At 36.1% G+C, this 72,089-nt stretch overlaps 4 protein-coding genes and 1 long non-coding RNA gene across 6 annotated transcripts; 2 read left to right on the forward strand and 3 right to left on the reverse strand.

The window, feature by feature from the left end:
* Positions 1-3,678: 3,678 nt before the first annotated feature.
* On the reverse strand, positions 3,679-24,860 carry LOC132707427 (N-acetylneuraminate lyase-like). Of its 2 annotated transcripts, none has more exons than XM_060679283.1 (7): positions 24,722-24,860; positions 20,153-20,211; positions 20,022-20,092; positions 17,939-18,253; positions 15,594-15,739; positions 4,982-5,153; positions 3,679-4,923 (listed from the first exon to the last, which is right to left on the reverse strand). In XM_060679283.1, exons 1-7 carry the CDS (start codon positions 24,761-24,763, stop codon positions 4,787-4,789), a joined length of 942 nt encoding a protein of 313 aa, XP_060535266.1. In that variant the 5' UTR covers positions 24,764-24,860; the 3' UTR covers positions 3,679-4,786. The 2 variants fall into 2 exon arrangements, with proteins under 2 accessions (XP_060535266.1, XP_060535265.1); XM_060679282.1 differs by having other exon boundaries at positions 20,022-20,098.
* A 1,432-nt stretch (positions 24,861-26,292) lies between these two features.
* LOC132707225 (coilin-like) lies at positions 26,293-36,113 on the reverse strand. The gene is made up of 5 exons (XM_060678985.1): positions 35,794-36,113; positions 35,544-35,736; positions 31,753-32,853; positions 28,677-28,776; positions 26,293-26,613 (listed from the first exon to the last, which is right to left on the reverse strand). The coding sequence occupies exons 1-5, from the start codon at positions 36,024-36,026 to the stop codon at positions 26,480-26,482; spliced, it is 1,761 nt and encodes a 586-aa protein (XP_060534968.1). The 5' UTR covers positions 36,027-36,113; the 3' UTR covers positions 26,293-26,479.
* A 587-nt stretch (positions 36,114-36,700) lies between these two features.
* Positions 36,701-52,013, forward strand: LOC132707076 (uncharacterized). Its single transcript, XM_060678742.1, has 3 exons — positions 36,701-37,026; positions 41,386-45,409; positions 46,804-52,013. The coding sequence occupies exons 2-3, from the start codon at positions 41,468-41,470 to the stop codon at positions 47,833-47,835; spliced, it is 4,974 nt and encodes a 1,657-aa protein (XP_060534725.1). The 5' UTR covers positions 36,701-37,026; positions 41,386-41,467; the 3' UTR covers positions 47,836-52,013.
* Positions 52,014-52,117: 104 nt separating this feature from the next.
* On the reverse strand, positions 52,118-54,588 carry LOC132707078 (uncharacterized). Its single transcript, XR_009619718.1, has 3 exons — positions 53,819-54,588; positions 53,659-53,728; positions 52,118-52,427 (listed from the first exon to the last, which is right to left on the reverse strand). It is a non-coding gene; the product is annotated as an uncharacterized LOC132707078 (long non-coding RNA).
* On the forward strand, positions 54,222-57,884 carry LOC132707077 (PHD finger protein 10-like). Its single transcript, XM_060678743.1, has 2 exons — positions 54,222-54,362; positions 57,387-57,884. The coding sequence occupies exon 2, from the start codon at positions 57,401-57,403 to the stop codon at positions 57,809-57,811; it is 411 nt and encodes a 136-aa protein (XP_060534726.1). The 5' UTR covers positions 54,222-54,362; positions 57,387-57,400; the 3' UTR covers positions 57,812-57,884.
* Positions 57,885-72,089: the final 14,205 nt, after the last annotated feature.

Genomic DNA, 72,089 nt, shown 5'->3' on the forward strand with positions numbered 1-72,089 from the left:
ATAATAGCATTTTTTTTCATATTTTTCAATAGAACAAATGATATTTAAATGATGGCTACATACATTTTGGCAGGTAAAACAATTGAATAACATCTCCGGTTTTACTGGAACTACTCTATGTTTTTCTGTTTTTGTATTCTACCGGGAGTAACATCAAATTTCTTGCTTTCAATTTTTATATATATTTTTCCATTTTTGTATTCTACGGAAAAAATCAATTAGCACATGTTTATCTTTTTTCGATAGCTCTAATCTACATAACAAGAAATATATTTTACCCAAAAAATTGACACACTACTTTTTATACAAAACCATGTGGTAAATGTAAAAAAACCTGCGCTTTTACCGTAAGTACACGTTGAACTTCGTAAAGCCCCGGTCGTCCGAAAAGAAGAATTGAACTTTTGAAAATAGGAATGATGGCCTGTTTCACAAATTAAAAAATATTTACAACATTTATTTATCCACAGAATAAAAAATAGGACATACAGAATAATTCCATTAACACCGGAAATGCTATTCAATTGATTTATATGTCCAAATTTAGCCATCCCTTATCATAAATGTATTCATTTTTTTACATTTACTTGGCCAGTAATTTCATTCACACATTATATTATTGTAATTTGACAGATATATTATTGAAACATGATTTTTTTGTTACTTCAAATTAAAATGCATTGAAAAATTTGAAAAAAAAGAATTTGCTATAATTTAAAAATTATTTTTACTATTTTCAAGATGAAAAGTTACAAACACGTGGTCTAAAATTTTATTTTTGGTTGTTCTGCATAATTTATTAAATAATGCCCATTTCTTAATGAAATTTGGTACTTACGGTTGTTTTTAAATTTGTCTTTTTCTCAATTTCAACTTTGAATACGTCAGTGTATTATGTTCTTATTAAAAAGTAATTCCTTATTCATGTTTACTTGGAAAATGTCTTATTTTTTCCGTATTCGAAATATTTTGGTTTGAACTAGGTTTTTAAAAAAAGTGAAAATGGAGTTATCGTTTGATTAGTAATTTCATAGACACCAGGAATAATATACCGGGTGATGAATTGCCGAACGGAATATAGGAAATCTCATGTACATTTTTATTTAGGTGCCCAAATATTGGCTCCCCTGTATATTTTATAGCAAAGGCCGGTTTGATTAACTCATGTGTCGAGTTTGAAGAAATGTTAATAAGTCAATCTTCAGTTATTGAATTAAATATAACCAGCAAGAAATTAATTTTATTTAAAGGATTGTTTAAGCAAAAAGAAATCTTCAAAAAACGAGTATAAATTTGACCATCAAGTTTTTATTAAAAGTGATAATAAAAAAAACGTTACTAAAAAGAAAGATTGCAGTTGTTTATTGCTGTGCCTTTTCACTCGAATTGGGTAATAATACGTTCAATTGTTAAAATCGAAGATATAGTTATAGCAGGAAAATAAATTGAAAACATTTCAGAACATGCTCTAATACTGTTTCATGCATAATCCCACTTAAATATGGTTACTTCTTCTTCAATTGAATAATGCGTGTTAGCTTTAATTAAATCACATTTAATAAAGTACAATAATGGCAAATATAAATATTGTTACTGTCATGAATTTTCCTGCTGTCATTGCCAAAATTTGTTTTACTGGTGATTTATTACCTAAACTATAAAAATTGTCTAATTTTGCGATCATATTGAATTCAATAACTGAAGATTGGCTTATAAACATTTCTTCAAACTCGACTTGAAATAGCTATATTACAACTTTACTATATATTTGGCCATCCGATGTAGTAATTCTTAGGATCTATACCTGTTTGATTCTCGAAAATTCGGTATTAAAACTTATAAATAATTATTAAAATTTATAAATTAACTGTCTTCAGTTTGTTGTTCTCAAAAAGTTCTATATAAAAAAAATAATAAAAAATAATTGAATAATTAATTAATAAGTAATCTCCACAGCTTCCTATGGATAAAAATGCACGAAAAAAATTATTAAATCGATTTGGTAGAGCCAAAAACTATTTCAGACACAAATTCAAAAAATGTGTGAAGTATTTTATGCAACGAGTGCGATAAAAGGCATTTTAGTCACGAATTTATCTGTCACGAGCGGAGCGAACGCTTAATAATTAAATAATAAACAAATAAAAGTTTTTCACTTGTATTGCATACTATACTTTTGCTACGGCCGTTAGATTTTGGGTACATTTTTGCAAAATAACACGAATACATTCACTCTCATGACCCTCATAATTGATAAACATCAAAATTCAATCCGTTCGGTAAAATCTCCGACAACATTCGATTGCTCCCAAACCCGCGTAAGATAACACTTTCCGCAAGCTAGATCTCCATATATAAAGGGTGTTTTTTTTTCGATGTATAGAACTTTAAGTTGCAATGAAACAACGATGGATTATTCGATTGACATGAATTTTATTTATCCGAAAGATAATCTTGTAGCATTACATCTTAAATATGATTTCTGGCATATGACCGCCACGGCTGGCGCGGATGTAGTCCAATCGGGACGTCCAATTTTCGATTACTTTTTACAACATTTGTGGCCGTATATCGGCAATAACACGGCGAAGGTTGTTTTCCAAATGGTCAAGCGTTTGTGGCTTATCCGCATAGACCAATGACTTTACATAGCTCCACAAAAAGTAGTCTAGCGGTGTTAAATCACAAGATCTTGGAAGCCAATTAACAGGTCCAAAACGTGAAATTAGGCGGTCACCAAACGTGTCTTTCAATAAATCGATTGTGGGACGAGCTGTGTGACATGTTGCGCCGTCTTGTTGAAACCACATCTCCTGGACATCATGGTTATTCAATTCAGGAATGAAAGAGTTAGTAATCATAGCTCTATACCGATCACCATTGACTGTAACGTTCTGGCCATCATTGTTATTGAAGAAGTACGGGCCAACGATTCCACCAGCCCATAAAGCGTACCAAACAGTCAGTTTTTCTAGATGTAATGGTGTTTCGACATACACTTGAGGATTAGCTTCGCTCCAAATGAGACAGTTTTGTTTGTTGACGTAGCCATTCAACCAGAAGTGCTCTTCATCGCTAAACAAAATTCGCTTATGAAAATCGGGAACAACGGCAATCTCGTTTTGGGCCCATTCGACGAATCTACGCCTTATTTGATGATCGTTTGGCTTCAATTCTTTCACGAGTTGGATTTTTTAAGCACGTAAACCAAGATCCTTCCGCAAAATCTTCCATAAAGTGGATGGACACAGATTCAATTCCTGTGCTCGATGGCGGATGGACTCATTCGGGTCTTCCTCAATGCTACGCTCTACAGCAGCAATAGCTTCTTCTGTACGCACCGTACGGCGTCTCTGGGGATGCGAGTTATCAATAAGAGTAAACGTGGTGCGAAAACGTTCCATGGTTAGTCGAATTAACTGCTCTGATGGACGATTTTGTCGACGATAAAATGGACGTAGTGCGCGATACGTATTCCGCACCGAACCATTATTTTCGAAATAAAATTGCAGTATTTGCAAGCGTTGTTCAGGCGTGAGTCTATTCATGATGAATTGCCAAACCAAACTGAGAATAAGTCACTTGACAGCTGTTAAATCGGTCGCCATCTTGAACAGTAAGTAAGTAATACTTAAAGAAAATCAATTTTATTAAGATGTCATTAATATGTATGTTATTTTCAACATAAACCCTAACAACTGATGACATAATAAGATGTATGTAATACCATTTGTTTTAAATATAAACCCTAACAACTATTGACATAATACAACAGAGGGTGTGTGCGAAAAAATTGGTGGTCATTCCTTGCCTAAAATAAAGGGCAGTATGCTAAATAAACGTTGGGTCAAGAAACAGCTATTAAGGATGTATCGCGCTATAAATATGACGGAAAAAGAAATAGCTAGAACAATAAAATATTACGAAAGCATAACCATTATAAAGTCGCACTTTTGAGACAGATTGAATTACAGTACCCCTAGCAGTCTTCATAACTAAATATAAAGAAAAAAATAAGCAATCACACAAAAAAATATATATTTTTAATATGTTATTTAGAATCTATTCTCTCCGAAAATTTTAAGAGAAGTGTAATTGGTATAATTTTGGATTTCGTTTCAAATGCAATACGCATTTTTAAATATAGGCCCTTCATTTGGTCTTTTCGCGCCAAATTTTAACAAAATGGTTTGGTAACGCCTATGAAATATGTGAATTTGGCCTGAAAAAGGAGTTCAACTGTTTGGTTGTATAACGTTTACCAAATATGTACGCTAGAACTTAGTTTTTTAGTTTTATTTTCCCCTCTTGGGTTGCTCAAGAAGTTATAGTCATACTGATTCGGGTACAATATTAAAAATTACAAGAGCATTATAAGAAAATGATCTGCGGAACGAAGATAAAACGATATCATGGCAGTGAGAGTCTGTGTGCTAATCATTTGGATAACCGTAGATGCCAAAAAGTACTTCAAAGTACTGTCAATTTTTAGCCAGTTAAGTTCGTGGATTTTGCAACAGCTGTTTTGAATTTTTTGCAATCCATAACTTATCCCTCCGCAGTGAACACTCAAGAGAAATAAGTACCCTAAAAAATCGTATAATCGTGGCAATAACAAATACATAAAATTCATAATCAACACTTCATTATAACTTGTTCCACACTTGACAATGTTTCTGCCGTTTTAATCGTATTTAACGCGTACTTTAAATTCACAACCTTTATTTCTCTTATTATCTCAATTTGTAAAAACTCCTACACCTTCATTGTTGAGTTATTGCGTATTTTACATATAAGGTTTTAGGGCGGATTCCAATTCTGCGAGCTGATTGTCACTTAAATTTTGTAAGGGGAGTCGCACAGGGCCTACTTTGATCGGGGAAAACGCGTTCATGACTGCTTTTATGCCCGGGATCAGGGATCCTAAAAAACCGAATAAAATTCAATCTCCGTATGGTCTTCCGTATTGGCAAATACTCACCAGTGGCGCCGACAATTTTAGTTACTCTGGTAACAGTATTCTGCAGTTGTTTCGCTTTCTCCAAGTCGCAGCTGTTCGCAGCTTCAAGCAACTGGTGGCCTAATTCCGGCACCAAATTCAAGGTTGCGGGAATAAAGGAGTTGAAGCCGAGCATAGTCGCCGCTGATATTAACTGAAATAATTACAAGGGAACGATGACGCTTGGATACACTATCCTCAGAAAATATAATTGGCAATATTATTAATTATAATGAACTTTCGTGAATGTATCTATGTTCCCCGTTAAACTCGAGATCTCGGGAACGGTAGGGTAGAAAAAGAAACCCTTTCTTTTTTGTCTGTTCTCTGATGCCCAGTATTTGAAGCCGGATGACATTCGAACTGTTGGAACTACGTGCTTCAAATTTTTTCCGTACTAATACTGGGCGATGTGCAGCGGCCCATAAAATATTGAAGCGATCAGATATCAGCGGCCATTTTGTCGGCTATTTGTGGTATTTTACTCGAAAAGTTTCATTATAACAAAGTAAGTGTCCGTAATTTTAGGTTATCGAGTTGAAATTCCGTGTTAATCGAGAGTTCCGTTCACAAACGATACCTATTGAAAGTTGGCAAATATTGGGGCAAAACAGAGGGCAAAAAACTGAACAATGCGGAGTAAATGCAAATTTAAAAAAGTAACTGACAAATCGTTTAGGTCCTTTTAGACTGCGTCGTGCGTTTCCCATTTACCGTTTTCGTCTATCCGGCATCACCTCGTAACTCAACTGTTTATTGTTTCGATTATGAGGAAGGATGTTTACATGATACAGGGTAAACCCAAAACCATTTGACGGATTTCGTGAAAGTGCTTCTCAGCTCCTCTGGAGCTTAACAAAAAATCAATATTTCCTTAAAATAATTAAAAAGGACAATACGATTGATGCGTTGAGGGTCATTCCAGTCTACTAAAACGTCATCCTTCCACCATTTTGAAGATCTGCCACGTTTCCTTCTTTAGTGTGGAGTCCGCAACCACATGCAGCCATATCAAATTAGACGTGTTCTTTTTGTACAATCTAGTATCGTTCTCTCAGCTTCTATTTTCTCTCTGGTTATGTTATTCCTAACATGTTCAAGCCTAGAAATAACAGACCACGTCTTTTTGCCTTTAGGAGAGTTTCTCCGTAATACTTTATTGTCAAAAGAACCCCATTTAGTTGTTTTATGACACGCTTTTATTATTTATATCGCCCATGCTTCTGTCATCCAACGACGCAGTTAGAGTGTGAAAAATTCATTCTTACTTTTAAATGCTACTCTTAAAATACAACAGTCCGAACGGCACATTTCTTGTCGGCTAACATCCTAAATACGGTCCTAGTTTGTGGTATACGTGCTGAAAAGAATGGTCTCTTCCGCTTTACAATAGGCGGGTCTTAAACTGATTCCGTAGTCAAAACCATAAAAGTTTGTAGCAATGGTAGGTAGTATAGAGAAATCTACTGCCAAGTATTTGAAGCATACGACATCCCTTAACAAAATTATTGGCAACTTGTACGTTGTTAATAGTTTTTTTTGCCACCTTCAGGAATTCTGTTTCTGTAGATTTCACGTTCACATATCATTTGGTCGTTCGCAAAAACCAATGTAAACCAGATGTCTTCGTCTATCTCCATCATCGATGATTTTAACCTTCTCTCTGCACAGATTTTTAACAACGTAGGAGCAAGTGTGCAACTTAAACAGGCTTTATAGAATGATTTATCAGCTCACACATACATAGGTTGGTGACACACCGCTATCTGCCGTACTTATCCACAACTCGTTTTGTGGAACTATGTCATACGCCTTTTGGAAGTCTACAAAGACAAGATGTGCGGTAAGTCCTTTCAAATAAATAATTATTTGAAATCTGTCAATTCTGTATTAGTTTCGTTATTAATAATAGTTCGTTGGTCTCAATTAAGTCGTTGTCAGTTGATTAATTTGCAACTCAATCACGAATCTTTCGATGGGATAAATGGTCCACATGATTTTCGTACTGGTATGTAGCAAGAATGCATTATTAACTGCGAGAATTTACAAGCAACTGTATCCCGATAGAAGGCAGACCTCTAAAAGAACTCTTGAGAATTTAATGAATCGTTTTACTCGAAGTGAAATTATTGTATTAGGCATATTTTATGACACCGAGTCAGTAAAACTGGTATTTAAATGTTTGGGGTTATGTAATAAGAAATAACGTTGTAGGGCCTCATTTTTTCGAAAATGCAGTGAATGGACGAGTTTACTTGGACTTTTTGGAGCAGTAGTTATTTTATGATGGAACTCCTGCACGCCATGCCCATCGTGTGTATCGAACTCGGTGGGAGACATTTCGACCAATAAATAAAGTGAACCTTAATTAAACATTTTTTTTGTGTTATAGTTTTTAAGTGTTTTTTTCTGGAACTATTATTATATTTTCACATTGCATTTTTGTTTAAATGGCTTTATCAAAGTTGCGCAGTTCACAATTTTATTTTTGTTTAAATCTCTGTCGGAAACGGCGTTAAATGTTCACGAAAAAATGACCATGATTTCGAAAACACTGTTTAAACCATAATAACCTTTGTGTGATTCAGTATAAAAGGAAGTATCTACAAATAGAGGGTATTCCATTTAAAAATATATAAGTTTGGTTATCCACACACTCATGAATCACCAATAAATATGCTTTTAGATTGTTTCTTTTAGTCTTATCTGCAACTTTTGTATTTTACATATTTTTCTAAAACAAGTAGGAAATGACATACTTTGACACACCATTCGGACACACACCCGTATATACTACTATATTTTTATAACTCGCAGAGCTTATTTGATCTAACATTTCAAATTTACTATTTGTTATGTATTGCCACTCTCGGAAATTATTTTCTCCCATCTTACATGGTTACCATAGCAACCGTTTATATTTAGGCAACACCTGTTACCGCACTCGTTCCTTGGCTAAATGCATATATTGTCATCACAACAATAGCAATTTTATGAATGGCTTATGCGGTCTTCTTTAGTCAGACATATGTGGGAAAAACAAACATGAAAATTTTCAAGTTTTTCAAATTGTTCATCAATCGCAATCACAATAAGACCGGACTGTAGTGTGAATCGAACCTTAAAGCGGCATGCTTATTCCAAAAAATCTAGAAGACGCGCATCAAACAAATCTGACTTTTCTATTACTGTCAAAGGGTAGAGAAATAACTGTCACATCAGGCTCGAGTAAAAGTTTCTGCGATAATTGGAATCAATATGATGCGAAGACCTGACTTGCTGCGCAAATTGGGCCCGATCCTAATTTCTCAAAAAACTCCTTCTTCGAGAGTGATTCCAAACGTCGGTCTAAGACATTCCTCAGCACCCAACCCGGGTCAGGTAAAGTATTTATGTGCTATATTTTTCTTAAAGTAGTGTAAAATATAAAGCTTACTATGTTTCGCTCAAAAAAACCAAACATTAACAAAATAAACAACTTCGATGAAAAAATGTTATATAACCTTTTATATTCTCCACTAAATTCTACATAAAATTGTATCTCATAAACATCTCATAAACGTACTTCTCAGAGGGAACAAAAAAAAAATAGCCCAGCGCCGTTTTTATGACGATCTGCCATATGCGATATTTATGGAGAATGATAAATAGCAATCCAGTCAAAATAGACAAAAAATAAGTCAAAACTTAGGCAAAATTCGCATAGAGCTGAAAATTAGCAGAGACGTTAAATACACCGTTATACATGAAACGTCAAAAATTCCATAGGATTCGACTTGTGCCAAAAAATTTATTCAAGGTGAAACATACAAAACAGAGGTTTTTCCATTTTCCTTGAAAAAGGTAAATTTTATCGTAAAAATAGTTATGACCAAATTTGTAGATCTTACAATTCTCTACAAAAATTATTCATGCACTTTTTTCTTAGCGCGGTTTCAACAATTAGAAAATTCATATTTTACATAATATGCACACATTTCCGCATCACCTATGAGGTAGTGTAATATAAATGGTTTTCCCTGTATGTGTACTCCACGAACTATTGTAATGAAGAAAATTTTATCAGATCGTATCCTATTGATTGTAAGTGGAATAAGTTGTTTTCTTCTAAATGTTGTTCTTCTTCTTCTTCTTTAAGTGCCGTCTTCGTTGCGAAGGTTGGCAATCATCAGTGCTATTCGTATTCGTGACACAGCCGACCGAAATAGTTGGTTTGTGGTGCACCCGAACCAGCCACGTAAGTTTCTCATCCATGAGTGACGCCTTCTTCTTACACTTCTCTTTCCTTGAATTTTTCCTTGTAATATCAGTTGGAGTAGTTGGTACTTTTCTCCTCTCATGACGTGTCCACAATACATACAATACATACACAATACAATAGATAATTGTCTACTTCTGCTTCAACAATTATTTCTTCATCTTCTTCTTGCAAAATCTTTGTTCGCTGTTCTAAGAACAGAGATGCATCAATCGTCTCCTCAATAGAATCATAAATAATTTCTTCTGTTGTACTTGATTCACTATTGGAAACTCTGGCCCTGACTGGCGAACAAAATAATCCCACTTTTTGACAGCCACACATCTTGCAGTTACAGAAAACAGCACTGAACAGTTTTTCTGGAGCAGGAGGAAGTCGATTTCGAACCGTATTCTTCTGGGTTCAGCTCATTTCCTAGCCATATTTAAACTTGATAATACACACGATACAAATGCTGACAGGCAGAGGCAGATATTGAAGGTAGACTGGACAACTGTACTGTGTTATATCTGTATTTATCCATGCAATCATTTCTTTTGGAGCACCATACATTGCAAGAACAAAATGAATTCCATTTGTACCGATCTCGTGCGGAGAAGAGTCACTCTTTGTAAATATTTCTGCGCAATCAATTAAATCATTACGTTTTTCGAACATTTTAAATAATGTCATTTTACAATTGCGTGTAAAAATAAAATATGAGCCTGACAGTTTCGATGTGCAATCAGACTTTGTGATGAATATATTCTTCATTGTACTTGAGCTTTCACAGGTTTCAGAAAATAAATAATCTTTTCATGTTAAGTCCGTGCAGTCAGTAGTATTAACAAATCAAAATCTTCCCCAACAACGACAGTATAATCTGAATTATCTCAAAAATAGGCATTTATACGACTCTCCACACTCGAACAACGACAACGGCAAGGGGAAATAGGGACTGACAGAATGGTCGTTTATTTTTAAACCCATAGTTTCTTATTTTTATTTATATCGAATAGTTGTAACCGGTATATCTCAGGAACAGTGAGTCGTAAGAAAAAAAGAGCCTCAATAATTTTTGTAGAGAATTGTATGATCTACAACTTTTGTCAGACCTATTTTCTTACCGTTTTTTTCTAGAAAATTGGAAAACTGAAAAAAAACTCAATTTTGTACGTTTGACTTTGAATAAATTTTTTTGCACAAGGCGAATCGAAGGGGATTTCCGATATGTCACGAATTTAACGTCTCTGCCATTTTTTAGCTCTATTTTGGCTCCATCAAATGTTTATTTTGACTGGATTATAGTGCAGGCAGCAAAGGGTACATCTATTTCAATTTTTGGTACTAAGAAATTTATTTGTTACTCTGTTAGGATGTATATTTATTATTTTCACATTAAACGCAGTCATAAGGCTAAAGAAAAAATTTGACATTGACATTTGACAACACAACAAAGTAAACGATCTGGCAAGAACCAACAAACTGAACATGAGAAAAAAATGAACTCAGTATAAGTGACAATATCACAAGAAGTATAAGACAGAAAATCTTTCCATGTTACTTGGAAGATTATGTTATTTTAGACCTTCATACCGAAAAGACTGCAATTATGTTTAAAGAAAAGAAGAAATGAATGCTCTAAATAAAATCTGGCAATTCACACCAGTTCCTCAAGGAAGAGTAGCCACCAACAACAAATGGACGGTAAAACAAGTCAAAGACAATGCCACTGAAAATCACAAAGTACGACTGGTGATCAAATGTTCTTCACAAGAACAAGGATATGTCCCGAAAGAAACCTATGCTCCATTTGCCAGTTGTCGCAGGGAATCTAATCTCCTATCATATGGATGTTAACTTACACTTACACTCTGAAATTAAACAGTTCATGTATTTTTACTGTCAAGACCTTTCTTGGCATTAATATGAAATAACAGCAGTGAAATACATCTGCATTTAGAAAAACTGTTCAAGCGGACTGATGGCAATAACGTGTATACGACGATAGACCCCACACAAATAAATGAAGGGAAGGCATGTCAAGGGCATAGCCGCACGAACTGACCTATGCTATGCTGTTAATTATTGCAAATGGAGAAATTTAAATAGAAGTCTACGTTACATCAAGGGGAAATTAAACATCACTCTGTAACGAGAGAGGAGAATAAAATTTTCTATGTTGATGCTGATTATGGCAGTGAATCAGATAGGAAATCGATGTCCGGATATCTAATTAAAGTATGTGGAAACACAGTATTTTGGACAACAAACATCAGTAGCTGATTTAGCATGATAAAAAATCTATTAAAATATAAAGCATGGCGACAAAAAAATCGACCACTGCAGAGACGTGACTATTTTAGGTTTGTTTGGAAATTAATTTTTAACAGTTTTTTGCCAGCTCAATTTGATTATTGTTATCAAATGAACGTGAATTAAGCCCTGAAGGATGACTGACAAAACGTCAGCAAGAATGATTTATAAACAACCGACGCAGGAAGAATCCAGAAGATTTGTAAATAGTACTCCTTGAACACTTTTTGCTGTGGTTTTTCTTAAGTGATTATTACGTCTTTTATACGTCTAATTAGGAAGATTTTTTTTGCTTAAAAAAATGAGCTTTTCTGAAAACACTTACGTGAAGAAGTAATACGTTTTGCAATTGTTACATAAATAAATATTCTTCAATTCAACATGTCTTAGACGCCATAATGATTACGTCAAAGTTTCGGAACAAAAAAGACGTGCTACCATATATGAACTATATTTTACTAATGCAACTTCTTGAATAGCAACTGTATCGCAATTGAAAGAAATGGGAAATAAGAAGTAACATTAAGCAGAGAATGATAAGGGCGTGTACCACTGCATTATCTTTTCTTGGCTGCTTCGACCAGAGGAGAAAAACCTGCACATTTTTTTGTAATCACACTGACAATCTATTCCAGGATGTTAGTTACCGATATTTTAACCACTTCACCCCATAAATTTAATTTTACATTGAAACTATGACAATTTAGTAAAATAATTGATAAAATAAAAATAATTAGTGTTTGCATCTTATTTGATTTTTATTTTATAAATGAAGTTGTTAATATTTCAATAGAATATTGTATAATATTCAGATTACAATCATACATACATCTACATTTTAACAATTGCTTGAAGCATATTGGACTGATTGTAATTAAGTATTTAAACACAGAGGATCAAATTCCTGACCAACGCATTCCCTAGAAGGCAATTCGAAAACCTACGGAGTTCAAGAATGTATTAGACGTTTGCAAATACTTCAACCTAATTTTCTTTTAACGATCATCCACAGATTTTGTATTGGGTTAAGCTCTGAGCTACAAGATGACCACCGTAAAACATCTATATAATTATGGGATCATTGTCGTGTTGGAATTTATGCAGCACTAATAAATTTGCTTCTGAATGTTGCATGACGTTTTCCAGTATATTAATGTATTCATACTGATCAATGGTATTCTGTAAAGTGCAACATCATTCCAACAACAACATTTGTGTCTGCAAATTATACTGCTCAACAATTTGTTCCTAATTATTGGCATTTTACTATAGTTTACGCTGAGGAAGTTACCACAATTTTTATTAGTATTAAAACTAACGCTAATGAAATTGATTCTTTTGACTACTCCGTATTTAGTTTATTACCAACCATCTGAAAGGTTGTTGAAAAAATTGCAGCTAACCAACTTCGTCAGCTTCTATGCGATAACCAAATCCTCCCAGACACTCAATCGGGTTCTCGACCTCTCCACAGCACTACTGCTGCCTTGCTTCATATTACTGTTGATTTATTGGGAGCAGCTGATTCTAAATTAATCTCTTGCCTCATATTCTTGGAGTATAGCATCTTGAATCATTTTCTTCTCTTAGCTAAACTGAGGTATTTCAGGGTAAACTACTACTTTCATTTTTTAAATATTTTCTTTGTCAGAGATATCAAAGTGTAGTTGTAGGAAATTCAGCTTTGGATAGGGGTGTTCGCCAGGAGAGTATTCTGGGACAAATCCTGTTCTCAGTTTATACAGCTCACTTCTCTACTGACCATATTTTCCAGTGCCTCTCTGATTCGGGTTGGCTCTAGTTGGAGGGCCGTTGTAAAGATCAGTTAGCTACCTTGGTTTTTTTCCCTAAACTCCATCGTTCTTGTTTGATAAACTTTGCAGAGGAAATGATATTCATAATCGAGACACCCGCCATTGTTTCAAATATTGCGCTCCTAGACACACTTCGGCAACTTTCCAGGGATCTTTTAGTTAAAATTTTTAAGCTATGCTAGAACGCCCCTCCGCACAATGAAGTCCTTCGTTAATATTGTTTATTAGGCCCGCCAGTATCTAGCAAAAGCGTATGAGTTTATGAAGTGCATCTATTTCTTGTACTAACGATGCATATGATATACATATTTAGCATTCTGTTGACAATTATGGTAGTGCTGTTGTCTTGGTTTGCGAATGTCGCCACTCTTCTATTATAACTTATATTGTAATATTTTGATTTTTAATAAAGACAGTTTACTATTATAATAATTATTATTATTATCATATATATGTTTGATGTTGATCAATTCGTCTTTCTTCAGTTTGGGCACCGTAATAGCGTATATATTCCCTGCATTGACACTTCAAACGTTAACCCCACGTTTTCAAAAACGAAGGTCTTGTGGATCCATACTTATATGAAATTTTTGTTTTAAAAGTAACCAATTGATCTAAGTTATGCCCCAAGTTAATACAAACCTTGTATTTTATTTCTACAACTAAGTGGTGTTGATCAATTCAACATGACATGAATAAGTTAGACACGAAATAATCGACTGATTTCCTGTTTGTTGCAGACACTGCCCGTGTATAAATACATTGGGAAACCAAATCAACTGTCGGCAATTTTTATTGCGTTTTTTGGGTCAGCAGTGTGGGTCCCGCAATTGGCCTTTATTTATATGTTAATTAAGTGATCCATTCGTTTAGTTTAGCAATTTTGTCAGCATGTAGAATACTGTAAAATTTTAAATAAAGTTTTTTCACTATTACAGATATTTTTTTCTTGTATTTGTGATTATAGTTGCGATTAACTTCTTACTCAAGTTTGTTTGTATTTATTGTTATCTAATTATCTGGAGATATATTGTAACATCAACAACAACTGTCGCTTGTTGATTTTGATTGTCAAATAATATTTCTTCGCGTAAATTTTAGGAAAAAATATAAATACAAACTATAGGAAAAAAAATATTTGCCAATCAACAAGCCACAGTTGTTGTTGATGTTACAATATATCTCCAGCGAATTAGATATAAATAAATATGTAGTAACAGTGTTTGTTATAGTTTGCGGAAAACGAAACGTAGTAAGGGATTTTTGACCTGGTCGTAAGATCGAGTCCGTAAAGTCCCGATGAGAATGTATTTACAGATTTTTGGGAAGTTTTAAAATAAAGATGACGCGCAACTTTAGCGAGCACTTAATGGTTAATGGTGATGAATTTGAAACACCCGGTATAGTAATAATTAAAAAAAATCTAATTAAAAATCAATAATAACGGAATTACAGAACCAAGAATCAGCAATCTGAGAATTCCCATTACTACCCGTCTCCCTTGAAATAATATTTATTTCTCAAAATCCATATTGGCGACATTGGCCGGTTTTATACTCTATTATCGATTTCACTGCTCATATATTATTATAATTGACATTTTAATTTTTAATAAGAAAAAATTAATAGAAACCGGGTATGTCATAAGTGTTCAAAATGGCCACCATTAACATCTTGACGATGTGCTAAGCGTTATACAAAACCCTTTCATTGCGTGGGATATTTTCATTAATTTGCCTTAGTTTGTATCTAATTTTTAACTAACCAAAACTATCTAAATGTTGCGTTTTTTCGTTGTACACTTTTGATTTTAAATATCCACAGAGCAAAAAATCCACTGGAGTAATACCTATAGATCTTGTAGGCCATTCTATCAATTTAGATATGCCGTATTCAAGTTCTTTATTGACTGAAATGTTGTTACAATTAAATTATCTGCTACTTATTTGTTCATTCATTTGTATATTTTCTGTTTACTGAAAAAAAAAATCTTTATTTTTGGATTTTTCCATATTTGATCGCATTTTTTTCAGACACTGTTTAAAACTTGCGACAAGTTAATAAAGGAATACGTTTCACCGACAGTGATAACCTGAAATAGAGGTATACAAAAACTCCACTTTTTCAAAACTTTGTTGTCGCCACCTGTTGGGCATATATCGAACAAAGATAATCAAAATTGACGTTATTGCGAAAAGGGTAGAATTCCAATTAATGAGGCCCTTACGGTATTATTTCCAAGAAAAATTGTATATCTTCCGCTTGCTGCATTGAGAGCCTCTTGAGCCGCATTCAAGTCGCTCGAAGTGAACTTGACGCCGCGTAGAGTGGGGAGTTGGTCAACCGATCGGTTTAGGAAATCCGCCACGTCCACTAAAAGTTGAAAAATACTTGCCGACCGCACAGTGTTTCAAATGACCAATATTAGGCGATCAAAATTTGCTGCGTGCCAAGTTTCGCACTGGAGGGTAAACTTTTTTATAAATTTCAATTGTGGTAAACGGCACTTGACTCACGAATTTATTTGACACGAGCGGAGCGAGTGTTTAATAAACGAGTGAGTCAAAAAGTTTACCGAACGTGTTGCGTAGTATAATTTTTCTACCACCGTTAGTTTTTGGGTACATTTTCGCAAAACAACACGAATATATTCACTGATATGACCGTCAGAACTGACAAACGTCAAAATTCAAAGCGTGGGAAATATCTCCGAAAACATCCGATCGCTCCCAAACCCGTGCGGTAAAATCCCGGAAATGGTCGAAGTGGCTCGGATTCATGGGAAACGAAACTGACGTGGTAAAGCGACGCTTCCCGCACGCTAGATCGGTGCGTAATTAGGTATTTTACAGACGGGAATAGAAAAATAATTTTTTATTTGGTTCGAAACGTTTTGATAATCTCAAATGCTGGTAGCAGAATTTATTTATACTGAAAGTACAAATGACGGGGAGTAGAAAAAAAATTAACTTTTTTGTTAACAGGTGCAATAATTTTTTTTCCTTCCACAGGTTACTGAAATACTTTTCATAAAACTTCTGGATTTTACTCTTTAAGTGTTTATATATTGTTTGAGGGGGGCGGAGCTAAATGAGAGGCATTAACACTATCTCAGATGACTTATTCCTAGTAAACTCCTAGTAAATCAAACGGCATTTTGTCTTTGATGGATCGAACAAATTCAGAGATTTTTGAACAAGCCGTCCTACGTGATCTCAACCTTAAGTTTGTTGTTAAGGCTTCTTCTCTATCAGAATCCGTGAAAAAATGTGTCACCTCTCATAACTCTTAAATTCCTCTTTACTACGGACTCCCGAAGATCCACAGACTAAGATTATCCCTTCTATCTATTGTCAGCTCCGGTCAAATTTATGAACAAACATCAGGAAAAATCATTATCACCAGTCATCGCGAAGACTTTGACAAGAAAGTCCTCGACATCGACGCTACGGCTACGCTGATGATGCTTTTGTTATTTACCCTCATGGTCAAGAATCCCTACTAGATTGTCTTGGTCATTTTAACTCTATACACCGTAGTATGCGTTTTATCGTTGAATTAGAAACTAACAATAATCTCCCATTCTTAGATATTCTGGTTAATGGAAAATTAGACTTAATGTTGGATCACTTTTTTTTACAGAAAACCTATGCACACAGACCGATACCCATCACCATCCGGCCCAAAAATCAACGGTTATGAACTTTCTTGTTTACATCGGCATGAAACTCTCTGAACCTAAGTCACTGAACCCAGAATTAAAACAGCCTACATCAGCTCTTCGCTCTAATAATTTCCACATCCATCACAAAATACACTTCACTACAACCTTCCAAAGACAATGAGTCAGAAAGCAACCACACCCTCGCCACTGTTGACCTTCCTTACATTCAAAACATCACTGACCATATATCAAAAGTTCTTACGAAATATAAAGTAAAAATCACATTTACCATTTGTCCAACAATATTCCGTTGAGATACCAAAAGTTTACAGCACTGTATGCATATGCGGCAAAGAATACTTGGGACAGACCGGACGAAAAATCTCAACCAGACTCAAGGAACATGAAAGAGCACCACTCAGCCGAACTCAATTATGATACCGGATATTATCTTAATCGGTAAAAGTAGAATTCTTGCATATATCAAAGAAAAATCCGGTAATCCATGGATGTCTATAAGCAACCAAACCATCTTAACTGCGACTCAGGTCTTTACTTTTCACCAATATGAGAATCAGTCACAATATATAAAAAGCTCCTTCAAACTTCGGGAATATTTGATATTGATATTACTAACACTTATAAATCATTTTGACTTATCAGAGGAATACTGAGACATGATCATCTTAAACATCTAATAAATTCTTATCCCTGTTTCGATACAGGACGCCTATATTTGATGCTTTAAAATAAAGCACAAATGGAGAAAACGATTTTTCTAAATGGTATTGTATTGCCTGGTTATGTAGTTCTTATTTATCGGTTATTTGTTATATCTTAATTTTGACCATTTTGATCGTCCAATATTTTGATCCGAAACATTGCGCGGCGCACGAAATCGTACGTACGAGTCACGTTCGTCATCAAAGGAAAATTGTAGTAGAACAAAGGAGTGTTTGGTGCCGCATCTCCCACCACTTTGAGGTATTCGATCAGCTGCTGGTTGGTTTTCGGTTTGTAATAAAGTTCCGGGAGGCAGAGTAAAGCGTCCGCGCCATTTTTTTCGGAAAAACGCGCCAGTTCCAGGACGTCCGGCAGAGGACAGCCGCCGATCTGCACCATGAGGTGCTGTTTGGTATTTTGAACCGCTTCGGCCCAAGCCTTGATCAAGTCCTTTCGCTCTTGTATGCTCAGGGACATGCCTTCGCCCGTGGTACCTGAAACTGGTTCCAAATAACGTAAACGTTACTGACGATCTGGGTATTTCCTCATAACTCGCCAGGCCTTTTAATTCTTTTTTTTTCGAAGAGATATAAAAAAAGTTTTTATATGAAAGTTTTATAGTTTTCTCGAACTTGATACGAGCGAGAAGAAAAAATAATGAACAACTGAAATTTTCTATAATTTCTAGCAGTTGCAGCGGAGGTTACAGGATTTTCTATAGACCAACACTAAATTTTTTTTTTAAATAATTAAATATTTTTTCCAAGTTTTTCATTGTTTTTCGGCCGCCGTGTCTTAAAAACCTTCCATAATAAGCTTACTCAGATAGTATTTACAAATCTTCTGGATTCCTCCTTAATCGGTTGTTGATGAATCAATGTTGCTGACATTTCGCGAATGTATAGAGCTTTAAGTTGCAATAAAACAACGATGGATTATTCACTTGACATGAATTTTATTTATCCGAAAGATAATCTTGTGGCATTACATTTTAAATATGATTTCTGTCATATGACCGCCACGACTGGCGCGGATGTAGTCCAATCTGGACGTCCAATTTTCGATGACTTTTTCCAACATTTGTGGCCGTATATCGGCAATAACACGGCGAATGTTGTCTTCCAAATAGTCAAGCGTTTGTGGCTTATCCGCATAGACCAATGACTTTACGCAGCCCCACAGAAAGTAGTCTAGCGGTGTTAAATCACAAGATCTTGGAGGCCAATTCGCAGGTTCAAAACGTGAAATTAGGTGGTCACCAAACGTGTCTTGCAATAAATCGATTGTGACACGAGCTGTGTGACATGTTGCGCCGTCTTGTTGAAACCACATCTCCTGGACATCATGGTAATTCAATTCAGGAATGAAAGAGTTAGTAATCATAGCTCTATACCGATCACCATTGACTGTAACGTTCTGGCCATCATCGTTTTTGAAGAGGTACGGACCAATGATTCCACCAGCCCATAAAGCGCACCAAACAGTCAGTTTTTCTGGATGTAACGGTGTTTTGACATACACTTGAGGATTAGCTTCGCTCCAAATGCAGCAGTTTTGTTTGTTGACTTAGCCATTCAACCAGAAGTGCGCTTTATCGCTAAACAAAATTCGCTTATGAAAATCGGGAACAACGGCAATCTCGGTTTGGGCCCATTCGACGAATCTACGCCTTACTGGATGATCGTTTGGCTTCAATTCTTGCACGAGTTGGATTTTGTAAGCACGTAAAACTAAGATCCTTCCGCAAAATCTTCCATAAAGTGGATGGATGCTACGCTCTACAGCAGCAATAGCTTCTTCTGTACGCACCGTACGGCGGTGGTGCGAAAACGTTCCATGGTTAATCGAATTAACTGCTCTGATGGACGATTTTGTCGACGATAAAATGGACGTAGTGCGCGATAAGTATTCCGCACAGAACCATTATTTTCGAAATAAAATTGCAGTATTTGCAAGCGTTGTTCAGGCGTGAGTCTAATCATGATGAATTGCCAAACCAAACTGAGAATAAATCACTTGACAGCTGTTAAATCGGTCGCCATCTTGAACAGTAATGCCAACTTAAAGTTCTATACATCGAAAAAAAACACCTATTATATCGTTTGATGGGGGCGGAGCTAAAGGAGGGGCAGGAACATTGCCCGGATGGCTGATTCCCATATGGTGAAGGTAAAGACCCGAATCACGGTTAAGATTATTAAAAATAAAATGATCCCACCGTCCTGAGCTACCCTGTATACATTATACAGTATAATAACGATTACTTACCTAACACCCCACGTATTCCGGAACTGAGCAAGTATTTCGCAAAATTCGAAATGACATCTAAATTTAGAGACCTGTAACTTGGAGAGAAACAGTAAATCGAATGGTCTGGTATATAATTCGCCTTAACTTACAAATTATCGTGAAAAGCTGTCACCACCGGCACTATCAGACCCCGAAATCCGTAACTCGCCTGAAAAAAAAACTGAGATTAAGGGATACTATATTATGCAACCAATTCATCGGTTCATAATTAGATATTTTGGAGTTGGGAGTAGAAAAAGTGATCTATGTACATAGTAAGAAGCAACAAAAACAGGATCTTCCATTTAAGTCAGAGTTTGCGAATAAAAAGTCAGCACTTATGGAAAAATAAATCAGAGTTTCTGAAAATCAGAGTCACTATTTCTGTAAAATAACTCAGAATATCTGATTTAAGTCATAGTCCACATTTCTGAAAAATAAGTCGGAATGTCAGATTTCAGTCAGAATTTCTGGAAAATAAGATAGGGTTTCTAAAAAGCAAGTCACAATTTATGGAAAATAAGTCAGAATCTTCATGCTCTATCTAAAAAAGGTATGTGGTATCGGCATGCTTTTTGACCCTTTACTATTAGTCAGTGAATTTTTCTTGAAATCCAATACTCCATTTTGAAATAGGTTTGTTCTATATTTTTGCCGTTCACTGTAGTATAAAATACTTGGGTGAACCCAAACAGTATTTATCTTCAAGATTTATTCTTATTTCTTACAGATTCTGAGATGAGATTTTTATCCCTGATTATTATAGACTACGGAATAGTTGACCAAGCAAACTTCAAATGTTGCCTCCCCATAGTGATTGAAACTAGTATTTAACAACCCAGAAAGTATAAAGTCATATAAACAAAAACTAACGTAAGATGTTAAAAGTGTAGGTCACAATGAGTTTAAAAAAATATTTAGTCAGAAAATAGAAAACAATCGCATAATTTCAAAATATAATAAATGACCTTATCACATGTAAAGCTGAGGCGCGGTATGTAAAAGTTATCTGATACCATGAAAACAGTAAATGGATGACCAAGGAGCTATTGGAATTGATAAAAAAAAATGAGAACATGTACACAATCCGGAATAAACATCACAAGTTTAAAACATCAATACTTAAAAAAAAGTGTAATAATTACAAAAAGCAATGGCGATTTATTAATAGTTTAATTAAAAATCAAAATAGCGTGGATGGTATTGAATTTATAATTGCAAAAAATAGGAATATTCATTTCAATCCAATATTTTTGGATCCGTGTAATGAACAAGAAATTATGAATATATTATTACGATTAATAATAGCGTCGGTCCCTCGTCATGACCAGGTAACAGTTCAAGATATATTTAATGTTAGCAATGATTTTGTAGTTTTTCAACATAAAATAAAAATTAATAGAATAAGCCTTATACTTAAGTCTGGTTGCAGAAAATGCACGGATAATTATCGCTTTATTAGTGATACTAGTGTGTAAAAATTATTTTCACTGAGATTAAAAAAAGAATAATCTTTTTCATTTATAGATCTCGATGAATTTCAGTATGGCTTTATTAAAGACAGAGTTCGATCTTAGTAATAACGGTGCTTATAGATCTTCAAAAAGCTTTTGATGTGGTTAGTACTGATCTTCATTTGAAAAAAATATATTTAATAGGGTCCAGAGGCGACGTGTATAACATTCTGCATACTTATTTATCTGATAAACTACAGTATTTAAGAATATATATAAATGTCAACCGCGCGGAGGGTAGTATGCGGTAGTAGGTATACCCCAAAGATCGCCGGTTTGATCTCAAGATATTGTACATTTGTTGACGACTCAATGCTTGTGCATGGTTTTGGTAATTTTAAGGACAACGATAATATTGTGAATGCTGATCAGAAGCTGTACACCGATTGGTTATTGTTTAATAAGTGAAAAATCAATGTTAAAACCAAATTTATGTTATTTAAACAGAATTTTAATCGACAATAAGCTGGACTGAACAAATTAGACATATATACAGAAATAGAAACTACCTATCTTATAGTGCTAACATTAATATATACAAGTTGTTTTCTAATTAATTTTAAAAAGAAAATTTTATGTGAAAAGTATTCAAAAATGAAATACATATATTTTTTAATATTTGTAATACCACTTTAGATATTTGAAAGAAATTTGGCTCATATTAATTATGCATTAAGAGGCAATATGTCGTGCACCATATTTTTTTTTAAATACACCACTTCGGAATTTCACATATCTATTTTGGCAGACATTGATGGTACGCCACTGATTTGTCTTAAAATAAAAATCATTGTTACAATTTAATTTCTTAATTTTTTCATTCCGATGTACGGTTTTCGCTGAAAAAAATAAAAAACCCAAATAAAAATTATTATTCGGTGGATGGAAGCATATAAAATAATGTTTTGACAATGGAATTGTGTAATTTTGTATACGTTGTCATTCAGAGGAATTAACTAGCAGCTAGAATTACCACTTTTAATGGGAGACCCCTAAGGTGTAAAACGGTCTGGTAATTATGGTGTATCCGACATGTTTCTGGATTAAAACAAGCCCAGAGAGTTTACTTCAATTTGTGTTTGAGGAAAAGCTCGTAATCTGGAAGTAACCAATGACCTATATCACAGGAAGCCGACAACACTTGCAAAGTAAAATTTAGACGATTGTTTCGATTTGGCAAATTTAGTTCAATGAGATAAATATATATTTTTTTTAATTTTAAATTTCAAATCATAGTACTATGTATCAAGATTCATTATTTACTGTACCATTTTTTTTTAAATACACCAATAGCGGGCGTATGGACTTTGAGCTGTATACTTCGGCAGACATTGATGGTACGCCACTGATTTCTCTTAAAATAAAAATTATTCTTACAATCGGATATACGGTTTTCGATTAAAAAATAAAAACCTCTTCTCTGCAGGGTCATGACAATATCGTTAATACGACAGCACGCAGAGAATTATTATCATTATTTCTACTTAAGCAATCGTCTGTTTTATTAAAAAATCTGAAAAATTCTAATGTCAAAGAGGTTGTTTGACATCAGTTTTTAAATTCAGTTCTTCGCGTCTTATTACCAGATAGGCGATTAAATTCGATTAGATTAACAGTTGGGAGAGCTAGCAATCAGCCTGTCCGTCACTGCGACCCAGAGGATCTATTGTGACTCTCTCCATAGCTATAGAGCTTTATCGAGGTTCGTCTCTCTAACCAGACTCCACAACTTCGATAATGGCTCCCTCGCATAGCTGCTCTCTGCCTCTGGTTTGGTATCGCCCCGCAGATGGACACGCACTCTCGCTAGGCCTTCGCAGTGGCACAGTACGTGTGCGGCTGTTTCCTCCTCTTCCTGATAGAATCTACATTCTGTGCTTTCTTCCACTTCCATCAGGCTTAGATGCCTCTTAAGCCTGCAGTGGCCCGTCAGCAGACCTACCATTATTCTTACGGCATTCCTATTGTAGATGGGCCCCTTAGGAATTCCTTGGCCTGTCTTTGCACCGGGATGTCCTTCCACCATCGTCGGGATTCTCGGTCCATCCAATCCCTGATGGCTGTTTTTGCAACGAGTTTGGTCACCCCACAACAGGGTTCTGGTCCAATCAGGCGCATTGACGACCCTTCGCGGGCTGCGTCGTCTGCGCCTTCATTACCTTTACGCCCTCCGTGCCCGGGTACCCATGATAGAGTAACTTTGTGCTGGCTTGCTATCTCGTTTAATGCCTTATGTTATTTTATTAGATTGCAGGGCCTTTATAGCCGCTTGACTATAGGTGTAAATTGCAATTGATTTGTTACGGATCTTCCTCGCTTTTATTTCTCTTGCACAGTGTTCTAGTGCAGTGATCTCTGCTTGGAACACTGTTGCTAGCTTACTCATTGGAATAGAGATTTTCCTTTTCGTCCTAGGTTCGTATATTCCGGCTCCTACTCCTTCTTGAGTTTTTGAGCCATCAGCATACCAGGTTATTTCTGCCTTGATTGGTGGCCCGTTTTCCCAGTCTTCTCTGGCAGGGATTTGAGTCCAACAACTTATCTAGTCTCTATGTTCTACTTTTTTTCAAAAAGGGATGTTATTAATTTATTAATAGGCAATTTTGTTATAAATTATTAATAGCAGGTAGTGTTTTTTTTTAATCGTTTATTATTTATCTTGTTGTTAAGATGTTATGTTATTTCATAAAAACTGTAAAAGTAAAAATCTCATAATATTTTTTTCCTGAAGGACATTAGTTAGTAACTAAAAACTAGATATTTTGTTTTAGATAGATATTTATTTTCCACAAAAAAAAGTTCCCGATTAACTAACCAAAACTAGTGCAGTGGCGACCCAATTAACCAAAATATTATTTGTTTATAGATAGTCAGTGGCACGCCACTGATTTCCTTAATGCACTCACTTATGAGCCGGGAGATCTCATAATTTTTTTTTAGCTCGCTTTGGAATGACATAGATGCGCAGTCTCTGAAGGTACCAGATGGGATTCTGGCGAATCTTCAGGGACCCGATCTTACTGCAGGAAAAAACAACGAACGGATGAATATACATACATTATTATTACTATTTGTTAAATCATGTGACAAACCGGCCAGTCCACACCTACAGCAAGCAGTTTACATTGGTATCACAAACGCACTAAAAGAAGTTGGTAAACTTACCATGTATTCAAATTTATTCTTTGAATCCCTGTATAAATGCATAGATTAGTTTCCGCTAACGCTCACAACCGGGACAATTTTGATAAAACGCGCTTATTCCTGAATCGCTAAAAATAGGAATTTCTATTTTCAAGTTGACGGCAATCAAACTGCAATAAAATACGAAACAGCGCTCTCGAATTGTATTTACAATTCAGTGAATTAAATTACAGTGCAGGTTTATCGTTAAAACTTATCTAAGGTTATCTACATAATATAAAGGGGTGTTTTTAATTGGATACCCATATTTGAAAGGCGTAAATCCTCGGATTGCTATAAGAAGAAAAATAACATCAAAATGCGTCGTAAACCTCTTAATTTTGAAGCTGTGGGGTATAAAATAAAAAAAAAAACGTTTTATATTTTTCTTATCCTTTATTATCGTATATTTTGATAAAATTTTGTGGGCACTTTTGTTAATCACGGAAATTATATTTTTTATTAATTAATTTAATTTTTAAAGGGAGAGAGGGGGTGGGGGGGGAGAGAGGGAGGGACAGAAAGGGAGACGGGGGGGGGGGGGAGATAGAGGGAGAGAGAGTTTTCATTGTTCATAATACTTACTGTTTCCGAATACAAAAAATAAAATGTAAAGCAAGCATAACGAGATAAAACAACCAGTGTCGCTTCTTATTGCTGCTTGATGAGATTAAGAAATGTTTATTAATAATTCATTTTTTAGAGTTAATAGTTTCAAATATAATTTATGAACGTGGTTACAAAATACAACAATTTTTTTTTAAATACAATGCTTTACTTTGCATTTTTTTATGTGCAAATCAAGTTTTATTATAAAATTGCAGCAAACAAAAAAAATCTTATAAACCGTTCTATCGACTTTTACTGTTTTCCAGGTCATTGCGAAAGTTTTCATTTGAATTTAGTTAAGAAAAATGATAGAGGTGGTCTAGTTCAATTCCCTCCACTATTTAAAAAAAATCGAAACATACAGTGTGTTTTTATAACAGTAATACTTCCATAAGATTTTATTGCTCCATCTATTTTCGTTTTTAATATAAAAATAGAAACATAGCTGACCTAACAATATATATAACAAAATAATATCTTGAAAGTACAACGGACCCCAAACAACTTTTGCCTCAAAGGGTTTTTTATATTTTTTGCATGCTACGTCATATGATGAATTTGGATCACTTGGCGCCCTCTATATTTCGGCGGCTGTAACCGCATTAAATAATTGATCTATTGAACTTTGTAGACGCTATTTTTCTGTAGGTAGTAAGCACTTAATATTTCAAAGAAACTAAAAGTTTCGGTTAGAAATTAGATTTAAAAAACAACCGGTGCAAGAAGAATCCAAAAGATTTGTCAATGGTAGGTAACGGGTCCATAGAAAAGAGGAATGACGTTATGAAACATAAAGCAGATTTTATCCGATAATTCAAAGGAACGCGTGACCGTTTATTTTACCTTGAGTTAACGGCACTTTTGAAAATAATCAACACCCGACATAGCACTTGGAGTGTTAAGACTCCTTCAGCTGAACAACAAAAAATTTCGCTTACCTCGTAGCGAGTTCTGATAGTTAATTATTTATTGAACCAATTTTTTTTTGTAAATACAAAAATGGCAAATTACATATAATGAGGAACAATGTCCACAATAACAGGGTAACTTTCACAAGAAATTAACATACTTAATAGCTAAATTTATAGACCAACGATTGATTGATATATCACAAGAAAACCAAGTGGTACTTTAAGGAAAAAGCAGTCTGGGTTCTATAATCTGGCCCCAATCCAACTCTTGAACATCGGCTGACTTCAACTGCGGGTCCTCGTCCGAGAGTAAAGAGAGCTTACCCACTGGTAGAGAACACTGCTCTGCACCTCCTTAAATAGGGACAATATTTTACTATAATGGGCTTTCATTATACCTATAAATATGCTATTTTTAAAACGTTTGCCACAACTACGCGAATCTCGCACCAACTTCTTTCTTGTTCAAATGACCTACTAAATATGAAAAATGATGAAACTTTTGAAATAAAACTTACTTTTTAGAAAATATGGCATAATGACAATCTTTCAACCATTTTAGGTAACAACAGGTTGCTGTGTCATATTATGACATGACATCTAAGGTATCACATACATTAGCCTGCCAAAAGTTAAAAGTTTGAAGGTTTACTTTATGCAAAACTTTGAATGGTATCTTTTACTGCCCAGCTCTTTTTGAATTACATTGAACTTGACAGCGGTTATAGAAGCCGTAAACAACAGTTCCTGTATAGTTTGATTGACAATTGATACATTGTTATTGGTGGTTCCATCTTGTTTACTTAGTACTTATTTGCAGCAGCAATTCCTTCCACACTTTGGAAAAAGTAGCTATAGATATAGAATGAAACACTGAAACTTTGAACTGACAGAAGAGACACAAAAAGAGAAGGTCTTAACCGTGACCAATATAAAACACTCAAGGGACTAATACAAAAGGGTTCCAAGTATCTGGCGAGAAATAGAAAATCACTCTAATTAAAACAATGGCACGTGGATTCAATAAGAGATAAGAATGACAGACTACGGACTGAGCCTAGTGCAGTATAGGTCTGGAGAGATCACTACGATAACCTTCACAAAGATATAGAGACGATTAAACATGTCACAAACGATCAACTGGAACCTGATATTCTCTTCAGCAAAGTCAAAGACGCTGTATAAAGATTTAAAAAGATATCGCCTTAGACTTCACTACACACCAAGTACGACAATTATAGAGTGATTGCTCCCATCTCACACGCAAGCAAGATTATGCTCCACATAAGCTGCACCAGAACAAGCGGGATTCGTGAAGGACAAGAGAACAAGGGAAAAAATCCATAAAGTCCGGATAGTTACTGAAAAAAAAAAAAAAAACAACTTTGTTTAGTTTACACTCAGAACATCTTCTCAGGTCTGGAATTTGCGATAACACTCTTTTGATAGCTGGCAGCGAAGAGGAACTAATCATACTGTTAGGGATACTTCAAAGAGAAAGTAAGATAATATAAAATGAGAGGCAAACATATTGAAACACTTATCCAGGAACTATGGTGAAAATAAAGAATTTTCTTTCAGAAAACACCAACATTGGAAAGGGGGTTATGCAGGGCTGTGTACTATCCTCACTTTTGTTTCGCTTACATAGCTTACACTCTGAACATCTTATGACATTAATTTTGGATAATCGGATGAGGTTTCAAGGCTGATGTCCAAAGGGTCTTAAATGTGAGATTTTCTGATAATACTCTTTTGATAGCTGACAACAAAGAGGAATCAATCACACTGTTAGGGACACTTTAAAGAGTAAGCTATGAGTATGGACTGGAACCAAATCGCAATTGCGAAGTTGTCTATAGAGTCAGATTCAGTCAGATTCAGATTGCGAGACAGAGATTTTACGTCGCATTTAGCTAGATAGAATAACTGGGGGCCAAATTACCTGAATTTGGAAAGACCAGAATGAAAAAAATAGAAAACAATTAGTAAAGTCCCTTTATTCTTGTATTGGTGACTGCTACAAGTGCCATCGACAACTAAATCAATCCCAAACACAATTTATCTAGGAACAAGAATATGCAGTTTTTTTTTCTATCATGTCCAGCTATTGGTAAACCTGATACTAAGTTTGCTTTCATATTGTTTAAATCTGTGGCACCTCCTGTACTCGTGTTCATATATTTTTTTATTTTCATTTTCTTAATTAACAAATCCTGAATGACGGTTTTGCTTTTTCAACCAATAGTTTTTTTATCCTTTAATTGTATTATTATGATCGTTATTTCTGAAGTGCATCTCTCGCTTCTAACAATAAATCAAATATCCCTTTACCCGAAAGTGCACATGAATTGTTATAGTTTTTAAATTTTATATTTTTGGGTAACAACGCGAAAGCATATTTGAAAAACGCTTACTTAAAATCCGGAACCTCGCCCTTTCGTCTTGCAACGCTTCAATTCTGCCGACTATGTGTTCCGAGATTTGTGGGGTGTAGCTTTCCGAGAGCCTCAAAATCTGAAATATCGAGAATCAAAAGGTGTCACATTATTAGCATATTATGCAACAAGTGCGGTAAACGGCATTTGACGCACGAGTTTATTTGACACGAGCGGAGCGAGTGTTTAATAAACGAGTGAGTCAAAAAGTTTACCGAACGTGTTGCGTAGTATAATTTTTCTACCACCGTTAGTTTTTGGGTACATTTTCGCAAAACAACACGAATATATTCACTGATATGACCGTCAGAACTGACAAACGTCAAAATTCAAAGCGTGGGAAATATCTCCGAAAACATCCGATCGCTCCCAAACCCGTGCGGTAAAATCCCGGAAATGGTCGAAGTGGCTCGGATTCATGGGAAACGAAACTGACGTGGTAGAGCGACGCTTCCCGCACGCTAGATCGGTGCGTAATTAGGTATTTTACAGACGGGAATAGAAAAATAATTTTTTATTTGGTTCGAAACGTTTTGATAATCTCAAATGCTGGTAGCAGAATTTATTTATACTGAAAGAGATGTAGACACCTTGAGAACCACATTGTTTAAAAACCTCAGCGATCCATGAATAAATGAATTAAGAGGGGGTAAGGGTTGTTTGTTTTTGGTGATGTGATGTGTAGGTGAAAATGGAGAATGGTTTAAAAGTACTAAAAATTGTTTTGGACAATTTTAAACCATCACTTAATTTATAGCCTTTTCTATAACACTTGAGTAGAACCGATTAAGAAACCTAATGTTATAAAATACTTGGGAATTATGGTTGATAAAAACCTTAAATGGGATAATCATTTCATTTTCTAAAAAAACTGTTACTTATTGATAAAGCTATTCTATCTTTAGCCTCTAAGAGTAATATCAAATGTTATAGTTGAAATTAGGAGGAGTGTTGAGAACATGCATATACATCGACAAAAATTCTTCCAGGCAGGCACTAATCCACCATAATTATGAAACGAGATAACATGCTCAAAAATCTTATTGTCCCTAAAAGTAGTCCAGCTATTAATCAGCAGACAATTTATTTAAGGCCAAAATATTATAATCTGCTTCGCGTGTAACGAAAATTAAAAAAATTAAGACATTGATAAATTGGTTAAGGCTTTCGCGGCCCGTTGATAAGCTATTATCGTGATTCGGGTTTAAAAGCCGTCGTCGGTTGGAATTACTTCCTAACGTTTCGCTGGCACGAGTGGCAAGCTTCTTCAAAGGTCCTTCCATCTCCGATGTTGGACGTAAACTGACGATTTCTCCTGCGCAGGTTGTAGTTATGCCGATTGGTGGTGGGCGGGGCTTGTTCCGCTTCGATTGGTCTCGGGATATCGATCGGTACTGCTCGGGAGTTCCTAAGGATCGGGTTCCAGATTTGGTTGAGTCTAAGGGTCTCCTCCTTTCTGTTGAAATTGTGTGGGTGTTTTTGTATCTCAATGGCTTCCCTGACTAGTCTGTTGTGATAGCCGTTGACCGATGCTAGTAACTTACAGCTCTCGAAGTGTATCCTGTGTTCCCCGCTGCCCAGTGCGTGTTCAGCTACTGCAGACTTCTCTGTCTGTCCTAGCCTGCAGCTTGCTTTATGCTCCTTAAGTCTCGTTCCCATTGATCTTTTGGTAGTTCCGATGTAGACCTTTCCGCATGAACACGGAATGCGGTAGATTCCTGCAGCTGAAAGTGAGTCCCTCTGGTCCTTCGCTGACCTGATGGAAGCCCCTCCCACCACCAATCGGCATAAATACAGCCTGCGCAGGAGAAGTCGTCAGTCTACGTCCAACATCGGAGATGGAAGGACCTCTGAAGAAGGTCGCCACTCGTGCCAGCGAAACGTTAGGAAGTAATTCCAACCGACGACGGCCTTTAAACCCGAATCAAGATAATAGCTAATTAAGACATTCTCCGGAGAGGCCAAAAACTATATTTTAGAAAACTCTTCCAGGTTTGGCTGCTATGCTTAATCTTAATTGTTTAATTAGTAAAGTCAATATAATCGGAATATTTAATAATAATAAAAATATTGTAAAATTAATGATCTGAAAAACAAACTTCAAATCTAGTTCTTCTAAACTTTCTGGTCGAGTTACATAGAATTGGCACTTGTTGACTCTCAAAGCAGTGTTTCGATCACCAATTAAAAATGAGCGCATACTATGAACATTAAATACAATGGGAGACGCCTGACTTGTGAACTCCAATTTTCGTGTCTGTGGCACAATCTTCGTCCAAGCACTCTAAAACGTACTTTGCCAAACATCCTCATTAAATACAAAGACATTTTCTTTCAGACTGAGTCTGGACTTCATTGGAAATTCTCTATACTCAATGCTTTACAACAGTTTAACTATTAGTGATGGTTTTCCAAAGTACCTTAGACCTAATTTACCGCAATTCTAGGATTCTAGGATTCTATCTCAACTTAGATTAATGAATAATCACAACAAAAATCACCTATAAAGATACTGAACTTTGCCGAAAATGAAACTCTATTCCACGTATTGCTTAGATGTAGAGTTTTTTTATGGAAAAACCTAGAACCTAGGTGGATATCGGTACAGGGTTTCTTATTAATTAATATTTTCCCCCTTTGTTAACGGTTTTCAGGAAAATGTTTCACAAATCAGGTTAAACTTTTTTCTTTGTCGCGTCGGATGACTCATGACTGATTCCCATATTGGTGAAAGGTAAAGATACGAGCCGCGGTTTAGACTGTTCATGCCCCTCTTTTAGCTCCGCCCCCCTCAGACCATATATATGCAGCTATGGAGTAAAAAGCGAGCAAGTTTCGGTAAAGCTCTGAAGAAGCCAACGGGATGATTTGCGAAACGTCATCAAGTTTGATTCACAAATAACAACAAACACAACAAAATAGCTAGTTTCCTGTCATGTACTCAGTGCCAGTCTAGGTAGAATGAGTATGTTCTTAACATAAATAAACATAAACATAAATAAACTGAAGTAGCTATCTATATAGAAGCTTGAAATAAAAACTATGAACAAATTACCTTGAATGCGACAATATCTCCCATCTTGGGCTGCATGTTGGTCATGAGGGGAGCTCTCTGGATGTTCTCGTCCTGGAACAGGAACTCGTCGCCCTTCAACGCCACCCCGGGTTCCTCGTCGCTAACCAACACTACACTTTCCCTTCCAGGCTGCGAGTCACCCTCTTCGGAAAACTTAATGTGAATTTTCGGACGCGCCTGGGTTTTCAACGGCTCAGGAACGGGGGGGTTGAGTTCCGTAACTTCTAGAGAATTTTTTTTATTTTTGTGCCTCCTTACGCGTTTCCTCACCCTTTTGGTCACGAACCGGTCGTCAGTGTTGCTATCGGCCGACACTAAGGAATCGCTTTCCACTAAGTTGCCCAGAAGCGTCCCCAAGCCGGATAAGGTGCGTTGGGTATAAAAGAAATTACTCGGGGACACTGCCGATGTCACCGATTGAGTTTCTTTCTTCACCCCGTCTTCTGGAGTGGAATACTCAACTGGAGGTAGTTCTTTATCAATAACTATAGTTTCTTCGACTTTCTTCACTCCATCTTCTGAAATTGAATGCGCGATGCTTAAATCATCCACTTCCGGGTCAATAACTACGGTCTCTTGATCTGATGCTCGCTTCACGAAGCTGTCTTCATTTTTTACCGACCCCCTACAATTCTCCACGCTCTCCTTCGGAGATTCCCTCTCCTCTATACGTTTGACCGCCGTTTTTACGTAGTTTGGAGGCGTTTGAAATCCGTTTACTTCCGGAGATTCGGCCAGTTGCGTTTCATTTACGGATAAACTAACGTTTCCTTTCTTGATTATGTCAATCTTGACGATATTGACCGTTTTCTTCTCCAAGTACTTGTCAGTGATCGTGGGCACCGGTTGAGACGGAGAAGGACATATAGGGGTGTCTGCCAGATGCGATAACCTAACGAAATCGTAGGTTTTTGACCTACCTATGTTGTTGCAGCCATTGATATGGGTTTGCAGCACAGGCAATAGAGTGTTTATTTTCAAATGTTCCCTTTTGGGACTGGTTTCTTCCTTTTTGGGCAAACTTACTTCCTGCACGATTTGTTTGGGTGGTTTTTTCGAAACAGCCTCGCCGATAGAGCCCTTCAAAAAAATCCGAAAATTTGTAGGTCATCGGAACAAAAATGAACTTTATAATGACTGGATAAAGTAAAAACGGCTAAAACATGGAACAAATTCATTTAAAAATTAGGTATTGGATATCAAGAAAAATAGTCGCACAAATATACAGGACGGTTCAATAATAGCTTTTTTTTAAACGGAACACCTCTAGAAATTTTGTAATAATTTTGCAAACAATGCTTTTCAATCACTAAAGATATCTATTTTATTTTGGTTTTGATTGTAAAATGTAATCATTGTCATGACTGGCGATCTCAACTGGTACTTTATTCTAGGTGTACTTTTTATGATAACCGAATAAATATACTGAACTCAATGCCTTATCAAGGGCTATAGCTTACCATTTTACAACGTTCTAAGTTATTGACGTATCAGCTTCTCTTTTTAAAATATACTTGGCAACGTGAAAGAATTTCTTTTGATTTTTTTTGAATCATCTGTACTTACTTAGTATAAAAAGGAGACCAAATTATACTAGCGCATTCAAGCATCGAATATTCTAGGCTAAAACAAAGAATTTTCGGATTTAACATTTTTTGCATTTCTAATTAAGATTCCATGTATGAGAGTCCTACTATTTTTAGAATATGTTCATTGAACGTTAATTTCGTATCAAATGTAACGCCAAGGTCATCTTTTGTGTTAACTCATTCAATAGTAACTTTATTCAGTTTATATTCAAAGAAAAGTGGCTTTTTTATATAAGTATATACACTTTTTGACATTAATATGTTATTAACATCTTTGTGCCTACAATTCACTATTTTTCTGTAGATTTTCACACGGCATGTAGCAAAATATATAAATGCTTAATACTTTGTTTTATGTCATGTACGAAAAACAGAAATAATAATGGGCCTAGTGGTGATCCCTGTGGCACCCCAGATGCAACAGAGAATGGACGCGAATGATTATTTTTAACTGAGACATAGTGCATTCTATTTGATAAATAAGACTGCAATAAAAGGAACCAACCAGTCCTTAGAAAAGGAAAACTAACTTAGTTTTTATCTTATAGCCATACAATGAACCGTGTCAAAAGCTTTTTCAAAATCTGGAACGATAGTATAACGATAACCTTCCAGATGCCATTATATTTGTAACAAATTCTGTAAACTCTATGATATTTCCCAAAATAGATCTGTGCTCTCGAAAACCATACTGAAAGTCTGATAACTTTTGATTTATGTGTACACAATCTAGCAGTTCAAATGTTTTGAAGTCCAATATCTGACTTTTAAATTAGTTTCTGACATATTTTTGCCCTTCACTTACAACACAATCAATCATAAATAATAGCACAATAAATAAAAACCAAGAAACAAGAGCCCAAAAAATAATAAAAATCCAAAATCAAAATATAGGCACTCTTGAACAGTATAAAAGGTAGACTTGTCCAGCTAATTGGACCCTTCATGGATGTTTCTTTAAATGAAAATTCTACAAATTCAAATCTTTTTTATTCTTTACTGTATCTCTAAAAAGAAAGTGGTGGGGGTGCTTCAATATTTCCCAATGAAAACCGAATCTTTATCGTACCTTAAAATATGAACAGAATTTAACTCGCAAGAAGTTGAAATTTTGACAGCATCTCAACATTACAGGTTGTTTATCTTAGTTTTTTACAATGCCATAGACATTATTGCTATGTTGAAATATGTTTATCAGTTTTTTGTTGAAATATCGGATATTCCTCACTTTTTCTTTTTAAAAAAATTATATTTAGTCACTCATTATGTATGTTATATCAATGATTTTTACATTTTTGATATGTAAAAAAACAAAGTGTGGATGCGTGGAATATTCCATAACTCAAAAGGTAGGGACACCAACATAAAAACCGAATCGAATAGTATTAGTATTCACAAATATTTACAAATTTGTGAAACTATATCGTTGAGCCAAAGCCAAGCCCCAGAAACACGTGAGGAAGCTCTTTTATTGTCAACATATTAACTTTTATTACCCCCATACTTGTATGCCTGAGACATTTTCATGTTTGAAAAAGTGCTATAATACTAAAACAATATATTTAAAAGTTTTCCATAGAAAAAGGTACACTTGTTTAAAATTAAAAAATACCAGTTTTGGAGTAGTTTGAGGTTTTAGCAAGTATCTCTGACAAAATTATTTGAAATTTTCATATATGAGAGCAAACTATCTAAGGGAAGAATGAATGTTTCAGAAACACCTACTTGTTTTGAATTATTTTAAAGTTTAAAACAGCACAGAAACAACAAAACAAACAATAAAAAAAAAGGAATGAATAATCCAAAACAATTATTATTTTTTCATTTGCTTAGATTATAAAGCAGAGGTCCACAGACTTTTTTCTCAATTCAAAATTCACAATTTAGCTAGCTCGGATGGATCACGACATTTCTGAATTGTAACAGTCGCCACGGATCATGCTTTAGAATTGAGAATCCCAGCTGACTATTTTGACCCCTTTCAGAAATGATGGTTACAGTTATACAATTTTTTTCTGTGTGAATGTAAATAAACACTAAATGCAAGTGCATCCTTTCATAAAGAATACTTTAAAGAGCAATACAGCATTTTACTACACTCACATACTAGCAAATTCAAGAGACAAGAAACATTCAGCATATCTAAGACCAATACTATATACTATAAGGTTTACAAATTACCTTGTCCACAGTTGAATCACAATTTTGAGGGATTTTCTTTGTTCTCTTTTTAGGAACCTCCATCTCTTCTTGAGAGTTTTTAGGAGACAGAGGATGTTTTTTAGGAAACAATGTTTCATAGAGGACATTATTCTTTTCTTTATGCTTTTTTTTCTTCGGCGTTGCCTCAGTTTTCGTATGATCCCGCATAACCCTACAAAAAAAAAACACCCAGTGAATTAATGCAGAAGGACAAATGCTATTCAATTACCTGACAATCTGATCTGTTTCCAAAACACGCACGTCTTCGGACGGCGGCAAAAAACGGTCTGTGACGCATAAATAAAAGCCTTCGATTTGAAAGATGAGAGCAATTCGGTTTTGCAAATCGAGGATGGTTTTGATATTTTTGGTAACAAATATCACAGCCGCGCGCCGATGGTCGTCGAAAAAAGAATGTAGGTCGAGATATATGCGAAAATTTCTTGAGCTTTTTTCCGTCATTCTTGAAATAACTGCACTATTTCCTTTTGGATTATGTTTGAAAATCTCATTGGTAGTAACGGCGAAATGTTAAAACATCCAGCCAGCCGGCTCTCGGACTAGAGATAAAAATGTCATATTTGAATCATAGAAATAGTACCGTCTTGTAATGCTTTGACGTTGTTGGCCAGCAACTCAGGACATTCGCCCAATACTGACAACTGTTGAGAATTATAATTTGTGATTGCTCTTTGTTATTCTTGTCAAATTGTGAAGAACCATCTAGCCCCATTCGACCTTTGTCTCCAGTGTGATTGTAGCAGTAAAAACTAAATTCACTTAAAACATATTTAAACACATTATAAAGCAATTTTTTAATGCCGGTTGGGTGCTTCCGACAAACTATGGCTTCCCCAACAGGAGCATGTTGCACGTTTTGCATGGGAATTAACTCTGAATTAAAAAATAAAGCAGTTAATCATACAGCTGTCTTACTACCATCGCCAGAGCTTAACGGGACTAATTAGTGGTCTGTGACCCAAACCTATTTTCGAGTTTCAGAAACAAATAATGGGATGTCATGAACCTGGAATTCAACACTAGCATTAATGATACGGGGAATTGTATACGGATAAGAATTCTTGTTGAACTATTAAATTCAGAATTTGAATTTTCGATTGCCCAACCTGATCGAGTGACGTAGTTGAAGCTAGCCGCCATTATGCAGTCTTGTATCACTAAAAGTCGAAATTAACCAAAATAAAAACAAATCCCAAGTTTTTTGCTACAGCAATATCGTGGTGAACATATTTTTATACCTTTTAATTCTTGGAAGTTTTATCGGTGCCGCTCGTCTAATTTCAGTGCCGCGTCTTGATGCGGGAGAAGTGTTTTGTGATTTAATTATTAGCCAATAATCAAAACAAAAACTTGAAAAGGACGCAACGCAAGGGTTCCTTCTTTTGAACATTTGAAACGCGCCTTCGGAAAGAAAAATAGTTGGAAAATTGACGGTCAGATAGTAAGTACCAATAATTTGATATTTTGAATATCAAATGCGTCAATAACACATTTAGATAGGTTACGTACTAAACACAATTAGGTTAAATATTTTCATTTTTCGGGAAAGAGGCGTTTTATAAAAAAAAATCCTTTTTTGATGTTGTTTAGCTTTTTTTTATTTGTTTTTACGAATTGTTATTTGGTGCACTTGGTCCAGCATTTTGAATTTTTTGTTTATGGATATAAATAAAAAAAAACACTAACAAAATAAGTAGGAATTCTTAATGGAAAATATAAAAATATTGCTTGCTATACCTCCGTATGCATCCATATTCCTCTGCTATACCTCCATATGTGTTACCTACCCGTCTAATTGGAACGATCCCATAGCCACTGTAGTGTTGATTGAAGCCAGTGTCATTATTCTAATATATTTTAATACAGTATAGAATTATAAACTTTATGTGGTGCGAATTTTTGGTGGGAAGGTTTTACTTTGACTCATATTTTATATCTGAATTTGTTATAATAACCTTACCATCTTAAATCTTTAAGTATCATAAATTAGTCCATACTATTGCAAACTATTGTTAATAATAATTAAAAAAATGTTTTAGTGTCCTCCACAATCAAAATACATTTACCATTTAAAAAATATTCTCACTTACAAGGGGTGTTTCATAGAAACGTGGCAATATATTTCACCAAAATTAGGTTAAGTGCAATTTTCGAGAAAAAAAGCGTTTTATAAACAAATTGTTCTTTTTTGAAGATGTTACGTATTTTTTATGGTACATTTAATTTTTCCAAGTTTTCCAATATCTCTTTCAGACCAAAGAATGTGTTTTCTTTAATTTAAGGGCAAATATAGTGAGTAGGCATGGGGTTACTGGGGTCTGACGGGTAGGTCTGAATAACTTTATATGTCCGACATATATTTATTATTTTATGCTCCATATACCTGTCCTAATACCTTTTAATATAGTAAAGAATTATAAGCTTTATGTGCTGCGAATTTTTGCTGGGGAAGTTTTATTTCGGTTGACATTTTATATTTGAATCAGGTATAGTATACTTTCCTCGTATAATTGTGTTAATGAGTATGACAAATTAATTAAAAGCAGTCCTCATGAAGAAGTTTAGTTTTAAAAATAATTATAAAAATTTTCAAATTAAAAAAAAACTCAAAACAAAAATTTTTGTTGTTTTCAAATTTATGAAAAAAAGCTTTTTTATTTGAATTGCCTGCTGTATGAAATTTGTAAAAGAAAATGCAGTATTTGGAAGGTCATGTTATCTCAGAACCTGTAGAAAATATCAAAAAAACAAAATACAGTAGAGTCTCGCTAATGATTATGATTCCAATAAAAAAGTAAAGCTCGTTTCTTTACATCGTTTTATTGACTACAAAGTTTCCAAATAAAAAAATTAAATCTAAATCTTTGCAAGTCGAAAAAAAATCATCCGAGGTTGTAAATTTATTGTTAAATTTAAATACTGTAATATTAGTTATAAAAAAAATTAATATCATCTATGAACTATTCAAAACTAAAACACGAAACTTTAACTTAAATTATCACCACGCGTTTCTCGTTAGTCCCCAATATTGTTTGAGATTTTGCCGAATGCGGCAATGATTTTGCGTAATATTTCGAAATTTACAACCTTTTCGGGAAACCCAATAGGAAACTTTTTTTTAATGAAAAATGTAAAATCATAAAAATGAGGTGTTCCCATTTGAAAAAATAACTTAACGACGTTTTCATTAAAATTTTTAATGTTAGTTTTGGGCCACTTTTTATTTATTTATTTTTAAAATATCAACTACCACTAAAATAGATCTTATTCTATAGGGAAATCTACTCTAAACGTATTACAAAGACTTCCAGTCAGAGAAATCCATTGATAAATCAATTTAAACAAGCAAACGTCATGTTTGACATAAAATTGAAAATTGTATCAAATAGGGTAAGGCGTACATACATAGTTTTTCCGGAAATAACGTTCATATGCATAATTTTAAAGTTTTTGATAAATCTAGCTTCGTTTTCGAAAAAAATAACAATTTATTGCATGTCCCTAATTGGCAAGAAATTCTAATCTTTGATAATCCTTATTCATATTAAATAGTTATAATTGAATTATTCAATAAATAAATTGTATTTTTTTCTCGAAAACGAAATTAAATTTGTCGTTGCTTAATTTGAAAAAAAAAAGTTAAAAACGTCAATGACGCACTATCCTTTTGGTGAAGCATATTCGATATGGTGCCTTCCGAGACGCCAAAGCACTTGATAATTTTAATTAAATCAATTCTAAATGTCCCAACAAACAACACTATCCAATTTCAATAAAATCGGTCAAGGGGTGTTTAAAATATTTTTTTAAAACCCATTTTTTAAAAGTTTGATGTGTTCATACAAAAAAAAAAACAATTTTTTCATGTACAATCGCCTCCTAAATTATTCGATCGTTATTTTCGGACACCCTGTAGTTATGTAATATCTAGAAAGTTCCAAGGTATTAAAAAATGCATTAATATACAGGGTGGCAACTTTTGTTTTTATTTTTTTTACATTTTAATTGTATTTTAATAATTTAATCATAACTTCAATTTGGCAATATTCCCACGCTTAAGTATTGAAAAAAAGTTTCTTTTTCAACATCTGAATGTTTTTTTTTGTCATTGACGGTCGGTTTATTTTTATTTGATTTTATTTTTTGTTACTGCATTTGACTGCATTAAGGCCACTTTTAATATGTATTGAATTTAAGTTTTGAGGAGTTCTAAGTGAGCTTGAATCCGACCTGAAAATCATGCGAGGTCATATGAAATACTTTTAACCGTAACTTTTTTAGCTGACTCTATAGCTCATCTAATTAACCAGGTGTTCGAAACTGGAATGTTTCCAGCTCAGTTAAAAGTAAGCAGGATCGTGCCACTGCACAAGACCAACGTCCCCTAAAATTATAGACCTATTGCCTATAATACGTAATAGGTCGAAAAAATCTTAAAAGATCGTTTACTGAACTATTTTGAAAAACAAACTCTTGTGCAAAGAACAGTTCCGGTTTAGGGGCGAAAGGTCCACCGTGCATGCTCTCCTAAGTCTTGTCGAGAGCATTGTCGAGGGCTTTGATGTTGGTGAAATGGCGGAGGTCACCTTTTGCGATATCACGAAGGCTTTTGATTGTGTAGATCATGGAGTGCTGATGCAGAAGCTCGAGTGGTATGGCATCAGGGGCATGCCTCACAGATTTTTGCGGCAGACTTCAGTGCGTCGAAGTGAATGGAAGATTCAGTAGTTCTAGCTTGCCGGTAGCGTTTGGAGTGCCGCAGGGCTCGATGCTCGGGCCCCTGCTGTTCATAGTATACATCAACGATTTGCCTTTCCACATACTACGTAAAATTACGCTCTACGCGGATGATACAATTCTTTTATCCCGAGCTAGGAACCCATATGAATTTAGTATTGATAGTGTGGCCAACAAGGCTAGAGCGCTTGGATGGTTCATCTCGAAATCACTCCATTTAAACAAAAATAAAACGAACCATCTTATTTTCCCTTGTAGCAAGGTAATTAATAATCCGGTTAAGGTAAATAATTATCTTTGCCACAAACTGTCAAGTGAATTGTTTTTAATTAGATACTTAAACAAGTCACTCATTCCTACCATCTCAAGACTTGGTTATTTTTGATTGTTTGATTTCTCTCTTAACATACGATATTGTTTTGTGGGGTGGTTCCTTGCATGCACGCAAGGCTTTTCTTATGCAAAAATGAGCGATACTTGTGATTGTCCGGCCTTCGCAAAACTTAATATTTTGACCTTACCAACACTATTTATTTACCATGCAGTCACTCGCATACATAAGCTAAAGAACCATATGCCCAAGCACTGTGATCGCCACAATGACTACACCAGGGAATCGGAATTAATTGTCCACGGCCATTCTAGACTGCGCTCATCCGAGTTAAATAAATTGTACATTAATTATTACAATGTACTACTGGCTGTTGTCAAAAACCTGTCATACACTAAATTTGTTAAAATAATGAAACAATTTCTATTGGAGAATGCGTTCTATACTGCAGATGTTGTGTCACGAGTGTCTCCATAATACTAATTGGGATTTTTGTTTGCCAATTCCATGAAGCTTATTAGAATATGTGTTTGATACTGTGTTAATTCGTTTTCATTCCATTTATTGTTCTTGTAATGTATTTTATGGCCAATAAAGTCTAAAGTCTTATTATTAATTATTATTATTATTATTATTATATTATATTATTGTATGAGTGAATGCAGAAGGAAATTCAATTGAACCTTTCGCTAGTGGTTATGGACCGTGAGTGTAATTTAAATTTATTTCTAGGATCCCGCCCGTCAATCTAACGTGTCGAAGAGGTTAGAATAATGGCTTAATCGAAGCGTGGCGGCGAACTAACGACGGCAACATGAGCGGCAGTCCCCAGGAGTTGTCTTCTTCGAGTAGTGCCCCGTTGCCGGACGACGGTGGACTCGATTTCCATAAAAAAGACGATATCGACCTAAACGATGCGAAACCGACGTCTTCAACTGACGCGGACACCTCCACGAAATCCACCCAAGAACCGTCCGACGATCCCATCAGCAGTACCTCGTCCGATGCCGATCAGATTAGGGGCCACGTGACTTCGGTCGAAGAGGACGTCGAACTGGAGATAAGCATGTCTCAGCAACCGTGCGGGGAGATTACGGAAAACGTCGACGACCTGGTTAACGATTTGGAGACCCTTTTGGGCGAATCGACGGACTCCTTCAATATCACGTTCAAGTCTACCACCAGATCGGACGAGAGTGTCAAAGCCGAAATTAAAGCGGCGGCAGAGGATAAAGGGCCTGTCGAGTCCACCGAAACCGAAGCTCTATATACTCTGGAAGCAGCTTCTGACATCAATGAAGTTGCAGAATTGATCGAGTCTTCGTTACCACCTAACATAGAATCTTCAGCGGAAGTTGCAGCGGAGAAAAATTACGCCGAGGATCAAGTCGAAGTTGCGTTGAAAACTGACGCGGAAGTCGCGAGTTGCAGCGCGTCCACAGAAAATTGCGACCCGCAGAAAGACGAAAACCGAAGTGATAATGAGGAAAACGCGACTCCAACGGTTACAGGCAGCGGTGCAAGCGTGACTTCAGAAGAGGCAGTTGTAAAGGAGGAGGAGGCGGGCGCGTCCGAAGCCAAACTCGACGAACCGGAAGTCGACGAAGGACCTCCCGAACAAGAAACGGCAGAAAGTAGCTATTGCGTCGAGCCGGTTGCGGAAGATATCGCGGAGAAGGTTGTTACTGAAAACATTCCTGATAAGTCCGAAACAGGGGTAGATGCAGAACAGAGTTTGGCTCTCGAACAGACAGACGAGCAAAATGTCGAAGGAGTTGCCGTAGAACAAACTACCGCCGACGGGGGTCTTGACGAATCTCAAGCGGAGGTGGAAGATAAATCTTCAACGGACTTGGGAGCCGGACCTCATATCGAGTGTTTGGAAAGTTTAGAAGCTGCACGAGACGGCGATTTGGAGCAAACGGAAAATATTGTGACGCCATCTGACGACGCTGAAAATGCTACGAACGTCACAGAATCGGTGGACCAAGTTGTGGGTGAAAGTGAAGACGTTGAAGTTTCCGATCCGAAAGAACCTGCCGATCCGGATGATGATGAAGCAACGAGGCTTGTCGCGGAGCAGACTAGTTCCGTTGCAACGATAGAAGAAGATCCATCTGAACTGGTCAACGCAGCTGTGGAAGATGAAGACTTTGTAGCCGAAGCACTTCCACAAGATCCGGGCGATTCCAAACACGAAGAAAACATTGAAGAAATATCCCCTAACAAAGAACGCTTGGACAGTACCGAAAAGGTCGAAGAGACCACGGCGGAGAGAGAAGACGTTGAGTTTTGTGTTTCTCAACAAGAGATTACTGAAGAAATTCCCGAAGAAGAAGCGTTCGCCGATGATGCACATCAGGGCGTGAACGAACCCGATAAGTTAGTCCAGTCTGTGGATGACGTCGCCTCGGATAAGCAAATATCCGCGGACGCTGTCATCGAATCTTCCGATGCGGGACCGGTTGATGCCGTAGCTGAAGTTTCTAATGTAGAAAACGTGCCGTTGTGCGTCGAGGAAATTGCAGTAGAAACCAGTGACGAGGGTCAAAATGAAATTATCGTAACTCCCGTCGATCAAGATCAAGACAAAGCCGAGATCGTCGAAACCGCGGGAGAAAACGTCGTGGAAAACGCGGCCGGAAGCCTGGAAAGCGAAGTGTCCTTGAACCAGGAGCTGATCGCGGACCCCGAAGCGAACTTGGAGACGATAATGGCGGTGGCGAACCTCCAGAACGACCCTATCGTCGAAATCCAAGCGAAAACGCTGAGCGAGAGGGAAATCCAGGAGATGGAGACGCTGAGGTTGGCGGTCGACAGTATCACGGACGCTCGCGACAGCTACCACGACGAAATAATAATGCAAAATCGCATCGTGGGCGATCGGATCTCGAATGAGCACTCTTTGAACGAGCCGCTGACCATTCGCATCGAGGAGTCCGAGAAGAAAGTGAACACTTACAGTCCGAAAATCACGATCAAACCGATCCGCGTGCCCGACGAGGAAGTGACCACCACGTCCGAGTCGGAGCTGAACAAGGGGAGCCTGCGGATGACCATCACCAAGCAGTCGGACACGTTGTGCTCGATTCTGAAGCCGTGCGACGGCCAAGACGACGTCGCGGAGGCGGACGTCAACGAGGCGCCCATACCGAAGCTGATCATCAAGTCCAAGATGCAAGTCGTGGACAGGCAACACAGTCCCAAAATCGCGGGTCAAGGCGACGCGAGTCCCTTAAAGATAACCATCAAGGGACTAAAAGGGGAGGGGGAGGCGAAGCCGCAGAGCCCGCGGATCACCATCAAACCGATTCCGAAACCGTCGGAAAGCGAGGCGTCGGTGCCGAAGGTCACCATCAGACCGGTGAAGAGGCAAGACGAGCCGGGGGAGGACGAGAGGTCCAGTCCCAAGATCACCATAAAGCCGGTGGTGAGGCCGAACGACACCGACTTTCCGCGCACCGCGTCTCCCAAGCTGACGATAAAGCCGTTGAAAAAGCCGGACGCGGACGCGTCGAGGGGAGTGAAACGGCACGAAGAGTTCGACGACGACGAAAGGTCCAGCCCCAAGGTGGTCAAGGCGGAACATTCGGATCAGAGGACGCAAGACGACCCGGTCATCAAGCCGGTGGTGGCGGAAGTGGAATCGGACGAGGACGCCGCCAAAGGGAGGATCGTGTTGAAGATTAACAAGGGCAACATCCCGGGCCAGCCGAAAGAGGCGAAGAAGCGGGAGTTTTGCGGCGACGACGACAAATCGGAGAAGTTGGCGAAGATAAAGTTGAAGTTCTCGAAGGAGGGCGGCCACCCGCACATCGTGCAGGACGAGAACAACAAGCGGCTGAAGAGGGACCACGAGTACGCGGCCAAGGACCCCGAGAACTCGGTGAACAAGCGCCATTCGGACGCTTCGTACGCGTCGAAAATATCCGAGCTGACGGCCAAGCAGTTCCACGTGGAGGTGCCTCCCACCATAGTGAACGTGGCGACCGTGGCCACGCCCGCTCCCAAGAAGCGCGGGAGGCCCAGGAAGGTGCCGCTGCAGCCTCGCGAAGAGTTCAGCCCGATGCCGTCGGCGAGCACGTCGCTCGTGAGCGTCGACTCCTCCGAGCCGTCGCAGAGCGAGTCGGAAACGCCGCCTACCGGCGGCCGGCCGAAACGCAGCTGCCGCGGCCAAAACGTCATGGCCACGTTGGGTATTAAACCCAGAAAGCCGAGGGGCAGGGGTCGGGGCAGCAAAGTCAACATGGGCGACCGCCTGCCCGCTAAATTGGACACTCCCGAGCACACTCCGAAAGCTCGAGGCAGACCCAGACTGGTGCCCAAAGTCGAGGAAGCGCCCGTGGAGGTGGTGGTGTCGGCCGAACCGATGATCGCTATCGAAGATTCAAAAAACGAGCCGGTTCCTTTTTTAGGCGAGCGAAACGTAAAAAACGAAAGCGACACAAGCATAAAAAGAGAGCCCGATCCGGGAATAAGCGAGGAGGAGACGAGCGCGCTTCAACGCCAGAAGGCTGAGAAGCGGATGAAGCAGCTCGCGCAGCTGCGCACCAAGATGGCCGAGAAGCGGCTCAAGGCGGCGGAGATAAAGAAGAAGCGGGTCGAGTCGGCCAAATTGAAGCGGATGTCGCGGCTCCAGGCCAAAGAGAACGACGACAAGGCGAGGAAGCAGCTGTTTATAAACAGGGCGTTCAATCCGAGCTTCGCGATGCACGCTGCGAAGCCGCCCGAGGAAGCGGAACCGGAACAGCTCGAGGTACCCAATTTTTTGTTTTTCGGGCTACGGCGCGTATAACTAATGTTAAAATTCGACTTCCATTCTTTTTTTTTTTTTTCGGGCCACGAAGCTTATATACTAGACCACAGCGTTAAGGGGTGCCAGATTGTTGATATTTCCACGCTTTTTATTTTTTCAATTTATCCTTTGCCTGATTGAAATCGGATCGAAATTTACCCAATATTTACTTCATTCTCAATAACTTTTAAAATACTTTTTTTATAGATTTTTTCCTCCTCAGGTTTTTTTTTAAATACTCTGTTAAAACGTAAGCAATTATAACCAAATCAAAAATTGTTGCTATTTAAGATTAATTTGTATTTTGTTGTGCTGGTGTATGACCCAGTTTTGGTAATCTGTTTTCATTTATGTTGTTCCCAACGACTTAATTTTCGTGCAAGTTTAAACTTGTGTCGCCCCACTATGGCTGGAATATCATTTTATTCAGTTTACTTTGTTTCATTTAAGTGTAAAGCGGTTGCCAATAACTAGAATTTTATCTGACAAAGAACTCTTTTCTTTTCTTATGCATAATTCAGGATACAAAAATTTAGTAGTTAATATTGAGGAGGGTGAAATGAATTTATGTGACCACAGAATTTGATCCAGTGAGGATAGCCATGAATCTAAGAAAGACTTCGGCCTTAATATTGAAATCGCTGGTCATATACATAGCTCCTATACCAGATAAAAAAAAGGGAATCTGATTTTAGGCGTATGACAGAAACGCAATGATAGCGATTCTATTCCGGATTGAAGACTTTTCATTTAATTTTTAAATTGTGTAAGTTGACGGAAAAAATCAGATCACCTGCGTAAATTTTTTATAATCGCAAACAAGATGTTACGTCACAAATATAATTAGTAATAGAATAGGTCCGGGGATCGAACCTCGTGGAATACCACACGTAACGCAAATTATTACCTGCGAGGTCCAGTGTACATCTGCAATGCAAAACTAGGTTTTTTAGGTTAAATCGAAAAAATCGCGATAACGCATAAAGCTGGTATTGCTGATATCGCTTTCACTTCACTTCAAATTCTAGCATTTCTTTATGACCAAGAGAAAGAATAATGGCTTCGTTTTTTTTTTTTTGTTGAACTCTGGCCATAGGCGATTCCAGGTGAGATGGTATGTTTAAATAAGTTGAATTTAACGTCTCAGCTAACTCAGGTTTGCTTGAATTTCGCTTAGCAGCGTGAGGTTACAAAGTTAGTCCGAAAATATGGAAATTTACGCATTTTTACAAGATTATTGTCTAAGTTTTTCAACAAATTTGTACCGATTATGTAGTTACGGTTTTCTGAAGTCAAAAAAGGTTCGCTTTCGAAATTCGTTTGTGTTCTAAAAAGTCTCGTTTCCCCGCACCAAGGTGGGCGTGGCCGCTAACCAATCGATACTCGTCGTGGACGAGGAGACTAGGATGAGCGCCGACAGGGACTCGAGAGGCGCGACGCCTGCCAAAAACGTCGCGGCCTCGGAGACGGTCGCGGAGGAATCTCAAAGCTCGATGCACAGTACCGGTACCACGGAAAGCGGTAGCGGCAAGACCGGCGGCTCCTCTTCGAAGCCGGGCAAGCCCCGCCTCGAGGTGCACCAGGAAACCGACGCCGCTTCCATCACCGTCGACCAACTCGCCGAGTATTCGTGGAACGGCGACGGCCCGTTCATGCTGCAAGAGCAGGTGGCCCAGTTCTTGGGCATCAAGTCGTTCAAGAGAAAGTACCCGAACATTCCCCGGCGACCGGTCGACATGCAGGAGCGCGATTTTATCCGCGAGGCCGGCATGGCGACCGAAGCGTTGTGCGACATGGGCCTGACCGCGGTCAGCGGTCAGGACATCTTGGACATCATGTACGCCGACTTTCAAGACAAGTACGAGGAGTACTGCCGATGCCAGCGGGAGAAACAGGCGCGGGAGTTGGCCAATAAGCAGAAGGCGCTCTCGCAGCAGGCCAAAGGTCACGAGCGCAGGGACATAATGGAGCAGGCGGTTCAGTCGGCCGCCCAGTGGAACCAGCAGTTCAACAGGGACAGGAGGGACCACAGGAAAGCGTCGATGGACCTGCAGTCGCTCGCGGTGCATTATCCGAAGGAGAGGCTGAAGAAACTCGATAAGGACAAGGTGGGCGACTTCCCGGTGGCCCTCGTGCCCGGCCAGTTCACCGATTTCTACGAGGAGTTCACGCCGACGGAGCTCAACAATTTGCCGCTAAACACCATGTGCTACGACGAGGTGAGGGGCGGGTCCGTCGAGGCGTCGGAAGATTCCGGGTCCAGTTCGGACTCGGACTCGTCCACGTCGTCGTCGACCAGTTCGGACTACTCGAGCGATGAGGACTGTAATTTGTGCGCGACGAAGGCGCACGTCAAGAAGCCCATCGTGACGAAGGCGAGCGGCTGATCCGTCGGACGCCAAGGGAATGTTTATTTTTTCCTTTCTTAAAAGTGTAGGTTTGAGTGTAGGCGTTTGGCGGGGCTGGTCACGCGGTGCGGCGCAGTCTGGGAAAAGTTTCACTCCTGGGAATACGCGAAGTCTTATTGTGGCTAAAGTTGCTTTCATGCTAGGCGGTTGTCTCATAAATTCTATATTTTCTTTTCATGGGTTTCATGATCAAAGTAAGTGTATTTTGATAAAGTTTTTGAAATAATTTGAGTTTGAGAAGTATCTAAAGTCAAATGATTCGTGGAAGCTGTCAATTTGGTCTACTGTTGCTTTAAGGGTTGGTCTGTGAAATTCCTCCTTGAAATTGCTTCGAAATTCTGTGATTAAGTGTAATTAGTTATAGAAATTTCAAAAAACCTGATTAGCAATTTATTATCCGGGATGCAGCCGACTTGAGCTTTACAGAGTCAATAATATAATAAGGTGCTGAGTTAAATATACTTATTGATCCGTGACAGCTTTCGATATTACACCCGTTTCTACATTGACTCAAAGTAGAAAACCCATGCAAAATTCTTGTAAATATGCGAAGTCTGGTTACTCTTTCCCATGAACTGTACTGTTGCAGCAAAAGTGTTAAAAGTATCAAAGTTGTTTTTTTATGATAGAACCTTATTTTTGGATTTTAAAATCAACATAAGTGTATTTGAAGAAGGTTTATGACAACTAAATCATGAGGTTTTTTTGAAATAATTTGAGGTTCTTCAAGAAGCACTCAAAGTATGTCAGCGAAAACTACACTAGAGTGCTAACAATACACCATATCTTATAACCCAATTATTAAAAAGTTCTCACCTTATATACCCTAATCTAGTTTAATAGCATATAGTTGCCTACAATATTTAGAAATGTCTAATAATGCATTAAAGCTGTCAATTTGCTCTAAAAAGTGGCTATCAACTTCGATACTTTTTAACATTAGTTAGAAAATCTGCTGTTAGTGTAATTAGTAAGAGAATTTTCAGAAAACATGAATAGCAATTTGTTACCCAGGGTATAATGACAAATAACTAATCAAAAATAACACTTGAAGATAGTGATACTGCTGACTTGAGCTTTCCAGAGTCCATAGTGGCTTATGTAGTAAGTAAAATTTTTTTTAATCGAACCTACTTTACATGATTTTTTTTTTATTCTACTCTTAATTTTAATTTTTCAAGAAAGAAATCATTTACTCTTTCAAAACATATTTATTTCATTTATAAGAAATATGTATTATAGGTGAAATAGATTGAAAAAATAATGAACAATATTTGTACTACCCTTAAGTAAAAGGTCGGCGAAGAAAAAATATTTAAACCGTTAAAAGTCTTGCAGAGTTTAAGCAAAAAAAAACAAACCTTTTTAAATAAACATAACTTCTACATATTTTTGCTGCCACAAACCGGAAAGAGGGGACAGTTTTACATTCCTATTATGTATTCCGCCTGACATTATGGTGTGGTCTTATTTTTTATGCTTTAAAACCCGTGGGAGTTTTAGGGGTTTCTATACTTTTTTCTCACCGTGTCATTCGCCAGATTTAAGTTGAAAACATTTTGATCCAAAATATAAAATGTCCATTTTTATAACTTGAAATGCTCAAAAGTATTTTTAACATGCATATTCGGAACATAGGAAGCTTAAAAACTTTTTCAATATAATGAGTAATTTTTATTTTATAACTAACTGAATTTTAAAAGTGGTCACTGTAAATTTTGCTGACTGTACATGCAGATCAACAAAAATTGACAAGTCAAACATTGACAAATTTGAACCAACCCAAGGGTTCAAACACGCAGCTTAATTGCTCATGAAGCACTTCTTCTCACTTCTTCTTACGTCACCCTATATGTAAGGGAAAACCACCATAATGGACCAGATTTTGTTTCTCAATTTTATATAGGGTGAATGACAATGATACCACTATAATACTAATTGACTACTACAGTAGTAACCACAGAATATAAAAGAAAAAATATCTCGCTGAACAAACGCAATAATATTTTTCAACTTACCAGAGAATGTACTTTTCAGTTACCTGTCAAATAGCGTTGAGGGTGTATAAATTAATGTTTTCTTGCAGCTGCCACTTTTGTCCCATTGCATTATTTTTTATGACTTGGATCGGTATCGTGGTGTTTGCATAAAACAAGAGAAAAGGTCCTAATATGGACCATCTTTTATATATTTTTCAATAAATCTCCAATCTCCGTCAAGTAAGAAGTAATAAAAAAACTAAATCAAAAATAGTATACGAAATTGACAGCTTCATTAAATTATTTGACATATTCAATGAAACTTTTATTTAATCAACACCAGCAAAAAGAGTTTAATCAAGTTGTACCTACTGAAATAAGTTAATTTTTGTTGGACATCTTACATAAATTATTAAAAGTTTTTTATAATTGGGAAATACTTTTCACGTTTTTGGGAAATTAAAATTAGTTTACATTTGTAGAAAACTCAAATTATTTGGAAAAAACATTAAGATTTAGGTATCAAAAAAGAATTCAAAAATGCGCTAATATAACGGAGGTTATGTTTTTTTTTTTAAACTTTGCTACTGTAACACTTTTGGGACAGCCTGTATAGTAGGAAAGTAATTTGAAAAAGTAAGCATAACAAAAATTCCCACTTCCGGGCCGTACTTTGTGAATGGCCCTGTACACACGGGGCAGCTCATTGCTGGGGGACACTATTATATCTCCGGAGGGTGTTTGCTTTATCGAAAAATTTGGTACGATGAAAATAGTTGCCATTATATAGTGTGTTTCATAATAATGCCGTAACACCTGACTTCCTTATTTTAAACCACAACTCACACCAGATTTTAGACTTCACAGATTTCCGAATGTTGAAACTTTTTATATTCCATCGTAAATAGAAAACTATTGAACTAAAAATAAACGCTACTTTTTCTTTTCAAAAAGTATTGTCCGCATCATTTTTAAATTAATACATATAAGTGTTATTAAATCCGCAGACTTTCAAAACGGGCATAAAAACTACGTTTTTGAAATTTCATTTCTAATTTATTTTTCTTTTCTATTTTAATTGAATAATTTTCTTCTGCAAATTAAGCCAAAAAAAAGCATCCGATTTTTTCTACATTGAAATCTTGTGCCTTATACCTTATAACCTAAGCCAACAAACCAAACGACTTGATAAAACTCATGCTTACGTCACAAAATGGACGGTGATTATTCTGTGCTCGTGTGACACCTTATCATTACCTACTGTCATATGTCAAAATTGCTTAGGGCGCCATCAAACAACAACAACAATGTTTTTCAATATATTGGAATCTTTCAAATTTAATTTAAATTATCTAAATTCAAGTCCTTAAGAGCGCGATTCTTAAAAAAAAACCTTGATAAAGAAATTTTATGTCGGTGTAGTTCCTTAATCGCTTTTTTTTTTATATGCAGGGCGTGGTAGTTTATAAAAAAAACTTTTTTTCTCTAATTTCCATTAAAATCGCTTTTTCTGGCAAAAAATATTTTTCGGCATTCGCCAGTGGCTTTGGGGTAAGCACGACACTGAGAAAAAAGATACGTACCAAAAATAACCATTTTCATCAACAAAATGTCCGAAGCAGTTTCAACGAGATTGAGCAAAAACCTTTTTTTTATGTTTCAAACGCCCTGTATATTAAAGATAAAGCGATTACTGGCCTATATTGATATAAACTTCTTCTGTAAGGTAAAATAAATCATCTCATTATGGAACTAAGGGTATTATTTTTTCCCATAACATCAAAAATGATTTGATAATATACTGGGAGCTCCGACAACTTTTGTATTTAAATTATTTCTATAAAATATAAATCCTTACGGAGACGTAAAAGAATCCCAAAGCGAACCGCGCCGTATATGCTTTAGGAATATGAATAATGAAAGTTATTTTTATAAAATAAATGGATGTTTATATTTTATGATGTTATGGAAAATGTTTTTTTTTTCTTCTTTCTGAATATTTTATGTTTGATTTTTTTAGAGGTAAAAAAGACAGATGTATTTATTTTTTTCCTTATATAAAGATTATTTCGGCCTGTGTTAGTTTAGCGTAACTAATGTAACATATAACGATACGAAAATATAAGCAGTTTATAGAGCACATGTTTTTTCTATTTTATAATTAAATGTTACAATTTAGTTGCGTTTGTTTTCGTTTTAGTTCCTGAAATTACCACCAGGGGTCGTAAGTGTTCTCTTCATTAAAACCCAGTTTCTATAAAGAATATTAATATTAATCATAGTCAAAGTGTTGTTTTAAGCCGAGACAAATTCTTATTCACTACACAAAGAGGAAGTTCAGAAATATGTAGGAAAACAAACTGGACATATTTATTTGCAAAATTTATATGAAAAGTATAACCAAAGAGGACAATTACACATACTAAGTATTAATAATATATGAAAAAACCGCAATATTCATAAATAAAAATGTCATTTTGGTTGAACCCGCAGATTATTCGAAAGGGGGCTGATACGTTCTCGGCCTGACAGATGGCGTTTCTATGCAGGGTGGTCCATTTAAGATGATATCTTTTCTCAATAAGTATAACACTAAGAAAAAAAAGTTAAATACTGGAAGTGTTTGCTATTTATAAAATTTTTATTTGTACAAGATGTTATGCTAGATCAGTAACGAATTTTATTTTTTTTAATGTAATGCTATGAATATTGAAAAAAAATATATTTATTATATTATTTGTTATGGAAAAATATTTTAAATACAAAAGTTATGGATAAGACTAAAGGAGACAATTTAACTGTATTTTCAAATGTACAGGGTGATTGATGCATTTGCGAAAAAAAGTTCAGGGATCGGGAATGCTTAAATGCGGTAAATGGCAGTTGACTGAGGAGTTTATTTGACACGAGCGGAGCGCAGCGGAGCGAGTTTTTAACAAACGAGTGAATTAAAAAGCTTTTCTACTCCCGTCTGTAAAATACCTAAATACCCAATGATCTAGCGTGAGGGAAGCGTCACTTTACCACGTCAGTTTCCTTTCCCATAAATTCGAGCCACTTCGGATATTTCCGGGATTTTACCCCACGGATTTGGGAGCAATCGGATGTTTTCGGAGATATTTCCCACGCTTTGAATTTTGACGTTTGTCAATTCTGACGGTCATGTCAGTCAATGTATTCGTGTTTTACGAAAATATACCCAAAAACTAACGGTCGTAGAAAAAGTATAGTATGCAACACGTTCGGTAAACTTTTTTGCCGTTTACCGCACTTGTTGTATAATATACTATTACCGAACGTGTTGCATACTATACTACGACCGTTTGTTTTTGGGTACATTTTCGCAAAACAACACGAATACATTCGTCAAACTTCAAAGCGTGGGAAATATCTCCCAAAACATCCGATTGCTTCCAAATCCATGCGGTAAAATCCCGGAAATGTCCGAAGTGACTCGGATTCATGGGAACTGAAACTGACGTGGTCAAGTGACGCTTCCTGCACGCTAGATCGGTGAGTAATTAGGTATTTTACAGACGGGAGTGGAAAAAAGATTTTAATACGTAGAACAAATCAGATAAGAGGGACGATCCAATAAGAAACTTCACATTAAATTCCCTTGAAGTCAGGATAGGCAGGATACTACTGGAAAATATGCAGACTCCGCCATGTTTTCCAGACGGACGTGAATACAAACGGGTGAAAACATATCCATGAATATTTACATTATCACAAATTGAAATATTATCAGTAAGTGAGGGATCAGAAGCTAGTCATTCTGAACACGTTCTTGAGACTTGTTGCCTTCCTAGGATAGAAATACCTTTTCATGTAGGTTCCGGATGTAGGTTGTATCTTGGGTATCGGGACTGCAATTGTCCGCACACGGCTTCCTAAAAGAATAGATGTAAATATTCATCTTACTGAGATGCTGTTGTTATACACGTGTAAAAATTACTATTTTGGGACCGTCTGAAACTCACAATTATTAGCTGAAGACTGTTGTTGATTCATGGAATCTATGGCATTCGACACGTGCTTTAGTGTTATTGGTTTCTGGGAGCTTTGTATTTGTCTTATCCGCGTACATTTTGTGTTTTTTCTTTACTTCTACCTGAAACATGATGACGAGCAGGAAAAAACGTTAATACAATGATCACGTATGGAACTATACTAACTTTACCATCAAATTATGTCTCACAAGGTTTATATAAAAAGAGACATCGAAAAGTACGAAAAGAAAGATGAACTTATCTTTGAAAACCAGATACTTTTATTTAATACGAGTGCCGTTCAGTGGCGAACAAACAAAGTCGTCCTCTCTAGCGTGGACGGCCAACGTTCGCGGCTCTGGCCTCGGTATTCGCTAGTAGGCCTGGATGAGGTGCCACATAATTTTCGCGTGGATCACCGCCCGTTCCCGATTCTGTTGATTCACGCGCGTTATTCGCCTATACCCCGGATCATCGATATCGTCCGACATCGGCTTTTAAACGGAAATTCACCCGGAGACGTATCGGGCCGTAGGTACGTAATTTCGTCGTCTTTAAATTGCATGCCGTATCAAACTAACAATGCGCGATAACTTTTATGACGACTCACGTCTAATGGCGGATGTAGGGACTCGCAGTCTTTGATATTTTTGCGTTTGAGGTTATTTTAGTCCGTGCCTACACTACGCACGAGGAAATTATCCGATTGATCTACGAAAATAGATCGCGTGCTCAAAGAATTCACGTTCGTCGTTAATAACTGCGTAGAATTCGACACTTTCGACCGAGTAATTACAAGGTTTATTTTTGAAAAATCAATGCTACGATATACAGGGACGAAAGATAAACATTGGGATACCCACAGAAGCATTTAAGAATGCTTGTGAGTGGAATCACTAGTTATAAAAAAAAACTTAGCTTAACAGAAAGGAATCAGAGTTCAGAGGCGACGATGTTCTGATAGCACAAAATATATTTATATGATATATAGTGTGTCCCACTTATGAACTGTACACTTAAATTTTGTTTTGCTTATTGCTTCAACTTAAAGTCGTGGCCAACTGAGACTATTTAACAAAAGAGAGAGAAACGGGAAGTGCTAATAGAGATTTAAGAAGATAAATTGAAAATTGGCAACGAATTCTTATTCAGGAACCCGCATATGTTAATTTTTATAATGTGTCAATACATAGTGTTCGAAATGTCGTCAGCGCCCCGCTTAAGGCCGTACATCGTTGTAAAATCTTTGATTACGGTTTGATTTTGATAATTTTTTTTATTAGATATATCTCTCAAAAACACAATAAAAAGAAAAAGAAAAAATTAAATAAGACATAAACATAATTTAAATGTACATTCCTTAACAGGTACTCCTGTAGAATGTTTGTTTATAATTTTGGTAATGCTTTTTTTGTTGGATAGACTGCAAGATACTAACAATTTTCTTAAAATTAAATATGATCAGAGAGGATTAGATATGAACTAAACAGACTTTGCAAAGTTGTATTTTTTTAATTAAAAAATTCTAATTGAATAATGAAAATAACAGAAATATTTCCTATGTCAAAGCAAGTTTGCTATGGAGCAGCGAATATTCGACACTCACATTCACTCACTAATTATATTTTAATTTTGTTTACGTTATACCTTTCAAATACTAAGATTAATGTCGTTGTTTTAATTTTTTTTTATATTTGTTTAATTAAAATCACATTCGCAATAATCGTTATTTAGAAGGTTTACAATATTTATTTTCTTAAAACTTTAAAAACTGGTCACTGGTCTAATGACTTTTAGACAGCCCTCCCTACAAATCAGTCGTCATTTTTCATTTGAAAAAATCTCTAAAAGTAGTTTTCGATTTTCCGCTTCAAGAAGCTGTTAAAGCTATTAAAAAAAACCCTTTAATTTCTCTTTAGTAAGATCTATCCAGCCAAATAGAATTATCACAATCCCTTGACATTTTATTCTTAAAGAACTCCCTAATATTCCTTCTTGACATTTGACATCAAAAATTAGTCTCAGTTGACCATGACTTTAGGTTAATGAAAAATGAGACACAAGGTTTAGTGTGTTTTTCAGAGATCTGTTCAACAAAACAAAAAGTTATCAAAATCAAACTCTAATCAAAGATTTTGCAACGATGTACAGCCTTAAATTGATAAGATAGGTTCTAAGTTCTCCTGAATAAGTATTCGTTGGCAATTTATTATTGTTTTTAAATCCCTGTATTTTATTTTATTTAGGTTTATTTTTTAGTTCAAAATATTTTTTGCATATGCTGAAACGGTTACAGTCCTAGACTGATAAATAGTAGCGGGAAGAAATTTTTATTTTTATAAAATAACATTGAGCGAAAACACTAAAACTAGGAGCAAAACAAAACAAAATTTTTACACTTAATGGATTTGAAGTATATTTCGCCTTGTGGTGTTATCTGCTAAAACTTTTTGTAGGTTAACATATCTGTAGATACTGTTTAATCAAAAGTCAAAATTCGTCGTAACTTACTTGACAACTTGAAAAGATTTAAGACATTTTTTATTAGTAGATAGAAAAGAACACATTTTTATAGGCTTTTAACGGACAACCAAATAAAAGAGCTTCTTTGAACATTTTTTTATACCAAGCTAAACATACGTAAAAAATATTCGAGTATTCCATGCAGGGCTTTACAGTTGAATAGCACTAGCAAAAATTGTATTAATAAATATATCATTGTTGAAATAAAAAAACGTTACTAAACAGTGAATTTTCTGATCTATCTGACAAAAGTAAAGAGTTGAATTTTAAAATGAAACGTGGTATAAAATGTTATGAAATATTGACACACATGAGGAAGGGTTTGGGTACTCATCTTAGATCACTGGTGTGTGAGTAATGTGGAAGAAACTGACGAAAACAGTTCCTTAACAAAATTGCTGTTCACTGAGTTTCGCGCTCAATGATAAAAATGCACTTCACTAACGTATCGCTAAAATACAACGGATAACCATCTTCATCCAAAGCGCAAGATTTTTGAGAAGTCGTTCTAGATCGCTATGCCTGATGCAATTTTTGACATTTACCAAAGTTTGACATGGCTCTGAAGTCATGTAGAGAGTTTATTGCAGGAGCACTTAATGCAGGGTGCATTCACTATAAAATTACATTCATTTTGCGAAAGTTTCATGGCACAGCAACGAGGTTGCGTTACCGTCGTCGTCACCAAAGCACATCATATCAAAAGAGCAGTAACGATCTTCTTCTTGTTTTTTTTTAAACAGTAATATAGTTTATCAAAAATTACCCCACCATTTACATTATTATCAGCCATGACTGATGACTCATCATTGAGACACACGTTTTTTCATGATCAAATTTTTACGATGGATGTTTAATTGAATAGACAAAACCGATGACTATATTTTAAATATTTGAAAATCGAAGTCCTATTTATAAATAAAAAACCTCAGAGTTGGTTAATTTAACTTTTCGGGCATTGAACTCTCTTTTCCAAGATCAGTATTCGATTTTGGTCAACGATATAAATTTGGAGCACTGATTTTCCATTCCGTAGAATACACTCGTGCTATGGAGCAGGCCATTCGTTCGGCGGCCAAGTGGAACCAGCAGTTCAACAAGACGAGGAAATTCAGGCGCAAAGCTTCTATGGACCTTCAGTCCCACACGGTACATTACCCTAGGAAACGCTTGAAGCGGATGGACAAGTCCCAAGCGGGAAACTACCCAGTAGCAGTGTTACCTGGTCAATTCACCGACTCTTACCACCAATTCACCTGTGACGAATTAAAGGAACTACCGCTTGGTACGGTATGTGGCGACGGAATTTCAAACACAGGGTCGGATAGTTCCAGCGGATCCGATAGCTCGGATTCGGGCTCTGACTCTTGCACTCGATCGTCAACCTCGGGCTCTTCTAGCGACGAAACCTCTAAACCTCTTCCAGTAAACGATCCCGTAGATGGCAAGGCTCCAGGTTAATCGTTGACATGATACTGGACGAGGTCTAGATTTTCATATAATAATGTAAAATATTTAAGCTGGAATTTCTAAAGTTTTTAATAAACGTTTTATTTATTCATTTATGTTTCACAAACTATAACTAGAAACCACAGAACTTTATAAAGTTTTGTTTTAAATAAATCAAAGTTTAAGTTAATACTTACCTAGGCAAGTCGGCTATACAGGGTATCCCACGACATCACTGCCATAGCTTGGGAGTGTGTCGCTGGGGTGTTTTCAATTGAAAAATGTCAATATACCAGGAACGCTATTCTAATTGACCTACAAGCATTTGAAATTTTAAAGACCATTTAAAAAGAAATCGCTTTATTGAATTAGTTGCTCCAATATTACGTTCGGCTGTTAATATTATTACTAAACAGTCCAGGTCGCAGTGAATCTTATAATGGGTGTTTTTTTCTATGTATAGAACTTTAAGTTGGCATTACTGTTCAAGATGGCGACCGATTTAACAGCTGTCAAGTGATTTATTCTCAGTTTGGTTTGGCAATTGTAAGTAAGGCGTAGATTCGTTGAATGGGCCCAAACTGAGATTGCCATTGTTCCCGATTTTCATAAGCGAATTTTGTTTGTTTGTTGAATGGCTACGTCCACAAACAAAAGTGCCGCATTTGGAGCGAAGCTAATCCTCAAGTGTATGTCGAAACACCGTTACATCCAGAAAAACTCACTGTTTGGTGCGCTTTATGGGCTGGTGGAATCATTGGTCCGTACCTCTTCAAAAACGATGATGGCCAGAACGTTACAGTCAATGGTGATCGGTATAGGGATATGATTACTAACTCTTTCATTCCTAAATTGAATAACCATGATGTCCAGGAGCTGTGGTTTCAATAATACGGAGCAACAAGTCATACAGCTCGTGCCACAATCGATTTATTGAAAGACACATTTGGTGACCGCCTAATTGTACGTTTTGGACCTGTGAATTGGCCTCCAAGATCTTGTGATTTAACACCGCTAGACTACTTTCTGTGGGGCTATGTAAAGTCATTGGTCTATCCGGATAACCAAAAACGCTTGACCATTTGGAAGACAACATTCGCCGTGTTATTGCCGATATACGGCCACAAATGTTGTAAAAAGTCATCGAAAATTGGACGTCCCGATTGGACTACATCCGCACCAGCCGTGGCGGTCATATGCCAGAAATCATATTTAAAATGTAATGCCACAAGATTATCTTTCGGATAAATAAAATTCATGTCAATCGAATAATCCATCGTTGTTTTATTGCAACTTAAAGTTCTATACATCGAAAAAAAAAACCCTATATATGGGGACAGTAAACGTCAATTAAATTAATTTTGTGTGTTTATTTTCGTGCGTTACATTAAAATATTTGTGGTTATGTTGTTTATATGTTGTTTTATGTTTATTTTTTCGAATGAAGAATACGGCGACATTAATTTTTTTTATGGATTGGCGCACGATGGCGTACCTCCTCACGTTGGTCGGTAAGTAACAGAATTTAATTGAGGTGGACTTTTGCTTGATGAAAATCCATTTAACAACTCTCTCTCTCTCTCTCTCTCTCTCTCTCTCTCTCTCTCTCTCTCTCTCTCTCTCTCTCTCTCTCTCTCTCTCTCTCTCTCTCTCTCTCTCTCTCTTAGAAACTTATAATTATTATATATTATTATATGATTTAAACCAATGAATAGTAAAATAACAAACATAAGCTCATGATTGAGCATATCAAATGCCTTACTAAAATCTAGTAAGTAAATCTAGAGAAAGTAGAAAGAATGCTGATCGAGCGAAGATGACTGCACTCGGACGGATTCATCAACTCATCATCATCAACTCATCAGCAGTTGCCGAACAAAATCACTAAAGCGGACATTAAATCTTAACCAAACTAACAACTATTTTACTTCCACCCCCTCAAACAATATATAAGCAGGTACAAAGTAGATGCAAATTGTTCAATAATTTTGTTATTCAAAATTCCATTTGTTTTTTGTGGATGCTGTGTGTGATTTTCTCTTATCTATCGGTTATTATTTGTATTTACGGTATTATTTGAATAAAAACAACATTCATGAAAAAGCGTTTATTTTCAGCTAATACATTTTCGGAATTGCTGATCACCACGGCCCTAAATATAGTATACACTGCGAGTGTAAGGGTAAGGATTATAGAAGCTGTATCCTAAAGTGTTCGGGTAATATCCGACATGTCTGAAAACTGAAGCATCGTGGTAGACAGGTGCCACGACTCCATAAGCCAATGGCGAATTGTAAAATACCGCAGATCTTTTCACTTGGGTCTTTTCAGGCTCCGGCTGCCCAAAGGCCACTCCCACCAAGCAGAAGAGGAATAGCTAAAAATTAATTATTCTTTTCATTTAATTAATTTGAAAAGTTTGAAAAGTACGTTTTTTATTCTTAATCCTCAAGCGTAACAAAAAACTGTATTTATTGTTGCACCGAACAAAGAAACATAGATATTTCATATAAACCCACTACATCACCGTAATAACTGGAATAGATAGAGAAGAAATCCGATTAATTACAAATCTCTACTGGAAGCAAAACGCAGTAGTGAAAATTGAAGAAACAACTTCAGAGGCAATCATGATTAGAAGAGGTGTAAGGCAAGGCTGTGTGTTATCGCCGCTGTTATTCAACTTATACTCAGCGGCAATCTTCGCAGAGGCTCTGGACGGAATCGAGTGTGGGAAAATAATCAACATCAGATATGCCGACGACACCGTTGTGCTAGCCGAGAATGCGCACGACCTGCAGAGGCTAATGGATCACATAGTGCGATATAGCGAATACGCTGGCCTTCTCATAAATACTGCAAAAACTAAGGTCATTGCATTTACCATGACACCTGTTCAGGTTCGTCTGAATGTTGATGGTGTTGCGGTGGAACAAGTGTCTTCATACAAATATTTGGGGAGCATCATAAATGATCAATGTGATCCAAGGAAAGAAGTCAGATGCCGCATAGAACAGGCCAGAAAAACATTCTTGAATATGAGACGACTGTTCGTGAGATCAGATTTGAGTGTGGAGTTCAGGGTACGCATGCTCAGATGCTATGTTTTCTCATAGAAGGCAAAGTCCAAGGCAAAAGGTCGGTCGGCAGGCACCAAAACTCTTGGTTAAAGGACATTCGACGATGGTTTGGTTGCTCATTGCTCGACATCTTCTGTATGACCGTATCTAGAACCACGTTAGCTCTTTGGATCGCCAACCTTCGAAAGGAGACGGCGCCATAAGAAGAAGAAAAATAAAATACGAACATTGAAAATGTTTGGTGCAATTTTCATACCAATGCAAAAGGCAATTTAAAAAATGCTTTAGGTTTGAAATTTAGATAGAGATAAGAGATCAGTTCGTGTAATAGTTCTTGCACTGTATAAGGCCGTCTTGGTTTCGTGGTTTTGCTAATAACAAAATGTAAACTAAAAATATCTATAAACGTTGTAGACGAACATAAGCCGGAAAGCAAATAAAATTATTTACGCGAAATATAATATCTAGTAAAAACCATAACTGATATTACGCATTATATTTACTACAAATAATTAAGAAACTGTACAACAGCTGCTATGAAGGCAGAAGACTTATCTTAGAGAAAAATTTAAAACTTGTAGCTTTATGGAAAAATGGAAGAACTTAAAAAACTTGATGTTGATTTTAGCGAGGCTTTTAATACCCTTCATCACCCAATACTTGTCTCAATCCTTCACTATGTTGGTTTTAGCGAAAGCGGTTACAATATGGTACATTCCATTTTTGTCTGATCGTATACAGTGTCTTAATAAGAATAATCTGACGCTCAAATTTCGCGAGTTAAAAACAGTATTCAAAATTAAGCAGTGTGAAAATGTTCATTCGTACCCGAATTATGGTAAAAGCTTGGGATTTAAAACTTTAGGTCTTAGGCAAACTACGATCTGCATATACCAGGTGTGTTCAAAAAGTAAGGTGACTTTTGTAATTGGGCGGATCCGTACATTCGATATTCGATTTTTTTTTATGTTGGTACACATGCCCCTAACTTATGTTCACAATTTCCGAAGCGTTAGCCGTGTTTTGTATGCTCGGCGATTTGCTGCTGTAAAAAAAATTGAACAAAAAATTTGCATAAAATTTTGTGTCAAAAATGGAATACAATGCTGCAAAACACTTGAAATGTTGAATATGGTGAATCTACTGTGAGCAAAAAAAATGTTTATAAGTGGTACAAGGTTTTCCAAGATGGCCGAGACGACGAACCTCGCTCCGGACGCTCCAGCACGTCAAACGTCAATAACAAACGATAGCGTTGAGGAAGTGAAACAAAGGGTGTTGAACAATCGTCATATCACTCTTAGAGATGTGGATGCAGACGTCGGTATCTCTATTGCCTCGTGCCGTGGAATTTTCTCTGAAATTTTGGGCATGAAACGTGTTGCAGCAAATTTTGTACCGAAACTGCTTAATTTTGAACAAAAGGGCCATTGCTCAAGAGCTGTTAAACTACGTCAATGATGATCCTGATATGCTCAAAAAGGTCATAACTGGTGACGAATTATGTGTATATGGTTAAGACGTCGAAACCAAAGCCCAATCGTCCCAATTGAAGAACTCAGAATCGCTAAGATCGAGAAAAGCACGTCAAGTTCGATCAAATATCAAGGTTTCGATTACTGTTTTCTTTGATTATCATCAAGAGTTCTCTCCAGATAAACAAGGAAGTCATGCGCCGTTTGCGAGAAGAAATAAGAAAAAAAGATAATGCACCTACTACTCATCGTTGCTGGTGTCTAATTATTATTAAACAATAACCAACTGGTATACACTATGCCGTTAACACAAGCACTGTGTTGTGAGCAAATGTAGAATATCTTGAGACCAAACCAGCGTTTTTCAGAGTAAGCGCATAGAGGGAGTAAAATAGAGAACCTTGTGGCACATCTACCGCTCTCTGTACGGCTGATATTTATTTACTCTTTCATACTGTAGTCTATCAGACATATAACAAATTACATATAACATTATTATTAAAAGCTTATTGAAGATCTATAAACACTGCTATTACCAAGTACCCCTTTTCTAATTCAGTCAAAACATTATTTCCAGTGTCGACCATGGCGATTAGCACTTAGAGGTTGAAATACGTCATTATTTTTTAATCGTAGTCTCAACAATTCTTACAAACACACCTGTAACACGCGTGATAATGATCAACCAGGCTAATTCTGTTAATTTTTAATTCATTCCTAACATTAAGTATATCTTGAACTATTACCTAATCGTGAGCAGGGTTCGACGTTTTATTCATTTGTGCTATCAATGAAAACATAATAGTTCAGTATAAAATTGTATTTGAGTCTATGCAAAATGGCTTCAAATAAAGCTTCGACTTCAAAACAATTCTAAATAGACAATATATCGCCAAGTTTTGATAAAACAGGTCTCGGAAGAAGAAGAAGCAGAAGAAGAATTATCAGAAGGTAGGTAAGAAAAAGTCACAAAATACTATTAAAAAAGGAGAGAAAAAGAAAAAAAATTCTTTTTTTTTCTAAATGAAAACTAACTTTATTTTCATAGGCAGAATTTTAGAACCTCTTTGTTGTTTCCTGGACTTATCAGTCATAAATGGGTGGTTTTTATACAAAATTGTTCAACAAGAAAAAATCAGCAACAAGTACCCAACTAAAGGTTCAACAAGTGAGCGACCAAGTTGTTAAGAACTACAAAGTGCAGAAAAACAAAGAACAAATTTAACATTATGTGAAAAGTGCCGAATGGCATTATGTCTCAATAAAAACGTTAATGTTTTAAGATTATCATACTTGGCATTAATTCATGAAGGGAAAGAAAGAAGAGAGATCTCCGGTGCTTCTGTAACAACTATACTCAGTTACTTCAAGCTTTCGCCCAAGATTGTGGGCTTTATCAGAAAGCCTAAAAATATGGAAGAACATTGTATTACAAAATGAAGCGAGAGATAACAATAGTAGTAGAATGTTCTTCCATATTTTTAGTCTTCCTAATGAAGCCTACAATCTTGGGCGAGAGAATTGAAAATAGTTGTTACAGAAGGATCTGTGATCTTTCATTGCTTCCTCTAAGTTTAACAAACCAAACTTTTCGTTACGCAGAATATGGCTAATTGGATATATAACAAAAATATAGCTCTTTATATTCAAAAAAGCTAAATATGTACCCCCTGCATTATACTAGACAATTTACCTCTACTGCACAATGAATGGATGAAAAAAAAGGATATGTACTGATCCAAAAAAATTATCTAAATGAGCTCTCATTGGTCGTGACGTCAGCGCTAATATCGAAAACATTTTCATAATATTATTATTAATATCTTTATCGCTATAAGCCTGCACTTACAATGTATATGCAAATGCAAAAATGATGCGGAAAGTACCTACATTTTAAAAAATTAATGAAAATTTAACAGAGCAAATACTGCAAGCAGCTTTAACTGCAAATTAAGAATGTAATAATTACAAAACACAGGAGAGATAAAGTATTCTTATGGAAAATGTGTGGATATTAGCGTTAATCGTGTATAAAAATCGTCTCAAGATATTGTCATCCAGCTTGCTTATTACCAGTACCCTGTCTTTTCAATTATAATAATAATAAAAATAGTAATTAATGAAAAAAACAGAATTTTTTTTTTGTTATTCTTATATTAAAAATTCGCCAGCAGTAACTTTTACGACTCAGTGGTCTAAATTTTATTTGGGTACCGTAAACCAATAAACCAAGTCATTTTCTTCTATTAAATTAGCGGACGATTTTTTTTAAACTCCTAGTACAAAATCCGTTCTTGTACCTAGAATTGTTTATTCTATTTTTTTGAAATTATAAGCTTAATACACAAAAATAGTGTACTTACGGTTTTGAACATTTCGAAAAACACTTAGATGTAGATGTTGCGAATCTATACCGTGATCTGATTCTCATTTTAAATGGACCCCATTTTATACCGACCGACATTGCTAATTAAATCAGGTTGCGAGAGAATAAAATTTGGGAATCTTCTCAAATATAGGTAGCGATAGTCCATAATAATTAAAATTTAGCCTCGATACGGAATGTAGGTTATTATCATAAAATATGCGTTAGGTTACGGCATAAATCAGAATCCAGATTACTTTTGCTATTAATCACCAAAGTAATTACTTATTTGTTTAGATTATTATGGGCGAATTAATTTTAGAACGGAAAACACCAACGGCTTTTGATATTTAAGTCGTTTTTAAGCTAATAAATAAAATTAATCCATGCAGACCAGTAAAAGTCTTTATGAAAACACCAACATGGTATAAGCAAAATTATGGAAATGTACATCTGAAATCAACAAAATTGTAGGTATTGGGATACATAACATAACAAAGTTATGGAACTATATATTTTTGTTCAATCAAAATCTTTTGGGAGGTTGATATTTACAATTTATTTAAAATATCTCAAAAATTTGGAAGTCATATTATTTCAAATGTTTTGGAGGGGTTTGTAACGAAGTTGTTTTCAATTTTTTGACATTAATTGTTTCTACAAATATTCTCTTGGATCTTGTGATGGGTCCTTCCGCATATTTTACCTTAAACAAATCATAATCTTCTTCTTGTGAGCTCTATATCCAATGAAAATTAAAATTTCAATTTTTTGAGTTTAATTTAGATGCACCAGTAACAGAAATGTAATTTTGACAATTTTTAGAACATATTGTTCACTTACTTATACTTACCACTTATAAAATCAAATTTCTGTTTTTTTTTTTAATCTTTAGATCAAAGAAATGAACAAATTGGTATAGAGTGTGATACATGAATTATGAGTTAAATTTTACTCAGAAAAAAACCATAACTAACGAGTGGCATTAGAAAGTTCTTCCCCAACGGGTTCTAACACGGATATCTGTAGACAAAGACAGTCAGCGATTCGAATAATTTTTTTTTGAGCAAGGGCATTTTATTGGTCAACCTATGAACACATTAGAATCCACTCAAGCTGATAGCTGCAACAATGATGAAAAACCCGTTATTGTTGGGCGGAGATCGACTTGTTTACATTTATTTTCTCAGGACTGTATCCTCACTTCATTCCAAATAGCGTTGGAAAACATGAACCCACTAATAAAAGTAAACGGTTAACGACGTAAACCAAATAGGAACACAATTGACCTAGTTATAAATAGTGACAAAACGAAATTCATGATCGTTAGCAGCCAATGTCATGTTCAAGACAACCTTCTTCTGGATGATCAACTTATTGAAAAGTTAGACATTTTTCAAAGACCTGGGATGCACTTTGTCAAACAATTGTGAAATATTCCGCAGAAGTTTAGTAAATGAAAGCAAAAACTGCTGGATATAGTGAAACAATGAAAGGTCCCATATTAAGGTCATGTGATTAGGGAAATTCGATGTTCAGTTCCGATTGAAGGTAGACTAGGACCAGGACAACGGTGCAGCGTCAACAGTTTCGATGGCCAAGGCAAGAACCCTCAACATAATAAACTGTACATTGTACAAATTTACGTTAATTTTTAATTTAATCTTTGTACTTCCTTCTTGCTCTAAAATAACAATTAATTAATTATTTAATTAATTTTAATAAGGGCTTGCAAAAATAATTTTTTATTTAAGATTTGTCAAAAACGATTATTTTTGCGGGGAATCCAAAAATTTAATATTAAACAGGGTATTCGATTTAAAATAATAAGGCTGGTATTTACCTTAGATAACACCCAGAATATATGAAAAATTAAAAACTAAAAAAATCTTGATGAAGCTGTGCAACTATTTACCTTTTTTTCTATCGTTCTCAATTTCCGATATAAAGGTGGCATCATTATCATCATCATCATCATCCATCAACATCCACTGCTTGATATAATTTTATAAATAAAAAATATATAAAAGCATATAAATTTCTGTCTTGAGCAGCATTGATCTAATTTCCAGCTGTCGTCTTAGCTACATCGCACCTTATGTCCAGACTTTCTCGCTGTTCTAATATTCTTTTTGTCCATTTGTTATAATAATCTTAATTTTCCAATTCGACAAATACAATATTCTGTTCTTCTTCTTCTTAAACACAAATCATCGGTTATCAACTGTCTTGTTTACAAAGCTTACTCAGCCAGAACCATTGAACCCAGAAAAGTATAATTCAAATTTGGAGTGAGAGAGATGTGTTACGTAATACGGACTTAAACTGACTGCAGAGAGGTATTTGAGTACGAAAAGACGCTTTTACCATAACTAACTAATCTAACAATATACATATACACATCAAAACGTGAGTTAGGCACTAAATATACTAACCGTGGGCGGTAATGGAGAAAAAAAAACTACTTGGTACTTATATATAAGAGTACTTGTCCGGATAGTTGTAGTTCCTTTTTGCCAACTGGGCATCAATAATATGTCCTCTCTCCGCTCCCGGTATATAGTCAAATCAAAACAATATCTCCGAATGACGAAAAGGAGAAAGACATAAAAAAAACGCTTGAAACGTAGAAAATAGGAAGGAGTTTTTCCCCAGGCTGCTGTAAAACTTTTTACAAAACTTCTGGATTCCTCCTGCGTATATTCGCGATGACTGGTGATAGTAGAGAACCCATAGTTGTTCCCAAGGTTTGTTAAAAGAAATACATATCCCCTCTAACATAGGTTTTATCATTGAATTGGAAACTAATAATGACCTCCCATTCTTAGATATTCTTATCAATAGAAAATGAGACTTAACATTGGGTCATTGTGTTTGCAGAAAATCTACACACACACCCCGATACCTTAATGCATTTTCACACCACCATCCGGCACAAAAATCATCAGTTATCAACTCTGTTGTTTACAGAGCCTTTAAACTATCTCAGCCCGAGTCACTGAACCCAGAATTAAAACACCTTAACTCTGCTTTTCTCTCTAATAGTTTCACATTAAAGATTTCATCAAAAAATACACTTCACCACAACCTTCCAATAGCAATGAGGCCGAAAACAATGCTAAACTTGCCAATGTGGTCCTTCCTTACATTCAAAATATCACTGAGCACATACCAAAATTTCTAAAGAAATATGACATAAAAACCAGATTTACCACTTGTCCAAAAATCTCTCAACATCCTCGATCCGTCAAAGACAAAATTATATTTGGGATGCCAGGAGTTTACATCATTCCATGCATATGCGGCAAAGAATACATTGGAGAGACCGGACGAAAAATATCAACTAGGCTCAAAAAACATGAAAGAGCCTTAAGACTACGACGAATAAACTCATCAGCAGTTGCCGAACACAATCACGAAACCGGACATAAAATTTTATTCGATCAATTTATCAATCTTCAAGGAAAAATTCGAGAGTCTGTAGAAATCTATAAGCAACCTAACAATCTTAATCGCGACTCAGGTATCTACCTGTCACGAATATGGGAATCAGTTATCCGAGACGGTGTTTATGCCCCTCATTTAGCTCAGCCCCCTCAAACAATATAAAAGCAGGTACAGAGTGAAATGCGAGCCAGTTTCAGTCAAGCTCTGAAGAAGCCAACAGGATGATTGGCGAAACGTTAGCTAGTTCGACTCAACACAGAACGTCGTAGGAGGAATCCAGAAGTTCTATAAAAAGTATTACAGTAGCCTGTGGAAGTTTGTTTGAAAAATTAGTACTCTTCTACTGAGTAGTAAGCTTGTCTCCACGTCTTCCTTCACAAAGACCGACGATTTCCCAACTTATAAATCCAAAGCAAGATTTTGGAATATCTGGCCTACTTACCTCGGGTACTTTATTTGATCTTCATTTTTGAGGGTTTTGGGCTAAGTAAAACTTACCGCGATAAGGTGACGTCAGCTGAAGGGAGTTAAAGAGGTAGGGAACCATATTTCGGACATCCTGTACAAGTTATGCGTGGTTATAGTAAAAATGTAAAAAAAAACAATATGGAAGAAACAAAAAGTTTGAGTGTTGAGTCGAACTTCCTGACGTTTCGCCAATCATTCTGTTGGCTTCTTCAGAGCTTGACTAAAACTGAAAAAAAAGAATTTATAAATAAGGATAATAAAACTTAACTCAAAATAAGAAGCAGTCTATTTCAGTGCATCCAATTCTCGTAGGTTTATTTAGAAACGTGCGTCGGCGTTGACATTTAATAATGATTTGAAATAAGATATTCTTAGGGAGGCGATGAGAATCTTTTAATGCAGCAATTTTTCCGGTCTTTTCACGTTTCCGACACGTTTAGCGTCACATTCATTGAGCACGAGGAAGGAACGTTAGCTAAGTGGCATTTTTATGATTTACAAGCGCATCTTCACCTATCCCGACGTGGTATATGGGTTGCATTTAAAAAAGTTGAGTGCTAACGCCATTTTATACGTTAATGGTGTCCAAAGTGATATACCGGGTGACGCAATGTGTGAATAAATTTTTATAAATAATTTAATTTGAATTAAATATAATGGCAGAATCATAAAATTTTTATATTTTTTACAAAACTTCTGGATTCCTCCTGCGTCGGTTTTTACTGAGTCGAACTTGCTGACGTTTCATCATGTTCGCTTCTTCAGAACTTGACTGAACCTGGCTCACATTTTATTTACTTAATTCCTTTCATTTCATTGAACAATTAAAAAGCATTATATTAGATACGCAAGATATTCTAGTTAATTACCAAAGTTCCTATTCATCATCAACATCATTTCATATATAATAAAATTCGAGAATCTGGAACCAAACCTTCTAACCTTAATAGAAAAATGCTTGTCTAGAAAAAATTTTTCTTTAGAGGTCAAACTTTTGATCAAACGTCGGCAACTGCTACTCGTTCTCCACTATCACCAGTCATCGCGAATATATTTATGGACGCCTTTGAGAAGAAAGTTCTTAACAGCGTTCATCTAAAACCAAAATTATGGAAACGCTAATTCGATGATACTTTTGTTATTTGGCGTATTGGTCAAGAAACCCTAGTAGATTTTTTTAGACATTTAAACTCTATACAGCCTAACATATGTTTTATCATTGAGTTGGAAACTAATAATAACCTTCCATTCTTAGATATTTTTATCAATAGAAAATGAGACCTAACATTGGGTCATTGTGTTTACAGAAAACGTACGCGCACAGACCTATACCTTAATTCATGACCACATCACCATCCGGCCCAAAAATCATCGGTCATCAACTCTCTTGTTTACAGAGCTGTAGAACTATTTCAACCCGAGTCACTGAACCCAGCATTAAAACACCTTACCTCTGCTCTTTTTTATAATAATTTCCTCATTAAGGATATTAAGCGTTCGATCAAAAAAGACACTTCACCACAACCTTCCAATGCCAATGAGGCCGAAAGCAATCCTACACTTGCCACTGTAGTCCTTCCTTACATTCAAAATATCACTGACCACATATCATATGGGGACTTTGTGATGCCATTATGCAGATCAAGACCGGTCACCCAAGAGCACAAGGACGTCCGTAAATCATGTTCGGGATATCTGACGTATATCCTAGGGATAAACTGTTTCAGCTAAGGGACATGTTTAAGACGTCTCAAGGATATACGATTTTACAAATTGGAACGTCCACAGTATATAAGATAGGATGTTTGTTAGGACATACTAAGGATATCCAGTTATACTAGTTGAGACGTCATTAGTATATCCGACTGTGAGGATGTAGGATTATATATAGATATACCAGTGGACTTTACTTAATTATTAGGTTATTTCTAGCAGCCTATGAGAAATACTGGAAAGGTAATGTCCAGTACGACTACAAAAATTCTATCCCAATATTTGGTACTCGCTTGCGACGGAATTAACCTATTGGGTATGGTTGGTGAAGTCATTACTGGAGTAGCCGACGATATTAGAAATGCACAACTTTTTTTCAATCAATATTTAATCTTTAATTTTGCTTTTGATGGTAAAAGTGAAGGACTGCCGATTGATACCATTAATAAAACACATTTTATACAAACCTGATTTTTTTCTGTTGTAGGTATGAGAAAAATTTATATAATATAGCAAAAATATAGAATAACCTAGCCTTAAGTATCTTAAAAATAGAGTAAGATACTATATGTTGAACTAAACTCTAAAGGAATAACTAATATTTGACAGGTTTTCTGTCCTTCTTTGATCAAAGTAGCTTTTTTCAGCCAAGCAGCTATTGAATTCTCACATTCTTTTGATGTTTGTGATGTGTTTGCCTTCTTATCCTGAAAGACAGGTTTTATATATCTGTACTTTATAAAAAAAAATAAAAAGAACGAGACTGGTATCTTATGTATTTAAAAAACAGATTTTAAAAATCCCTACATCTTCGACCCCCCTTGTTTACTTCAACAACACATAATACACATAATGCCTATTTTTTCAATTCAACAACATCGCAGACGTTGTAAATATTGGTTCATCTGTCCAAATTATATTTTGAAATATGTCTTAAAGTAAGTTAAAATCAGCTTCTTATAGTTTTTGTACTGGTGTAATTTTAAATGGTTTATAACTGTTAATTTTTAACCATGTTTGAAGTGTCGTCTACATCTGAAGCAGCAAGGCGGGTGGAGGCCTGTGGAGTATTTTCAAAATGCAGAAAAATATGTAGCTGCATATTTTCATTCAAAACCGCCTGGCTCCTACTTTTTTTCACTAAAATACTGCCATTTGTTAAAAGCTGCTGGTATATTTTGCCAAATATTTTTTTCCTGGCACTCGCGTTTGGGGAAATTTGACTCTATATTGTCTGAAAGCAATTACACACTGAGAGCATTATACAAAATAGACTCAACAAAAATGCAATTTAATAAAATAAACAGAAAATAGTGGAGGTCCGAAAAATACCCTTAAATTATTATAATACACTGATACCTGTCAAAAAATCAGTAATATTAAGACAATTGTTTTCAAAGCTACTTCAAACGATGATTATGTCAAAAAGGTCAAAATTAATAAAATCAACAATTTTGTGTTTGCGTCTTTCAACAGGCAGTTTTCCATATGTTTTTAAAAGACGTGGTCTATATTAATAGACACATGAGTATCATTTAAAAGTCTTTTCCCCGTTTAAGGACCTTATTTACAAGATTCTTTTATTTTTAATTTATTTTTTATTTAGTTACGAATGTAAAATGATTTATGTATTATTGAAAAATAATTCCAATTAAGCCAAAACGGTAAGTCCGAGACCCGTATTATGATGAAATTGCTATTAAAGTGGCTATTCGAAAATCTAATAATATAAAGGGTGTCTC

Source organism: Cylas formicarius, unplaced genomic scaffold (assembly GCF_029955315.1).
Source record: "Cylas formicarius isolate icCylForm1 unplaced genomic scaffold, icCylForm1.1 PGA_scaffold_9__14_contigs__length_23061073, whole genome shotgun sequence".
NCBI lineage: Eukaryota > Metazoa > Arthropoda > Insecta > Coleoptera > Brentidae > Cylas > Cylas formicarius.

Bases quoted from the DNA above. Each gene is read 5' to 3' on its own strand.
- LOC132707427 (XM_060679282.1), bottom strand. From the start codon at position 24,763: ATGCATTTATACAGGGATTCAAAGAATAAATTTGAATACATG. The intron at 18,254-20,021 runs GTAAGTAATCGT...ATTTGGAACCAG, and splicing joins CGGAATACGTGGGGTGTTAG to TTTCAGGTACCACGGGCGAA. The intron at 15,740-17,938 runs GTACGTACGATT...TTCAACTTTTAG, and splicing joins TTTGATGACGAACGTGACTC to TGGACGTGGCGGATTTCCTA.
- LOC132707076 (XM_060678742.1), top strand. From the start codon at position 41,468: ATGAGCGGCAGTCCCCAGGAGTTGTCTTCTTCGAGTAGTGCCCCGTTG. The intron at 45,410-46,803 runs GTACCCAATTTT...CCCCGCACCAAG, and splicing joins CGGAACCGGAACAGCTCGAG to GTGGGCGTGGCCGCTAACCA.
- LOC132707225 (XM_060678985.1), bottom strand. From the start codon at position 36,026: ATGACGGAAAAAAGCTCAAGAAATTTTCGCATATATCTCGACCTACAT. The intron at 32,854-35,543 runs GTAATTTGTAAA...ATTTTTTTGAAG, and splicing joins GTGATTCAACTGTGGACAAG to GGCTCTATCGGCGAGGCTGT. The intron at 26,614-28,676 runs GTAAGCGTTTTT...TCCCTATTTAAG, and splicing joins GGCGAGGTTCCGGATTTTAA to GAGGTGCAGAGCAGTGTTCT.
- LOC132707077 (XM_060678743.1), top strand. From the start codon at position 57,401: ATGGAGCAGGCCATTCGTTCGGCGGCCAAGTGGAACCAGCAGTTCAAC.